The following is a 72,089-nucleotide window of genomic DNA, read 5'->3' on the forward strand; positions in this document are numbered from 1 at the left end:
CAAAACAAAGGAAGAGACCACTGTGGTATTCAGCAGAAGTGGCCAAAATCATTAAAAACAAAAAAAATGAGGATGAAAGGGAAATTTATAAGATTAGGCAGAGAGGGGCCAAGCAAGTTATAAGAACTTCTAAAGCGCAGGCAGATGAGAAATGAGCACAGTCAGTGAAAAAAGGTGATAAGACATTCTTCAGATACATAAATGAAAAAAGTAAACTAAAACAAGGAATTACCAAATTAAAAATAAAAGAAGGAAGGTATATGGAAGAAGATAAAGAACTAGCTGACTGTCTCAATGAAAAATTCTGTTCAGTTTTTACAATGGAAAATGAAGGAAAAGGACCTCAGTTAGGAAGGAAGACTAATGAATCTTTTGATGCATGTGTCTTTACAGAGGAAGAGGTTCTAAGTCAGCTGTCTAAAATTTATATGAATAAGTCACAGGGGCCTGATGGGATACACCCAAAGCTATTAAAAGAGCTTAGCGGTGAACTAGCAAAACCATTAACAGATTTATTTAACCAATCACTGGTAACAGGAGTCGTCCCAAAAGATTGAAAATTAGCAAATGTTGTGCCCATTCACAAGAAAGGTAGTAGGGAGGAATCGGGCAACTATAGGCCAGTAAGCCTGACATCAATAGTGGGGAAATTAATGGAAACCATACTTAAGGAGAGGATTGTTGAACATCTAAAATCCCATGGATTGAAAGATGAAAAACAGCATGGGTTTACTTTAGGGAGATCATGTCAAACTAATCTTATTGATTTTTTTGATTGGGTGACTAAAATAATAGATGGCGGAGGTGCAGTAGACATTGCTTATCTAGACTTTAGTAAGGCTTTTGATACTTTCCCACATAGAAGGCTTATCAATAAATTGCAGTCTTTGAGCTTGGACTCCTATATTGTTGAATGGATTAGGCAGTGGCTGAGGGACAGACAACAGAGGGTTGTAGTCAATTGAGTATATTCAGACCATGGTCTTGTTACCAGTGGGGTACCTCAGGGATCTGTTCTGGGACCCATATTGTTTAATATCTTTATCAGCGAAATTGCAGAAGGCCTCGATGGTAAGGTGTGTCTTTTTGCTGATGACACAAAGATTTGTAACAGGGTTGATGTTCCTGTGTAAGGTAATGCACCTGGGGTGTAAAAACCCAAGAGCAGAATATAAAATCAGTGATACAGTCCTAACCTCAGTATCTGAGGAAAGGGATTTAGGGGTCATTATTTCAGAAGACTTAAAGGTAGGCAGACCATGTTATAGAGCAGCAGGAAATGCTAGCAGAATGCTTTGGTGTATAGGGAGAGGCGGTAACAGTAGAAAGAGGGAGGTGCTCATGCCGCTCTACAGAGCACTAGTGAGACCTCATTTGGAGTATTGTGCGCAGTACTGGAGACCATATCTCCAGAAGGATATTGATACTTTGGAGAGAGTTCAGAGAAGAGCTACTAAACTAGTACATGGATTGCAGGATAAAACTTACCAGGAAAGATTAAAGGACCTTAACATGAATAGCTTGGAAGAAAGACGAGACAGAGGGGATATGATAGAAACTTTTAAATACATAAAGGGAATCAACAAGGTAAAAGAGGAGAAAATATATAAAAAAAAGAAAAACTGCTACAAGAGGACATAGTTTTAAATTACAGGGGCAAAGGTTTAAAAGTAATATCAGGAAGTATTTCTTTACTGAGAGCGTAGTGGATGCATGGAATAGCCTTCCTGCAGAAGTGGTAGCTTCAAATACAGTGAAGGAGTTTAAGCATGCATGGGATAGGCATAAGGCCATCCTTCATATAAGATAGGGCCAGGGGCTATTCATAGTATTCAGTATATTGGGCAGACTAGATGGGCCAAATGGTTCCTATCTGCCGACACAGTCTATGTTTCTATGTTTAAAGCGGTTCCTGAAGTCTTCCACCCATCTGCAAGACATTCTAAAAATGGCCAGGAAACTTTGCATACACTTCAGCCAGTCGTACACCGCAAAGCACACCCTCCTTGAGCTGCAGTGGCAGAACGGCATCCCCCAACATAGGCTGATATGCGACATTTCCACCCGTTGGAATTCCACCCTCCATATGTTGGACTGACTATACGAACAGAGACAGGCTGTAACGGATCTCCTAGCACCCCGACCGGGTACCTCCGTTGATAGATGCTCCTAGTGCTTCCAGAGGTTCCCAAGCACTCCACTTGACACCGTCAGCGCTGCAGACCCCACGAACCGCCGAAGCTTGGTTGAGGTCTCGCCGTCTCCTACCCACCCTGGACCTACGACAAGGCTCCAGGCTCCAGTGGGTGAACCTCTCCTAAATCCAGAGAGCAGAAACAGCTCTTACAAGAGCTAGTAGTTATAGCCAGGGAAGTATAGCAAATCTTCAGCGTATAGCAATCCCCAGTGTCGATCAGTTACCCAAACACCAGCCTCAACATGATGAAGGGTAAAACAGGAACTCTTTATTTGAACACACAAGCATTGATTTATACACATTTTTCAACAAGGTTACCACCCACAGGGTTTTGAAACAACAGCCAATAACCACGTACAATACACTCAGACACTCCCACACAAAACCCTCCCCTCTGCCCGCGATACAATTACCTCACTCTGGGTTGATGCAATCATCACAGGCAGGAGAGTACACAATGTCCTCTGTCCTGGAGACAACCGAGACGTAATTCAATTATCTCTCAGGACAAAGGACATCGCTAATACACACAGAGAGACAATGGAACAGACCTCACTACTCAACGTATACAATGTCCCACCCTTTTCAATACACATAGTCATGTAACCTCCCAAAATGGCACGAATTAGACTAGGGGTTCAAGTTAGTACAAGTCCTTTGTGAACAAAAGAAGCCTGGCTGATGAGAGGGCCCATAATCCTGGGGCAAGAGGCTGGTAGCCAGGCCCCTCCAAAACCCAGTGGGGAGGTTGGTTTTGCCACACAGGCCATAAACGATTTCTTGATGATCCAAGCGGACAGAAGTACTCCTCTGTGTAACTTTGATGTCAGCCTGTGGCAGCTCATGCGTGACACCTGCCGTTTGCTCAGGCCCTTGATAATAACGAGGAGGCCACGTTATTTATCAGTCGCCAGGACTACGGGATGAGCAACGTCATTCCACTGCTTGATGTCCTGGAACAGATTCTGGTAAATCTGTCTGGTCAGGGGACTGGAGACGTGGCGCCTAGATCTCACGGCCACATGAGCCCTGTGGGGGCTGAACTGGAGGAGGAGGAGGATATTGGAGCACAAGCAATGTGTAGCGAACTGGGTGGTTTTTACACACAGATGACAGGAGAGGAGGAGCAGCCAGAAGAGCTACAGGGTGATGAGGAAGACGAGGCAGAGGACCCAGACACACCGTGGCAGTATGCAGTGGAGATGGAGGCAGGGAGTCCCTCCAAGTCACTTGCACAAATGGCCCGATGCATGCTCACTTGCTTGCGTAGTGACAGCCGAATTGTCACCATTCGGCAGAGGGATGACTTCCGGCTCTCCACCTTGTTGGACCTTCACTACCGGTCCAAAATGGGGGGCCTTTTTTTGCACCCACTGAGAGGGAGGACAAACTAAACTACTATAGAGACATCCTATGTAGTGAGTTGACCGCTGCCTATCTGCGCCATTGTTCATCCTCTCGCAGGTGTGACCGGGGGGGCCCTCTGCACTCACATTCCTCTGCCATGGCTGCTGTGGCAGGGTGGGGGCTAGGAGAAGTTCCAGCTCCATCAGCAGCAACTTGAGTCTAGAGTCGCTGATGAGCAACTTTCTTCACCCACCTAGTGAAGAAACTAGTCACCAGCAGCAGCAGCTAGACCTGGAGCAGGACCTGAACCAGCAGGTGGTTGCATACTTGGACAGTACCCTGCTACCTCACATTGAAGATCCGCTGGACTACTGGTCAGCCAAACTGGATTTGTGGCTGCAACTAGCAGGGTTTGCCCTAGAAAAGCTGTCCTGCCCGGCCAGTAGTGTGGCATTAAAGCAGGTGTTTAGTGTGGCGGGGGCCATAGTTACCCCAAGAAGAACTCGCCTGTCCACCCAAAATGTGGAGAGACTGACCTTTGTCAAGATAAATGAGGCGTGGATCAGCCAGGATTTCCACCCACCAATGCCTGATGCATCAGACTAGATCATCCATGATGCCACACTAACACTTTGACAAAAAAGACCCGCCTGATGCCACACATCTGATGCCAAATGCTCCTTCTTTCACCCACCATCTTCAGCTGGTACTCGTATTGCCACCCACCTCCCCACTCTGTCACCAGATCACTCTGTGGTCTCCTGATGCTGCTGCCACCTCCTCACTATGTCACCTTGCCACTCTGTGGTCTCCTGATGCTGCTGTCACCTCCACACTATTTCACCTTGCTACTCTGTGGTCTCCTGATTCTGCTGTCACCCCCACACTATGTCACCCTGCCACTCTGTGGTCTCCTGATGCTGTTGCCACCTCCACACTATGTGACCTTGCCACTCTGTGGTCTCCTGATGCTGCTGTCACCTCCACACTATATCACCTTGCCACTCGGTGGTCTCCTGATGCTGCTGCTGCCGCCTCCACACTGTCATTGTGCCTCCTGATGCTGCTGCTGCCACCACCTCCACACTTTGTCATTGTGCCGCTCTGTGGCCTCCTGATGCTGCCGCCACCTCCACACTGTCATTGTGCCACTCTGTGGCCTCCTCCTGATGCTGCCGCCACCTCCAGACTCTGTCATTGGGCCATTCTGTGGTCTCCTCATGCTGCTTCCACCTTACCACTATGTCATAGGGCCACTCTGTGGACTTCTTTTGCTGTTCCCACCCTCCCCACTTCATGACTGGTCCACTATTTTGCCTTTCGGCCTGGCTAATATCATCATTTATTTGACCCTTCTTCTGATCTTTCAGAAGGGAGGAAAAATGAGTTGCACAACGAATCCTGTCTATGTAGCAGCTGTAAGGCCTGTATGGTCCCATCAGAATTGGCTTGTGATTTGGTAGCCAAAAGCAGGAGTTGGTACAAAACACAGAAGACATGCAAATATTCTATTCATGTGTTTTCTCTGTTTTCTCTGTACAGCAGTTTACAACCACATATGGGGTGTTTCTGTAAACTACAGAATCAGGGCCATAAATATTGAGTTTGGATTGGCTGTTAACCCTTGCTTCGTAACTGGAAAAAAATTATTAAAATGGAAAATCTGCCAAAAAAGTGAAATTTTGAAATTGTATCTCTATTTTCCATTAATTCTTGTGGAACACCTAAAGGGTAGTTTCTATTATGTAAGCCTCGCAAAGTGACTTCTAAACTTCAAAGATTTGCTTCTAAACTTCAAAGCCTTGTAACATCCCCAAAAAATAAAATATCATTCCCAAAATGATCCAAACATGAAGTAGACATATGGGGAATGTAAAGTTAGAACTATTTTTGGAGGTATTACTATGTATTATAAAAGTAGAGAAATTGAAACTTGGAAATTTGCAATTGTTTAAAAATTTTGGGTAAATTTGGTATTTTTTTTATAAATAAAAATGAATTTTTTTTACTTCATTTTACAATAGTACAATATGTGACGAAAAAACAATCTCAGAATGGCCTGGATAAGTCAAAGCGTTTTAAAGTTATCAGCACTTAAAGTGACACTGGTCAGATTTGCAAAAAATGGCCAAGTCCTTAAGGTGAAATAGGGCTGAGTCCTTAAGGGGTTAATGATGGTGCACGTGTCACGTTGCTCCTACCTGGATATGCTGGACCCTAGGCGTTGGCTCCGAAGCAATGAAAAGGGGGTTGTTGATGAAGGGGAGGAAGAAATAAATTGAGTCCAGACCTTGTGATGAAGTTGATAACAGCTTTACTTTAATTAAATGTTTCTCCAAACAGACTCAGGCTTTGTCTTGGTTCCCAGCAGGCTTTAGCATGAAACCGGCAGGCAAACTCGTCTCTGCTACATCACTTGCTCTCAAAACCCTTTTGTGCTGACAATCTTAAATAGAATCTCTGCTTCTGCAGGATGCTGCAACTTCTCTCTTGTAGTCTGACTCTAGGTTATTCCAGGGAACTTTTCCTCCTGGCATCAGAGGCTCCAAGCTGTGCCTCCACATCCAGCAGAGCTGAAGGTGCTCTAGCTGGCTTAGACAAGGCTTGGCGTGGGCACATCAAATGTCTATGTGCCCAGCCCTTGCTTCCTTCCCCTAGCAGGGGGTAAGCTAGACCTTCCCCTACCAGGGGGTAAGCCAGACTGACTCTCACTAACTAGTCTCCTTCCTTCCCTAGAGAGAGGGTTAGAATGGAAAGAAGGGTTCAATTCTCTATAAATGTAGCTCTGCCATGCTTGCTGACACCTACTGGTGAACCAGGCATATTACATGTAAACATAACAGTTGCAAAATAGGAAATGCACATTGTGAAGGACTTGGAATTAAATACACTGATGACATAATATTAGACCATTAGAGATAGTAGTGAGGTGCAGAAGTGGTAATGTTACACAATAACATAGTAAGGGCTCTTTCACACCTGCGTTCTTGTCTTCCGGCATAGAGTTCCGTCGTCGGGGCTCTATGCCGGAAGAATCCTGATCAGGATTATCCCAATGCATTCTGAATGGAGTGAAATCCGTTCAGGATGCATCAGGATGTCTTCAGTTCGGGAACGGAACGTTTTTTGGCCGGAGAAAATACCGCAGCATGCTGCGCTTTTTGCTCCGGCCAAAAATCCGGAACACTTGCCGCAAGGCCGGATCCGGAATTAATGCCCATTGAAAGGCATTGATCCGGATCCGGCCTTAAGCTAAACGTCGTTTCGGCGCATTGCCGGAGCCGACATTTAGCTTTTTCTGAATGGTTACCATGGCTGCCGGGACGCTAAAGTCCTGGCAGCCATGGTAAAGTGTAGTGGGGAGCAGGGGAGCAGTGTACTTACCGTCCGTGCGGCTCCCTGGGCGCTCCAGAGTGACGTCAGGGCGCCCCAAGCGCATGGATCATGTGATCGCATTGGACACGTCATCCATGCGCATGGGGCGCTCTGACGTCACTCTGGAGCGCCCCGGGAGCCGCACGGACTGTAAGTATACCGCTCCCCCGCTCCCCGCTCCTACTATGGCAACCAGTACTTTAATAGCGTCCTGGGTGCCAAAGTAACACTGAAAGCATTTTGAAGACGGTTCCGTCTTCAAATGCTTTCAGTACACTTGCGTTTTTCCGGATCCGGAGTGTAATTCCGGCAAGTGGAGTGCACGCCGGATCCGGACAACGCAAGTGTGAAAGAGGCCTAACATAGTAACATAGTACATAAAGCCGAAAAAAGACATTTGTCCATCCAGTTCGGCCTGTTATCCTGCAAGTTGGATTACTGACTAATGGATTACTGACCAAATGCTGACCGAGTGAAGGCGGATGCTCAACAGACAGGATCCATTTTTTTGGGGTTATTGTTCTGACAGATCAAAGGAAGGGCAAAATAGTCAGTGACGTCAACACAAACTTACTGCTGACACCCTCTCCACTCTGTCAGGGGGCTCTACTTCTATAAGCAGTTAATAGAACAGGTTCTGTAGACATCTTTGTGGAATCAGCTGACGGCGGTGTAAAAGGAGTGCGCTTCTTCTTGGCGCTAACATCGACCTGTAAGGCTGAGTTCATATTTGAGTTATTTGGTCAGTTTTGGCCCCGTGACTGCCCAAATAAGTGAAGTGTGCAGTGATTCTAAGAGCGACGATGTCATCTGCATGTCATATGGACTCACATTGTTATTTCACTACCAAAGCAGACTCCCTATGCGTGTTACTGCAAGGCACAGTGTTCTACACCACTATAAAGACTCTCTGCAGCCAGGAAAAAGCCATTTTTTAACGCGATTCGCTGCAAATAAATTGGGATTGAACTAAATTTTTTCGAAAAATTTGGCGAACCGGCCGAATCGAATTTTTAAAAAATTCGCTCATCTCTAATTTTGATCATAACACATCGGTGCCCACCTACCCAGCAGCACGGTGGTCTCAGGTCAGGCAGGTCCTACGCTATACCTACCTATGCCGTTGGGAATCTATATTCACGAGCGCAGACCCTGCACATATGGAAACATATGAATAAATTGTCAGTCGAGCATTACTAATTTCCTTGCCAACACAGACAGTTTATTCATACATTTACAGATTGCCTGAGCTTTCTTATTTTTTTGTCAGGGTAAGTATGTGTTAAAAAATACATGTCAAGAATACTGACTGGTCTTCTTTGAAGTGCAGATATTTAGTGCACATAACTACATTTTCAAAAAAATCACGGAAAAAAGATACAAAACATCCTGCACGATATGATAGTAAATATTCGGATGTGCATGGCTACATTTATAGGGTCAAAGAAAATAATGCACTATAGCAGTGATGCCCAACCTATGGCCCAAGGGCCAAATCCGGGCCGCGAGGCTGTGTCATGCAGCCCGTGTAGTGCCGCCGGCATCAGGCAGCGAACTATGAGTGAGCGCGCATCTCGGCCGGCCATTACATTCAGTGAGTCATTAACTGAATGGCTCAGGCAGGATGAGCACAGCCAGCAGTGACAGACAGAGGAGGGGAGGTCACGGGGGCAGGGCCGCAGCAGGGGGATCAGCCTATGAAGTAGCGTGCGTGCTCTGAGTCAGGAAGTGTGCGCGCACCTATCTCACTCACTACTGTGCTCGCCGCAGCTCACCCTACTCCAGGTAGGAAAAAACTTTCCTTTGCAGCCGCTCGCTCGATCCAGTGCTCCTCTCTAGTCCTCCTGAAAACCGCTGTGTGCCTTGTAGTGAATTGAAGTGACCACCAGTGTTGTGTGTCACAGACAGTGTGTGTGCAAATATACACTGTAGCCGAGCTGAGCCTGCCGCATGCTTCAGTTAAAAAATATATATAAATCCCCCACTGTGGTGTGTGTCAGGGCATATTACTGTGAAGGGGGCACAGAGGGCATTACTACTACAAAGGGACACAGAGAGCATTATTACTATTAAGGGGGCACAATGGGCATTATTACTATGGAGGGGGCATAATGGGCATTATTACTGTGAAGGGGACACAGAGGACATTAGTACTGTGAAGGGGGCACAGAGGGCATTACTACAAAAAATGCCAAGATGTGCTCCCTTCCCAGTGGTAATACCCAGATGTGCCCCCTTCACAGTGGTAATGCCCAGATGTGCCTTCTTTCACAGTGGTAATGCCCAGATGTGCTCCCTTCACAGTGGTAATGCCCAGATGTGCCCCCTTCACAGTGGTAATGCTCAGATGTGCCCCCTTCACAGTGGTAATGCCCAGATGTGCCCCCTTTCACAGTGGTAATGCCCAGATGTGCCCCCTTTCACAGTGGTAATGCCCAGATGTGCCCCCTTTCACACTGGTAATGCCCAGATGTGCCCCTTTTCACACTGGTAATGCCCAGATGTGCCCCCTTCACAGTGGTAATGCCCAGGTGTGCCCCCTTTACAGTGGTAATGCCCAGATGTGCCCCCTTCACAGAGGTAATGCTTAGATGTGCCCCCTTCACAGGGGTAATGCTCAGATGTGCCCCTTCACAGATAAAATGCCCAGATATTTGCCCCTTTACAGTAGTAATGCTCATATGTGCCCCCTCACAGTGTTTGCATTTCTTTCTGGCAAAGCTTCCTGGTTCTGGCCTGCAAAATTTATACGATGTCTAGTGCGGCCCTCAGACAAGAAATGGTTGGGCACCACTGCACTATAGCAATAGATGCAAACATAATATATGGGAAGCCCTTACTCTAATGATAAAATCTGAGACTCTTAGCCAATATATTTTGAGTCTCAGATTTTATCATTAGAGTGAAGGCTTAGTCCATAGTGCATTATTTTCTGTGACTTTATAAATGTAGCCATGCACATCCACATATTTACTATCATATCGTGCAGGATTTTTGTATCTTTTTTCCGTGATTTTTCTGAAAATGTAGTTATGTGCACTAAATATCTGCACTTCAAAGAAGACCAGTCAGTATTCTTGAAATTTTTTAGCACATACGAACGTGTGCTGCCCGTTTAAGTATTGCGGACCGCATTTGCAGATCCGCAATACACGGGCGCTGTTCCGTGGGCATTCCGCATCACGGATGCGGACCAATTCACTTCAATGGGTCCGCAAATCTGGTGATGCGGAATGGTGCGGAACGGAAGCACGGAACGGAATGGAGTGCTTCCGTGGGGTTTCGTCCTGTACTTCCGTTCCGCAAAAAGATAGAACATGTCCTATCTTTTTGCGGAACGGGCGGATCGCGGACCCGTTAAAGTGAATGGGTCCGCGATCCGCTGCGGCTGCCCCACGGTCGGTGTTCGTGCATTGCGGCCCGCAGCACGGCCACGGGGCGCACACGTTCGTGTGCAGGAGGTCTTACCCTGACAACAAAATAAGAATGCTCAGGCAATCTGTAAATGTATGAATAAACTGGCTGTGTTGGCAAGAAAATTAGTAATGCTCGATTTGACAATTTATTTATATGTTTCCAGGAAGAATAACAGAGGAACAGCACAATGTAGAAGACTAAGAAAATAAGTATTTACTAAAACCCACATGTCCAGAGAGTTGACAAATCCTTTTTAATTTCTGGTCATTTAAAGGGAATGTGTCATCAGAAAATGACCTGCTATTTAAATCACTTTTTTTTATGTTTAACATATTTTCAAATAATTTTTGATCTTATTTTAAATTTTCCATGTCCCTTTTTATATTTAAACTAACACCAAAAATCCTGCAGTTTTTGCACTGGCCACTATGTCTAATAATTGGCCCCATTTCTGGTCTGTACATATCACTTTATTCTAGTAATCTGCTTATCTGTCATTCTAATCCTGCCTGTAATGATATCACCTCTGTGTACAGATAAGACCGGATCCACCATTCACAATAGGTGATTGTCAGAGCTTATCTATTCTTTCCTTGTACAATGACCTCTGCACAGGTCACAGAGCATGCCTAGAAAACTCTCCCATAGAAGTCAATGAGGTCCCCTCCATCGTGTCTATGTTCCATGTGGCTGCCGTAAAGCATTCTGTGGAGATATATTTTTAATCTATTATGAAATAAAGCCGGAAGATTTTACACATTTTTATACATTTTTTTTAAATTTTTTATAACTGGAGGTAGACTTGAGAGGGCTATTAGAATACATGTGATATTCATACAGTTGTGGACCCCAAGATATTAGCTCAAGGGTTTTCTGGTAATAATTATTTTTTAGCAAGTGCCCGCAGCCACTCCAGTCCTCTGCACTTCTTCTGCTTTCTCTGTCTTCCAGTCAGCGGCGATGTGCTGCTTGTGGTCACACCACCGCTGATAGGGATACCATGTGCTGCTGGGACCAAAAGATGGAGACAGCAGAGGCGGCGTGGAAGACCGCAGCGTCTTGGGGCAGGTAAGTATGAACCTTCTGTTTTAGTGCCATGCTGTGGGCCCTTGTTAAAATATAATTGTTACCAGAAAACCTCTTTAAACAGGTTGTCTCAGTCATGAGGTCAAAACCTTAAGAAGAAGCTGGTGTAGTGATCAGCTTACTTCATTTGGGGGTTCCACCACAAAGCCCTTAAAAATGCTGGCCTGATGCGTTATTTGGATCTTGACACAATAAAGGAAACCAAATGAACCCCATTATAGTCAATGGGATCCGCTGGGCACGGTTGATTTTTTTTTATTTGCATCTTTCTGTTCCTATGATGGAACAGAAGAACAGAATGCCCTGCAGAGATAAGCATGAAGCCAAATGTGTCTGAACATCAAGGCATACATATACCGTGCAGTGGTTTCTGTAGGATAAATGTAACTACGTGGTGGCCATTCACATCCCATAATAGGGCATGTGGACAGGGGTTGTCGTCACGAGCCAACCACAATAACTTCAGGAGCAGCAAATAAGTACAAAAGCCCTTTGAGTGCTGAAACAATTTGTTCCAATTTATGAATCCCAGAGAACCGTAAATTAAAAAGACCTGTCAGGTGGTTTTAGCCGCCTAATCCGCCGCCATGCCTTGTTATATGAACGGATAATGGTTCTGTAATAAACCAGAAGCAGCCAAATGGCAACGCCACACAAAATACCACGGAAGAGTCATCTCAGCGGTAACAGTCAGGGATCCAGTCGCACCCCTCCTAACTTAATTGACAGCCTCAAATCCTAGATCTATCTATCTATGGCTCACAACAACAATCAGGATGATATAATGTGTGAGCTCAGGAATCACGCCCAAACTGAGCTATATACAGTATATAATGCTCAGCCTTCACATACAGCTGCCATTTTCTTGGGGTATCCGTTGCCTGTGTCCCCCCGCTGTGGCTTGCATTGGTGCAGTTGGAGCAGTTGTCCAGGCCCCGCTTACTGGGGAAGGGGGGTGTCCCTGTCACCTGGGGGTGTCCCTGTCACCTGCTCACCTGGGGGTGTCCCTTGTATCTGTGTCCTGACAGCACCGGAGGAAGAATGGAACTACTGGTGCTGTCAGCCACTTACCAAAGGAGCAGAAGTGTGGGCAATGTATTCAGGAGGGAACATAGGCACAGAGGAGAGGCTCTACACACAGGGGGCACTAAATATAGAAGGGGCAAAGATAAGAGGCACTAAATATAAAGGGGCACAGGCAAGAGGCACTATATATAAAGGGGGCATTAAATATAAAAGGGGACACAGAGAAGAGGCACTAAATATAAAAAGGCACAGGCAAGAGACACTATATATAAAGGGGGCACAGATAAGAGACACTATATATAAAGGGGGCACAGATAAGAGACACTATATATAAAGGGGGCACAGATAAGAGACACTATATATAAAGGGGGCACAGATAAGAGACACTATATATAAAGGGGGCATGGCCAAGATGCACTATTTGTAAAGGGAGACACAGACCAGAGGCATCAAATGTAAAGGGGGACACAGATAAGAGGCACTATATACAGAGGCAAAGAGGCACTATACGCAGGGTGCATCAAGAAGAGGCACTAAATATAGGGGGTACATAGCATAAGGCACCATGGGTTTCACAGAGTGTGTGGCGCTAACTATAGCGGGCACCAAGTTGATAGCATTATATACAGAGGGTACAGAGTGTGTGTCACTACCATTAGGGGCACTATGTGTGGCACTTTATTTTCAGGGGGCATACAGTAGTATGTGACATGATTATATTCAGGGCATAGTGGGCGGCTCCAAGAGGAGTTTGTGTTAGTATATGTGGTGCCGATGTGCTGGTAAAACATGACGCTCAAGACATTTTCTCTGCAAAATCAGCAGAAATAGGCAATGTCCGGGAGAGGTCCTCATGGTGGTCTCAATCAGATAGAGAAGAACTAAATGCTAATGTTTATACTGTCACTGACTGCGCATGATCAGTGCTGTAGTCACCTGTATGATTTACAACTGATACATCTAGTAGCCTTCTTTTTTGTGAAACAACTCCCAGTATACCTTTACTACTGTACAGGCCATACTGGGAGTTGTAGTTTCACACTGTACAAGCTTATATGACAAGGGCTAACCTTACTATTTGAATAGTATCTGTACTGAATTTTTTTTTTAACCTTGTGAAGTATATATGTACCATGCTTGGTTCTGGTGCTGTATTGATGTACTATGCTTAGTTCCAGTGTTGTATTCATGTAGTGATCCTGGTTCTGGTGCTGTATTGATGTACTATGCTTAGTTCCAGTGTTGTATTCATGTAGTGGTCCTGGTTCTGGTTCTTTATTGATGTACTATGCTTAGTTCCAGTGTTGTATTTATGTAGTGATCCTGGTTCTGGTTCTGTATTGATGTACTATGCTTAGTTCCAGTGTTGTATTCATGTAGTGGTCCTGGTTCTGGTTCTGTATTGATGTACTATGCTTAGTTCCAGTGTTGTATTTATGTAGTGATCCTGGTTCTGGTGCTGTATTGATGTACTATGCTTAGTTCCAGTGTTGTATTTATGTAGTGATCCTGGTTCTGGTTCTGTATTGATGTACTATGCTTAGTTCCAGTGTTGTATTCATGTAGTGATCCTGGTTCTGGTTCTGTATTGATGTACTATGCTTAGTTCCAGTGTTGTATTCATGTAGTGGTCCTGGTTCTGGTGCTGTATTGATGTACTATGCTTAGTTCCAGTGTTGTATTCATGTAGTGGTCCTGGTTCTGGTGCTGTATTGATGTACTATGCTTAGTTCCAGTGTTGTATTCATGTAGTGGTCCTGGTTCTGGTTCTTTATTGATGTACTATGCTTAGTTCCAGTGTTGTATTTATGTAGTGATCCTGGTTCTGGTTCTGTATTGATGTACTATGCTTAGTTCCAGTGTTGTATTCATGTAGTGATCCTGGTTCTGGTGCTGTATTGATGTACTATGCTTAGTTCCAGTGTTGTATTTATGTAGTGATCCTGGTTCTGGTGCTGTATTGATGTACTATGCTTAGGTCCAATGTTGTATTCATGTAGTGGTCCTGGTTCTGGTGCTGTATTGATGTACTATGCTTAGGTCCAGTGTTGTATTCATGTAGTGATCCTGGTTCTGGTTCTGTATTGATGTACTATGCTTAGTTCCAGTGTTGTATTCATGTAGTGATCCTGGTTCTGGTGCTGTATTGATGTACTATGCTTAGTTCCAGTGTTGTATTTATGTAGTGATCCTGGTTCTGGTGCTGTATTGATGTACTATGCTTAGGTCCAATGTTGTATTCATGTAGTGGTCCTGGTTCTGGTGCTGTATTGATGTACTATGCTTAGGTCCAGTGTTGTATTCATGTAGTGGTCCTGGTTCTGGTGCTGTATTGATGTACTATGCTTAGGTCCAGTGTTGTATTCATGTAGTGGTCCTGGTTCTGGTGCTGTATTGATGTACTATGCTTAGTTCCAGTGTTGTATTTATGTAGTGATCCTGGTTCTGGTGCTGTATTGATGTACTATGCTTAGTTCCAGTGTTGTATTTATGTAGTGGTCCTGGTTCTGGTGCTGTATTTGTGTTTTAAACTTTAATCTGATTCGGTACCTTGATCTGATACTATCTATTCACATTAGTGTTGGAGACTTCGTTCATAGCCTCTGTCAGAGATTCTGTCAAAAAGATCAGATAAAAGTCCTGCATGAAGGACTTTTTGTCTGGTAAAAAAAAATCTGCATACTGAGCAGACCCCATTGTAGTCAATGGAAACTGTTCAGCTCCATACCTTTTAGTTATGTGCTGAATCTGGCAGTTTCATTATTTTGAATGTTCTACTCCTATAATGGAGCAGAAAAAAGGAATGTGATACTGCTCTTGTGAATCCAGACTAACAGTAAAACATGTATTTAGGGGGTGTAAAACATGCCGCAAACTTTGCTGTGCACTGTACATCTTCCCCCTTCTCTGATTGCATAGTCAATTTGCTGCCCGTGCATGTAGCCACATATAGGTCTATAATTAAGTTATTGATGTAGGTAGTGTTTCTGAGTAGGTATATATGTAGAAGTTATTATATCTATAATACAAACTTGCCAACTCTCCTGGAACATCCAGGAGGCTCCTGGAAAAAGAGCAAATCTCTCGAACTCCCAGCGAAGATAGCAAATTCCCTGCATAGCGCATAGAGGGCATGTCATGAAAATGGTGGGGGGCATACATGGAAGGGGGGAGTGTCACAAGAAGGCAGTGTCCACACCTTTGCATGCTGCACCCTTTTACCTCCCTTGAACCAGCTTGTTCATGTTGGTAAGTATGCTACAGTATAGTGTACACTTCACTAAAAATACCTCATGGTTTACTCCAAAAAAGTGTACCAGTCTTATTAAATGTTGTCCAATACGGGTCCTTTCTCTGGCACCCTCCCCCCATACTTTAAAACATTGTGCCTTCTCACAGTAGCTATGCCATCATTGCACCGCTTCACAGTAGTTATGCCCACACTAGGCCCCCTCACAGAATTTATGCCCACATTGCAACCCTCACAGTAGTTATGCCCACACTGTGCCCTCCGACAGTAGTTATGCCCTCATTGCTCCCCTTCACAATAGTTACGCACACATTGCACCTCTCACAGTAGAGTAGTTATGCCCTCAATGTGCCTCCCTTTACAGTAGTTATACCCACATTGTGCCACTTCACAGTAGTTATGCTCTTATTGTGCCCCACTCACAGTAGTTATGCCCTCTCTGTGCCCTCTTCAGAGTAGACTGACTCTAGACTGTTCTAACTCCTCCTGCCCTTATGGCGAGGAAACAGCCCCATGTAATGTTGGAGGCAGACATGGGCTATTAACCCTATGTGCATAAAAATACAGGAAAGGCTTTTACCACATAAAAGTACATTTAACCCTTTTGCAGTGTACCACTGTATCACTTCAAATCCCTCATCATTCTGGGATTACGGGTCTAGTGGGCATTCTCACTAATTGATTGATAGACTTCCCTATATGCCTGTCGGAGCATGTATACAGAGATAGCTGTTGATCACTGGACTCCAACGTATACAAAGAACAGAGATTTTAATAAGTTACTATTTTCACAGATTTTTTTTCCCCCCATAAGACTATACATGAATCCTGCTCTATAATATGATACTGGCAGACCAGGAACCATGTTCAGTGTGACAGGTTCCCTTTAAAAAGTGTGTTTTGTTGTATTTTCGCTGCACCAAACATACAGAGGCATGGTTAGAAATCGTCAGTTTATATAATAAGGCATGGTGGTGGTTTACGGTCCGAAAACAACCTGACAGGTTCCCTTTAAATATCACTGAAAGGAATCCATGTTCTTTATTATGTCAAAATCAATTCTGCTTTTTGCTGAAGTTTTGTTTCTCTGTTAGGTACTAACTCTGATTGCTGTGAAACTAATATACTGTAAGGTTTCTATTCTCTGTAACCCTGAATCTTATCTCTTTGGCACTACTCCCGGACAATATTCCTAATATGGAAGTTCCGTTTTTGTTTCTATTTCTCTGAGCGTAGAATGAAACGTGTTAATATGATAGGTTAAATACATAACATACGATGATGCTAATAAAGAGGGTAAAGCCCCCTCTATATAACCTGTGTGCATTAAAAATAAACCTCAGAGTGTTCATTCAGTACATCACTGTTGTGTCTTTCGTTACTTACTGAGTGAAGCGCTCTCCTGACGTTCAGAAAGGACTCAAACCAAGCCGATACTAGAAGTTTTGGTGCCAGGGGTACCAAGTGGGACTCAGAGATTCCTATCAGTCAGAGATTCCTATCAATCACCATAAGCAGCATTTTACAAATATTGAGTATGTTTCTGATCCTATTGTAATGCCATGTGGTCAAGTGATATGTTTGAATGCAATTTGTTTTATGTTTGTTTGCTAATTTTATTTTCCCAAAATCTCTTTGTAACACAGACTGCTCTCCAGTCTGGGAATGAAACTAAATGCATAGCCTGTAAGGAAAAAGGTAATTTATTCAAAGTTATTTTCCCCATACATTTTCACAATAATTGTCTAATCCAATATATTATGATGATTTAGAAGAATACAGAGATACCAGTACATCAGAGCTGAGGTCACAAATGCTTGGTATATTTTTTTTACTTTGCAGTTGAGACAAATTGCAATCAGTTTATCAGTCAGTTTCATCAACTCACCTCAATAGTGGCAAAAATGATCTTGGGATCGACCGATATAGATTTTTTTAGAGCCGATACCGATTAACCTGTGAACTTTCAGGCTGATAGCCTATAACTTATACAGATATTCCCTATTCACCATAATACAACTTTATCAGGGTGAATAGGGCTTTACACTCTCCCTGCTGCCCTGTGCATAGTACACACAGGAGCAGGGAGCTCACCATGACAGCCAGGGCGTCAGTAGCGTCCTGGCTGCCATGGTAACCGATCGGAGCCCCGCGATTACACTCCTGGGGCTCCGATCAGAACTGCCACCGCCACCTATGAAATTACTTAGGTTGGGGGGACGGACCCTGTGGCCACTGCCACCAATGACTTTAATACTGGGGGAGGGGGGGCGCACTGCACCACCAATGATAATTAACCTTTAATACAGATACAGGAGGCGGGTACAGCTGGCACCCGACTCCTGTATTTGTATTAAAATTATGATTGGTGGCACAGTAGCCAGGCACCTGCTATGCTGGCTGCTTGACTCTGGGGAGGACACTCAGGAGGAGGAGGCTGCTGCCTCTGCTGCCATTTGCCGAGCACACAAGCTGAGATGGCGCAGCGGTAAACCCTCCCCTGTCCCTCCTCCTGCTTTAATATTAGCCAGACATTCATTGGTGGCAGTGGTGCGGGCAGCTTCAGAGCCCGCTTATTTTATTGGGCTCTGCGGTGGCCGCGTCAAAGGAGGGATTCCCTCCCTCCCTCCTTCTCCACTGACTCTGGCCACTGAACATGGCGGCCCACGCCAAGCGCCATGTTTTCTCATAAGCGAGCAGCACTGGACACATTATCGGCATATCGGCAAGGTTAGATGCAGATACCGTTAACTTTGAAAATCATGAATATCGGCCGATTATATCGGTAAATCCGATAATCGGTCGATCCCATATATATATACAGTACAGACCAAAAGTTTGGACACACCTTCTCATTCAAAGAGTTTTCTTTCTTTTCATGACTATGAAAATTGTAGATTCACACTGAAGGCATCAAAACTATGAATTAACACATGTGGAATTATATACATAACAAATAAGTGTGAAACAACTGAAAATATGTCATATTCTAGGTTCTTCAAAGTAGCCACCTTTTGCTTTGATTACTGCTTTGCACACTCTTGGCATTCTCTTGATGAGCTTCAAGAGGTAGTCCCCTGAAATGGTTTTCACTTCACAGGTGTGCCCTGTCAGGTTTAATAAGTGGGATTTCTTGCCTTATAAATGGGGTTGGGACCATCAGTTGCGTTGAGGAGAAGTCAGGTGGATACACAGCTGATAGTCCTACTGAATAGACTGTTAGAATTTGTATTATGGCAAGAAAATAGCAGCTAAGTAAAGAAAAACAAGTGGCCATCATTACTTTAAGAAATGAAGGTCAGTCAGTCAGCTGAAAAATTGGGAAAACTTTGAAAGTAAGGGCTATTTGACCATGAAGGAGAGTGATGGGGTGCTGCGCCAGATGACCTGGCCTCCACAGTCACCGGACCTGAACCCAATCGAGATGGTTTGGGGTGAGCTGGACCGCAGAGTGAAGGCAAAAGGGCCAACAAGTGCTAAGCATCTCTGGGAACTCCTTCAAGACTGTTGGAAGACCATTTCAGGGGACTACCTCTTGAAGCTCACCAAGAGAATGCCAAGAGTGTGCAAAGCAGTAATCAAAGCAAAAGGTGGCTACTTTGAAGAACCTAGAATATGACATATTTTCAGTTGTTTCACACTTATTTGTTATGTATATAATTCCACATGTGTTAATTCATAGTTTTGATGCCTTCATAGTCATGAAAATAAAGAAAACTCTTTGAATGAGAAGGTGTGTCCAAACTTTTGGTCTGTACTGTATATATATATATATATATACATATACACATACAGGTATTTAGATAAAATCATGTATGAACTTGTGCAGACTGCACATTGCTATCGCATTAAAGGGGTTCTCTGGCCTTTTAATATTAATGATTCCCACCGATCTGCTGTATGAAGTGAAGGAGCACGCAGTGTGCACGTGCTGTCTCCTGTCTCTCTTCCTGCCATGATTGATGTAAAAAAAAAAAATCAGACATCATATAGTACATGACAATTAGCAAAGCTACAACCAGCCCTGTACCACACATTGATTCAGAGATGTCCACATTCAATGCTCCAATTATTATGCTAGATCAGTGATGGCGAACCTTTCACAGACCGAGTGCCCCAACTGCAACCCAAAACCCACTTATTTATTGCAAAGTGCCAACACGGCAATGTAACCTTAATACTACAGTCCAATATAGTATATCTTCCATGTACTTTATCATTTAGCTATTTACATTTAATGCACTGCCTGTGCTGTTCATAGTGCGCCCTGCTCTGATGAATGCCAGGAAAAGATTAAGGCGTATTCTGCATCTTAGGCTTTTTCCAGGGTGCGGGTGCCCACAGAGAGGGCTCTGAGCCCTGAGTGCCGTCTCTGGCACCTGTGCCATAAGTTCAAAACCACTGTGCTAGATTATGTTCAGCTCTCTCCCTGTAACTGCCACAGCTTCTAACAGAACATATGGCTGGTGACAGTTAAAGATTTAAAGTGCGCACATTTGACCAGCTAGGACAAACAATAAGTACAAAAATAACAGCAAACATCAGGTGGCAGTATATTTATATTTTATTGAGTAGCTCACTAGCTATACAAAAATTTTAATTTCATGCAATTACAAAAGTAGCTTATGTGATATTCCCAATAGCGCTATATTTCGCTCCTCACTGTAAAGCTGCTGTAAAGCTACCACTGGTACCTGTGACTCTCCGTAGTCATAGTAGTGACTTCCCTTTCGCTCCGTGCGAGAGCGAACCACTATAGTGTTTCAAGAGCCGCGCAACACCGGCCGGGGCGCGACTCTATGGTCTAAATCACCCGACTTGTGCCTGCAGTACCCCACGCAAATGGAGGACTCCGTGTTATGTGAAGCTCACCCACAAGGTAACTTAGATTGCATTTAGTCTGGGGAGTGCTCTCTAACTAGGGGGTGGAGGTATTAGTTATTGCAGCCTATGTCCATAAAGTTAGAGCGCGGTATCACTGTTACGTTAGTCAATTACAAAAGTATTCAGATCCAGGTGCTGGTCTGAAAAATGTAGAATATGCTTTGTGACACAACCCCTTTAGTAAATCTGTAGGTCTGTTCTCTGAACCCTCATGAGCTCTTTAATTATATATGCATATGGCGGTGTACGGATATGTAACTAGCAAAGACACTTTTAATTCACTACCCAAAGTTCAGAATCTATAGAATTAGCATTTTTGTTTTTGCTAATAGTAGTGAATAGTTCAATTAAAAACATTTCTGATCTTTTTGTTAATGTTCATTAGAACATCTTTCCTCTGTAGAACCATCTTCACATGATAATCAAGTCCTTCACTTTCAAAATGTCCAAACTGTGGCTTTGAACTCAGCAACAATGAAAGGGTCCTTGAAAAAATGTATACTAGAAATGCCCACATCACCAGGGAATGTACCTAAGATGACCTCTGAAGATACCACAACTTCTAAGTCAACTGCACTTGATGTGAATCCAAAGGAAATGACAAGTAGACTGCAATTTGGAACCATGCCTTCTACTTACCTGATCATTGGGGATGACAATGGTGATCTAAAGCTATATGAAATGAAGATTACAGTTGAACACCAAAATTCAATCTTACAGCAAATTAAACAACTATTAAAACAATTGGCCTCACAACCAATTCCCAACAATTCTAATTCCTGGGAACCCTCACACATGGCAGAACTAGACCACCAAGCACAACCTATTTCTTCTGTGAAATGGCCTGTCATATATGCTTCCAAACTCAGAATGCATTTCCGTGGGAAGATTTTAGAAAATGCAATGATGGCCTTCCCCCAAATTGTTCAGAGATCAGTGCAAATATACCATGAGAGTTGCCAGATTCCTCCTAAACTGAAAGCAATTAGTGTCTCTACAGAACCTTTCATGGATATTAATTGGCCAGAGCTTACCCCAAGTATGAAGACAGACATCCCAAATGTGACACCATCATCTTTAAATTTAGACTCCTTAATGGTAAATGATCAAATTCAAAAATCTATGATCATTACACCCATGGGATATAGCTCTGATAACTTAACAAGAAAAGTGCCATCACCAATTGGATACAAGAGTTATTTCAAAAAGCTAGCTTCAAGTAGGAATTTTAAAAGATCAAAAAGAACCTCCAGAAAAGAAACAGATCTCATTATAGGCACCATCTTACATCTTGGAAGAAAAATTCTACAAGCCTTATCTCCTGAAGTCTGCATAGATAAGTCTCCTCAGAAAGTAATGAAAAGTTCAACACAAAATGACAAGATACAGAACTATTTTCTACAGCCTGGAACTATGGAAGGTGTAGTGATTGCAAGATCTAAATTACAAAGCACAAATACAATGGAAATAACAAAAGAAAATGAAAGCAATGGGATAACTTTTTCACAATCTCAGATGCCGCCTCATGTCACCAGTCACATTTATACCAACCCTTTGCAAGAACCTCATGTCTCATCTTTTAACTTGGTAGATGATCAAGAAGTGCCCACTGAAATGCTCAAAAAGGTCACATATTTAAGTTCAGATGGAAAGACCTCAACACAGTGTTTCCACTGCACTGACCCAAGGAAAATGTCTACATTCAGGTGTCCTCAAGTGTTTACATCTATCAAAAGATTCCTTCTGGTGGCCTTGAAGCTAAGTCATCCCCAGATAAGACTACCAAGAGGCAGAACTACAAGAAAGAAGAAAAGGCAAATATCATTATAGAAAAATCTGTAGTGACATTTTCATATGTCTCATTCCAAGAGAAGAGTTTATCTGCCTTCATTAGTAAAATAACAAATTGCACCTACTTTCAATAAACCAAAGTTGCTCTGATTTTTGTGTTTTTTTAATAGTTTTAATAATCTCATGTTGTTACAATGATTGAGACAAACAGCAGAAAACAATGCACTCTACTTGTCAATTATGTTCCTTGGGCCCACCAGAGGAAATGACTCGGAGGAACTCCATACATCCATAACATCTGTACATCTACTTTTAAAAGCATTGTCTAAGTTGCTGCAGAGAGGCAGTTAAAATAATGAAAGAACTTAAACTAATCTTCATGAGGCCACTCTCATCCAGCACTACCACTCCATCCCCACCTCCAGGCTGCAGACATGCAGCAGCACAGGATTGGGGTGGCCTACTGAAGGCGTAAGTTTTTTTTTTTTTTTGAAACAAAGTTTTCTTTATTTTATTCAAAATAAATTCTCTTACATAACATTTTCCCTGCATGTCACAAGGCTTTGTACAGAAAATACGTTTTACATTTTAGAATATCAGTCATAGTGTAAAGACATCAAGGTAGGATATTCAATGTGGTACATGTCTTATAGAGAAAAAGAAAATTATAAATATAAAGCATAACAAATATAAAGCATAACAAAACCCCTCCCTCCCTAGCTCTCCCACCCCAAGCTCCAGGATGTCTAATCCTCATTCCCCTCCTCTTATTGTACCAACAATACAATATATTTCAAATATATGGTGTTGCATTATGCAATCTCTAATTGCTTATAGACAGTCTCCCTATGGTCCCACTCATTACCGCCTTTGAATACCACTCCGTATATCTAAAGGATGTCATCAGCACTTCGATATCGTCCCGTGGGAGGTGTTTTTCAATAAAGGTTTGCCATTTACGAAAGAAACCCTTTGTCTTTTTTTCTTTTTGATGCTCCGTGTTTAGCTTGTCTATGTACATAAAATGGGACATCTGAGAAATTAATTCACTGAGTTGAGGGATATTTGGTTTAAGCCAATTGTTTAAGTGGCCACGGAGAGAGATGTCAAAAGAGCAACTTCCACTATCAGTTTAGGTTTAGAGACTTCATCATACATGTGAAAAAGGAATGTCTCAGGACTGTACGATAGAGTTTCCCCCCATGTTCCCCTGATCCAATCAGACACCTCCATCCAGAAAGTCTGGACATGTGCACACTCCCAGACACAATGTAGCAAGTCTGCTCGATCTGCATCACATTTCGGACATTTAGTTAAGTAGTCTAGTTTAGGGGTTTTTCTTAAGATATTAAATGCATAAATCGCTGAGTGCATAAGGCGGAAGTGTGATTCTCTCCACTTTTCACAGGGCACTGCTTTACAAATTCTCATCCACCCCGTCAACACCTCTTCCACTGGCAAGGATTTTTTAAGTTTCCTCTCCCATTTCTTAAAAAGGCAGGCAACTACTTTTTTGTCTGCTGACTCTCTCATATTGCTATATATGTGGGAAATAGAGTGTTTACCGTCCCCATGTGTTAATGAGAATGCTAGAGACTGATCTGTACATTCACCAGAGACATCCAATAGCCTCTGTTTACAGAGATGCATTAACTGTTGGTAAGCCAAAAACTGGGATTTTTCAAGGCCGAACCTGTCACATATCTCTGGAAATGTTAGATATCTTTTCTCAGACAAATGAAGCACATCCAAGAGTCTATGTATTCCTTTGGACCTCCAAGTCCTAAACATTTTGTTTTGTGCCCCTAAGGGGAACTCTGGGTGTTTCCATAATCCCAGGTATCTAGACGCCAGGAAAGATTTCTTGGTTAGCTTCCGTACCTCTTTCCATGTTGCCATGGTGTCTTTTAATATCAGTGAATGTCTTAGATAGGGTGAAAGTATCCGTCTCCTAGTATGTAACAGGGTCAACAATGGCCAATCACCAGCTAGTTGCTGTTCCAGAGAGGTATTTGAGTAGTGATGAGATCCATGCGCCCAATCTAAGCAGTGTCTGAATAAACATGCTAGATTATACAATCTTATATTCGGGATGTTCAGACCCCCTTGATGTCTAGGCAACATTAGTTTAGATAGGGACACTCTAGGTTTTCTCCCTGACCATAAAAAGGATGTGAACATGGATTGTATACCTTTAATATCAGAGTGCTTCAAAAGTAGCGGCAATGTTTGCATGGGGTACAAGAGTCTAGGGAAACATATCATCTTAATTAGGTGAGCTCTGCCCGTTAGAGACAATGGCAAATTTTTCCACCTTTCTAAATCATTTTTTATTGCTTTGAATAATGGTATGTAATTCAAAGCATAAAGTGATTCAGGGGTTCTTCCTATTTTAATACCCAAGTATTTAATGTATTCAGTAGCTAATACTATTTGACTACAGGACTCTGGTAGCTTAAACTTTGGCGAGGGAGATCTCAATGTGAGCAATATACACTTGTCCAAGTTTATTTTAAAACCTGACACCGGTCCAAAAGATGATAATAATTGTAGCACTTTTTCAAGGTCCACCAACGGGTCGGCAAGGAAAATGAGCAGATCATCCGCAAATAGCGATGTACGCACTTCACTCTTCCCCACTTTTATGCCCTGAAAAATATTCCCTTCCTCTAGTAGTCTGATCAGGGGCTCCAGGGCTATATTGAACAATAGAGGCGAAAGAGGACATCCCTGGCGTGTTCCTCTGGCTAAGTTAAAAGTTGCTGACAGGAATCCAGGAGTCGAGATTCTTGCCCTAGGGTCACTATATAATGCAGAAATGAAGGTTCTGAACGGACCAAGAATCTGCATTTTGTCCATCACTTTGCCCAACCAATCCCATCTCACATTATCGAATGCCTTTTCCGCATCAAATGCAACTAGCGAAGGCATAATTGACCTGTCAGATTTCCCTCTCACTGCATCTAGTACTGTGAGGACTTTGCGAATATTAGAGACCGCTGCTCTGTTTTTGATAAATCCCGATTGCGATGGGGATACCAAGTCAGGCATTATCAATGAAAGTCTGTCAGCTATTATTTTGGCGGCTAATTTTAGATCGACATTGATAAGTGAGATGGGACGAAAAGACGATGGAAGCAGAACATCCCTTCCGGGCTTGGGAATCAATTTGATGTATGCTACGTTATCAGAAGAAGACAATGGTGTTCCCTTAAGGATTCCATTGAAAACTTTTGTGAGAGGTTCTACTATTTCTCCTGCCATAATCTTGTAAAACTCTATTGAGTACCCATCAGGACCTGGTGCCTTATGTAATTTCGAGTTTTTTATTGCTCTCATAACTTCTGAATCAGTGATGGGTGAGTTCAGAGCCTCTAACTGGGCCTGCGATGGCGAAGGGAGATTAGCGCACTTCAGAAAGAACTCGGACATTGGGTCAATCGGTCCAGGATCCTCATACAGCTCCGCATAAAAGTCGCGTAATACAGAAACTATTTTCTCTGGTTTTTTATGTGTCTCGCCCCTAGAGTCAGTAATTGACGTTATGTGATGCTGTCGCTTAACATTTTTCACTAATGACGCCAGAAGTCTACCTGACTTATTCCCCTCTCTAAAAAACTTGGCCGTGGAGATTGACATGTCAATTTTTGCTTTTCTTTCATACCATAACTCGTAATTTTCCCTGGCTACTTTCCATTTTGCTTTATTTTGGTCGGAGGGGTTGGACATACTGTATGCTCAGTATATGCTGAACGAAGCAATTGACTATATTTTATCAATTCATGTGCTACTTTCTTTTTGATTCCCTGCGTGTATGCCATAATGCGACCTCTTAGCACCGCTTTAGCCGTGTCCCAATAGATGGATGGTGAATCCTGATAGGCACTATTATCTCCCCTATATTCCCAGAACCAACCCCTAAGTAGATCTTCAAAATTCTCATCGTGATATAAAAATGATGGGAATCTCCAAAGAATGTCTGAACCTCTAGGCTGTTGTTCTGCTATATTTATGGAAATGGGGGCATGGTCAGATATGATTAAATCATGGATTTTGGTTCCTGTAATTCTACTAGATAGGTTACCTGAGGTAAGAAGGTAATCGATTCGTGACCACGAGTCATGGGGATTAGAGTAGAAAGTAAATTCCCTACTATCAGGATTCAAGAGCCGCCAGGAGTCTATCAACGCCGTGTCCTCCAAAAAGTTTACCAAAACCCCTTCCATTATAGGCATCTTTTCCCTAGTTATCCTTGATGATTTCCTATCTTCTTTCAGGGAGTACACAGCGTTGAGGTCTCCACCTACTACCTTTTTGGCAGACGCATCCTTAATAATAACCCCAGCTAGATCAGAAAGGAAAGGCCTGTTGTCTCCATTAGGCGCATATACATTATAAATTGTGAGTTCATCCGTTCCCAGCGAAATTCTTACCATGCACCATCTCCCCTCACCATCACACGACCCATCCAATACAACTGAGGGCAAATTTTTGTGCATTAGTATTAAGACCCCCGCTTTGCGATTGACCGCTGCCGAGCCTATCACAGTGCCCACCCATGTCTTCTTCATTCTGGCATAGTCCTCCTCTACTAAATGTGACTCCTGCAAGAGGGCTATATCAGCTCGAAGGTTTTTCAGGTGTCTAAGTATCTTATTACGCTTTTGAGGGGAGCGCAACCCCTTTACGTTCCAGGAGACTATTCTCATGGAGGTCTCCGTTGAGCGTTAATTTGTATGTGAGAGCGGGAAGAGATAGACATCCTTTTACCAAGAGCAAGCAACTTTACCCCATCACCCCCCAAAGAACAATAACAAAAAACAACATAACAGGTATTAAACTTTAGAGCACTAGGCCCTAGATATGACCCAAAAGGCCATTTTCTGTTTTCTTGAGCCTTCACTTTTTTCCCCATGTGTAAGCGAGCGACCAAAGCATTAAGATAGCGTGATCACTCCACTCCCCAACCACCTTATATCTATATACGTACTTCCATCATCCTACCCAACACACATTTATGTTGGCTAACTAATCAAACCAGACCAGGCCATTCTTGATAACAGTTAGATTATGTGATGTGCCGTCACCAGACTAGATTATTGCATAACCTTATTACCTTAATGTTAAAGTGTCATATCGCCACGGTAGACTTGCCCCTCGGATTCAAGAGAGCCGGGCCCTAGAGATTTGGTTTAACTTGATCATCTCTACAGGAGCAAACTCGCTCCCGGTCTCCCCCATTTCAAGAGGTCACTCCCACATCATATCCGCTATGACACTTTGCAGCCCAAGTTTCTTCACTACTCCATACAGTAAAATACATTTACATGTCTTCGTAAAAAATGAATAAATCTTATTCATGATATAATGACCAGGTAAGTTGGTACGGTGTATCCACCCTCTACAATCATAGAAACCGGGCCCCAGGGATCAAACGGATTCTGGTCATCCCCGTGAGAGCGAAATCGCCCCCTGGCTTCTTTTATATAGAAGGCTGAACCCCCAAACAATCATACCGGTATTGGCGCTTTTCAGTCCACGCGTTTATCCTGGACCTGTATGGTAAAGTGTAATAAAGAACTTAGGCGCCATCTCATCTTGTCTCGCGCTGCTGGCTTGAACCTGCTCGGCCTGCATATGAACATTCATGGGACCCCTGCATCGGCGGGTCATTTGTTGGTTCACTTGGCCTCCCATCTCGATCACGTTGTCGCGGCGATCTCTGTAGTCCCCGAGGAGATGTCCCTTTTCTTTCCATGGAGTTAGACGCCTCATCAGGGGAGTGATAGAGCACGGAGGAGCTATCCGGGCGATATATCCGCAGTGAGGCCGGGTAGATCAATGCAAATCTGATGTTTTTGTTGTGTAGCTGGGTACATATCGGAGAAAAAGCTTTCCGCCTCCTGGAAACCTCCGCTGAATAGTCCCCGAATAACAAAATTTTTGCCCCTCTCAATATAATAGGGCCTTTACGTGCTTTGTACGCTCTGAGAATGAGTTCCTTGTCGGAATAGTCCAAATACCGCATGATGACCTGCCTGGGTCTGGCGGGCTGACGGTCATCGCTGCGGTTACTCGGGCCCACTCTGTGTGCGCGTTCCACCTTGCAGTGGCGCGAAATTCCCAGGATGCCGGGCAATTCACTCTCGCATATGGCCATTAGATCTCCCACCGGAATCGACTCTTGTAGCCCCACCAGCCTCAGGTTATTGCGTCTGGAGCGATTTTCCAAGTCCTCCACTTTCTCGCCTAATCTTTTATTTTCTGTGATAACTTTATGTAGTTTATGTAGGATCGACTCTGCAGTGTCCTCCATCACTTGTATTCTGGATTCGGCCACGTCCAATCTGGCATCATGTTGTTGCACAGTGTCTTGTAACTGCTGCATCATATGAGTGACTGAAGTGGTCAAAGTTTCCCGCAGGTCTGGGGCTAGGTGGGCAGCCACTTCCACTGCGAGTGTTTTATAATCAATATATCTTATCAGAGAGTCCGGCATAACATTCTGTACCTCTTTCCCCTCTGTTAGATGCCCCGTCAGGGTTTGGGTCCCGGCCACTTCCGCAGCGTCTGGGGTCGGCGCTATGCTGTTAGATGTCTCGTCTTGCTGCAGCGACGACGAAAGTACTCTGCCTTTCAGTTTTTTGCCCATGTTCACAAGGTAACGATCCATGCAAGGTTACCGCACCTTATGATCTCTTTCCCCCCAGCAGAAAGAAGGTTGCACGGGCAGTTTGTCACGATATGTGGTGGATAACTGAGGAGCTTCACTTCCAAGCGGCTTCACATGGCGGCGCCGGAACCGGAAGTCAAAGGCGTAAGGTTTTTAGACCCTAAAAAAATGCAGCTTGGACAACCCCTTTAATTGTATCATAAAATGTGTTATTATTGTACACAGAGGACATATCATCATTAACATGTAATAGGTTATTTATTAATTATCCTAAAATAAAGTGAGCCTAGTTATTGTCTGCAAAATAGGGTTGTCTTCATCTGGACATCTAGGGCCATGTATTAACATGTCACAGCCTATCTTCACCATAGGATCCTCTGGTAGGCCATATGAATTGCCATCAGAGGCATTGGGTTTGACATAACAGGAGCCCATCTATGAAGTCCGTATAACCAAAATAGAAAATAAAAAAGAACAGTGGCCTCCATGATACATCTCCTTTAATCTGCAAAGCTATACACAGAATACATGCATTCACATTCTTAGAAGTTCTTTTTAGATGAATATTGTGTCTCGGACCCCCACACACACACTAACTTTGTTGACCGCTATAAGTGTTATTATTACATTTTAGGAAGTTAAGTACACTGCTCAAAAAAATAAAGGGAACACAAAAATAACACATCCTAGATCTGAGTTAATTAAATATTCTTCTGAAATACTTTGTTCTTTACATAGTTGAATGTGCTGACAACAAAATCACACAAAAAAAAAAAATGGAAATCAAATTTTTCAACCCATGGAGGTTTGGATTTGGAGTCACACTCAAAATTAAAGTGGAAAAACACACTACAGGCTGATCCAACTTTGATGTAATGTCCTTAAAACAAGTCAAAATGAGGCTCAGTAGTGCGTGTGGCCTCCACGTGCCTGTATGACCTCCCTACAACGCCTGTGCATGCTCCTGATGAGGTGGCGGACGGTCTCCTGAGGGATCTCCTCCCAGACCTGGCCTAAAGCATCTGCCAACTCCTGGACAGTCTGTGGTGCAACGTGACGTTGGTGGATAGAGCGAGACATGATGTCCTAGATGTGCTCAATTGGATTCAGGTCTGGGGAACGGGCGGGCCAGTCCATAGCATCAATGCCTTCGTCTTGCAGGAACTGCTGACACACTCCAGCCACATGAGGTCTAGCATTGTCTTGCATTAGGAGGAACCCAGGGCCAACCGCACCAGCATATGGTCTCACAAGGGGTCTGAGGATCTCATCTCAGTACCTAATAGCAGTCAGGCTACCTCTGGCGAGCACATGGAGGGCTGTGCGGCCCTCCAAAGAAATGCCACCCCACACCATTACTGACCCAATGCCAAACCGGTCATGCTGGAGGATGTTGCAGGCAGCAGAACGTTCTCCACGGCGTCTCCAGACTCTGTCAAGTCTGTCACATGTGCTCAGTGTGAACTTGCTTTCATCTGTGAAGAGCACAGGGCGCCAGTGGCGAATTTGCCAATCTTGGTGTTCTCTGGCAAATGCCAAACGTCCTGCACGGTGTTGGGCTGTAAGCAAAACCCCCACCTGTGGACGTCGGGCCCTCATATCACCCTCATGGAGTCTGTTTCTGACCGTTTGAGCAGACACATGCACATTTGTGGCCTGCTGGAGGTCATTTTGCAGGGCTCTGGCAGTGCTCCTCCTGTTCCTCCTTGCACAAAGGTGGAGGTAGCGGTCCTTCTGCTGGGTTGTTGCCCTCCTACGGCCTCCTCCACGTCTCCTGATGTACTGGCCTGTCTCCTGGTAGTGCCTCCATGCTCTGGACACTACGCTGACAGACACAGCAAACCTTCTAAGCTGCACTACCTGAGCCACTTGTGTGGGTTGTAGACTCCGTCTCATGCTATCACTAGAGTGAAAGCACCGCCAGCATTCAAAAGTGACCAAAACATCAGCCAGGAAGCATAGGAACTGAGAAGTGATCTGTGGTCACCACCTGCAGAACCACTCCTTTATTGGGGATGTCTTGCTAATTGCCTATAATTTCCACCTGTTGTCTATCCCATTTGCACAACAGCATGTGAAATTGATTGTCACTCAGTGTTGCTTCCTAAGTGGACAGTTTGATTTCACAGAAGTGTGATTGACTTGGAGTTACATTGTGTTGTTTAAGTGTTCCCTTTATTTTTTTGAGCAGTGTATATACATAGTGGTTCAGCTTGTATCTCCTGCTGAATGGTACTTTAGAAAGGCTGCCTTTAGGTATCTCATCATGGCCCTTTTTTTAAGTATGGAAGGAACTTAGCAACGTCTGCAGAATTTATCTGAATGTTATTGTGACCATAGCACTTGAAATCCCTCTGGCACGGGTGAGTTAATCAGACATCTGGCTTCAGGTACACTGTATTTTTAAATCATCAATAGAAAGACTTCAAAAGGAACAACTTCAAAGAATATAAATTACAACCAAAAAATCAGATGTGTTTGTGAGCCATCAGGCCATCATAGCACCGATTCCCGCACGCTACAGTGCGGTCACACAAATGTAACAATTGGCAGCATCTTTGTTAATCGCTCCTGAGGAAGGGTGGTAGAGCATATGCACGCAGAAACGCGTTGAGCGAGTGTTCTACATCTTAACCCTTTAGTATATTAGGTAGGGCAGGGGACAGCTGTGCTGATACAGTGTAGCACATTGTTCTATGGTACCAGGTCACGGCTCTCGTGTATCCAGGTTGAATAGACAGGAACACTGGTAGGCTGTATCATTAAGGTGACCTTTTGACACTATATAGACCTGCCCCTAGTGGCTGTCGGACTATACCTAGGGGTGACAAATACTCACTGAGATACCAAAATGTGACAATTATTCAATTTATGATTGTGTACCACAGGTTCTTTATCAGGCTGCAAGGCATGTAGATGGCATATACCTCAGTCCCTCTATACATACATGGTATCCTGTTGGCCTGACGTAAACCGGAGTGGCTGTTTAGGCCCCTGTAATTATCTTTTAGACAAGTATTCTCAAAAAAAAATATATATATTTTGTTTTTTAACGTTCTATCAGGCTGAGATTTAAAGAGCCATCAGGCTCCAGCAAATGCACTTGACTTTATGTTATCGAAAAAACAATCCAGAGGGTGAAGACCAAGTTAATGCATATATATTACTGTAAACCCAGTTTATACAATAAAGCATCGGTTGTTTCACCGCTTCTTTGTAATATAGGAGGAGAACAACTGCAGCGAGTCCCTGAGGATGCAGTGTAGATGATGGGAGTGGTAGTGGCCCAGATGAGACGATGTGTCACAATATAATATCTCAGGCTATTGCTCCCTGGGCATCGGTGCAGTGAAAAGATGGTATAAGGAATCAGGCCAGAAGTAAAAGAGAGTCTCACTTTACTTAAATTAAAGTAGGAGTTGTAGCACATCCAGCAGTAGTTGTATACAATGCAATTTCTCTCTCCAGATGATGACTGGTGGCTGGCAAAGTAGTCTCTTTTAAACTTCTGGCTAACAGCTGTAAGCTGGCACTTGTGGCTGTTAGTGTATAATGCAGGCTTTTTTTAGTTTTGTTTGGCCTGGATGTGATCTAGGTAATGGGTGTCTGAGTAGTTGCCCCTCACCTGAAGCAGGGTCTGAATAGCTTTGGTTAATGGTCACTCTGCTGTCTACAAATGATGTACCTTTGAAGATATCTGTATCTTTTGTATTCTTGCAGTCTCTTTGGAGCAGTAGTCTCACAGAAAAGTTGGATCCAAAGACGGTCCCTACGACCCTTAGAATCTAGGAGAACATGTGCTTCATGAGTCCTCACTAGTCTAGCTAAAACTTCCCCTCCTGGCAGGAAGCAGGATCAGCCAACTCCTACCAAGAGGGGAGGAATGGGATGGTTGGTTCCAATCTGCTAGTGTACAAGGCATACATAAACATGAAATACTAAACAATTGCAGATATCCTCAGGTCTGTGGTACTGTACAACTACTATAATTATGAGCATCGGGTGCGCTGCAGCACCCACCAAACTGCAGTGTATAAAAAATAACAAGTTAGGTCTTAATGTATCCTGAGATGCTTGCTTCCCCTGTTGTGCCCTGTTGATTGAATGTTACAACCCTCACAGGCCTAGACACAGAGTTCCCGTTCTGGTGGTAAGGGTGACCCTGTCCCGTACCTTATCTTGTGCTCCATGGACCAGTGCTGTCCTAAACCAAAGTCCCAACATGCCATGTTTCTGCCAAACACCTATCAGGGGACATGAAAGCAGCAAGGGACTGCTTTACAAATACTGGGGGAAGGGGATAAACCCCACTCCAGTGTAAGCAAGGGTAAGAAGCCCTCTTGCGCTAATCATTTCCCTTGATGAGCAATCATCTTTGACTGAAAAAGCTCTCCTGCACTGACAAGCAATATGCAGAGAGAGTCGTAATGTCCTCCGTTGGCAGCATTTTCTTGAACGTACTAGATTTACCATCCTGCAGGATTTCAAAGGTCCTGCCAACTGTCAGGGCTCAGCAGGAGGACGGTAAAAGGTAACTATAAGGCCCCTTTCACACGGGCGAGTATTCCGCGCGGGTGCAATGCGTGAGTTGAACGCATTGCACCTGCACTAAATCCTGACCCATTCATTTCTATGGGGCTGTGCACATGTGAGAGAAGGATTTATGATTTTATGAATATATAATGAGAATATTATGTAGTACACATTTCTGTCCACTAGATGGCTGCAAACCATATGTATGAGAAGGTCAATGAGGGAGGGGGAAAGAGGGGATTACATTACAGTCTTCAAATACACCTATAGACTCAGTGAAACCACTCCTATCAGGTTAAGTAGCCAATAGTCTCTTCTTAAGGAACACCCCTTTTGTGATGTCATGTCTGCTATTTAAGGGAATGTACTGTGAATAAAAGGGGCTCTCGCCTGCTCTTCTACCATGCTCAAGGAAGATGAGAAGATGCTTTCATGAAACCACCTAGCGTGTCTGGTCTCATTATAAAGCTGTATGGCATGCACATACTTATACTTCAAATTGATTTGGCACCACACAAAGAAGAAGGAGAGTCGCATGAATTGCGACAACAAAATGGCGCCCAACGTGGGGCAGACAGCTTGCATAACTTCCGATTCAAACGCCAGGAGAGGACTTGCGTAAAACCATCAGACGAGGCATAAACTGCAGTAAGGTAAGAAGCTTTTATTCTTACAACCTCCTCTGAGTCTTTTGCCCAAGTGTTTTCTCAAGAGTTGAATTGGTGTTATCGCGATATAAGGGTTCAAATTATAGCTGATCTGTCCGTTAAAAAGAACCTGTTGAAATATTCCTTCTTTGTGTGGTGGAACATGCTGAAACTAAACTGAAGTTGTTACACAGCTGAGCCGGATATCCTGTGACATAGATTTAATTCCCAGTCAAGGTTCTGACGAGAACCTTGGGAAAAGGATTAATACCAATTGTCTCATAGGCAATTGGAAGTTATTAAGATTTTGTATCCCGGTGAATTGACGAGGGGTCTTCACTTTGAGAGATTGTGGGGTCAATACTATTATTTCATTTGAGCTGTGTGCAACTGCGCTTAAGTTTGTGGGTTCGGTGGCGATTACTTATAGTAATTGGATTCCGTTTGAGCTTTGTGCAACTACGCTTAAGTTTGCGGGTTTGATAAGTAGCAATTGTTAGAGCTTTGTGCAACTACAATAATGGGAAATTCGAATGTAGCAGGACAGAGTGAAAAAAGGTTAACAGCGGCTCAGTTGATGAGAGAAAGAGAAGGAAAAGTTTCAGTAACTAAGTTAAAATCGTTCATGCAGGCAATTGGTATGCATGAAACTGGAAGATTAAATGAAAGCTTATGGAAAAATATATTACAAGAAAAGAAAGGGTGGCTGAGAGATAATAATAGGCTGGTGCAAGCAGAGTTATGGTGGAAGTTGTCTGCAGATGTGACTGATGGAAAATTGAAAGAAATTGAGAAGAATGGTCAATATTGGTATAGTAAGATGGAGGATTTGGGTGTGGTAAGTAACAAAGAACAGAACAGTTTGCCATGCGGCATCCCTTCCCCCGCCACCTCTGTTGTAAGTAATCCTGGGTCTTGTGGTCCAACAAACAATGCTATTGCTTCTTGTGTTAGTTCCTCCTCTACACCAGGTGCTGGAATGTGCTTATCAGCACCACCCACTGTGCCTTCTGCTCCCTCTAGGTTTTCCCAACCCCCTAAAACTCTTACCATAGAGCAGCAACCGCCTCCTTATGGGGGATGGATGTGTGTGTGCAATCACAGGAATGCTGAGACAAATAGCATATGTGTTGTCTGTGGATTTCAAAGACAGGACACAATTCCCAACACTGGATTATATCCAGTGATGTCTGCCAATAACCCTTCCCAATTGTATGTCCCATCAGTTAAAAATGTACCTGCAGTAATTGCCCCTATGATGCCTACTAGAAATATTCCAGACCAGTCTACTCAATCTAAGAATGCACCCATTTTAAGTCCGACTTCAGACTTGAGTGGATATCTATCACAGGAAAGTATAGGGTATCCAGCATCATTTTTGGATATGCGAAATCTGATGCACCCAGTATCCCCTGTTATATCATCTACGCCAAATCCACCTCGACCTAATCTATCCTATCGTACGCCCAGGTACCTAAACCCTGGAGCTGCTCCTCTCAGAGGTCCAAATGACATCCCTGATCCAAATGACATCCCTGATGAGCCTGTGTATCGCCCTTGGTCCCCTAGTGAGATGCTGGCCATGATGAATAGAATTCCCAATTCAGAGGACTTACTTATGCTGCTTTATAGAAAATTAGTTAAAATATGGAGAGTTTTCTCATATTATTTATGAGATTTGGAAAATTGAGTCCAATGTAGAGCTGGGGATTTAATGCATAGTGAAGATCAGTGAGTCTGTGATGAAGTGTTTAGATCATCAGTCAGTCACATTGTCCTCAGGACAGAGAGTGTGAAAAAAAAAAAAAAAAAAAAAAAAAAAAAAAGTTTTCACTAGACTCCAGAAAAGTTGGGTGGATTTGGATTTTTGAGATTACCTTATCTATGCATGAGAAAATCCTAAGTGCTGCCTTTGTGTATGATCTTGAGAATCATCTAGAAAGGTCTAGTGTTGGCTAGGCTTGAGAGAAATTCATTTTGTCCCTATTTTGTCATATTGTTAAAGTTAAATCGAACAAAGACCTAAGGCGGGCGTGGCTGCATATCAGTCCTCCCCACAAGGGGGGGAGGAAGACTTTGTATGTACTTGCCCACTTCCTCGCCCGTGGGAGGAAGACAAATGTTCAGCCCTTCAAATGAAACACCCATAGGAAATTAACAACCCTGAATCAAATACTGGATCCCTGTTATTCTATACAGTCCTTAGGATCTAATTACATTGCTTCATAGCAAACATGTTCCATGATCTCTCATGGCTAAGGATAGTATCACATGTGTAGGAGCATATAGTAATGCAATTCCTAGTCCTCTCACCAATTAATCACCGACTTAAGGGTGTGCAAAAATTATATCCGATCACTCTGCTGCATCTGGAAGGGGGGAGGCTGGGAGTAGTAAATAAAAATATAAAATATTAAAAATTCAAATTTAATATCTCCAATTAATAACCACATTTTTGAGTTTCTGGTAGATCATTTCAGGTTCCTGGAAGATGGATCATTTCGGACAGGATATGCTGTTCCTACTTAATCTGATGTTGTCAAGAAAGAACCACTCCGTCCAGCAATGGTAGTGCAGGAGACAGAGCTGAAGACACTCGCTGAGGTTGGTAAGATGGCTGAGGGTAAGACTGCTAACATCCAGGTATGCCTTCGGTATCACTCATTATTATGGTCTAATCTAGTGAAGCAGAGATTTTGTTGGATCCATGGCTAAGCCCATCAATAATGAATGCTGAGTGTATGAAAGATGTTTGATGCCCTGATGCTGCCTGAGGAGGTAGAGGCTACATTATTACCTGAAGTCTACCCTAAGTGGAAATCTGTGTGATAAAGGATGGCTTATGGCCAGTGGACTTCCAAAAAGTTTGCCTTTTTCAGATACAGGTTACAGAGGCTGAAAGGAAACATCAAAGGATAAAGGTAGAAGTGATAATAGGACTCTGGAGAGTTGGTAATAAACTCTTCCTTTAGAGGGCGCTCTACCTAAAGAGGATGGATTTAGAACATGGGCAAATCGAGAGAGAGAAGGTGTGATTGGGTTCTGTGGTGGATGACTCCTGGGTTCAACAATGCTGCCACTAGGTTAGTTGCTGTAATAATGATGAGAGAACTATGGGAGTTCCAGGAAGGCATATGCCAAGGTCATCTTACCCATTTCAGAGACTGCGGATTGACTACATTCAGAACAAAGGTGGAACAGTGTGAATATGTCTGTGTCTATATTGATCTCTTTCCAGGATATTCGGAGATTTGGCCTGTAGCGAAGGCTACAGCTAAAAGATACTGACTGAGGTGAGAGTACCTATCCCTGGGGTTTTTCTTCATCCGATATACATCTAACCGGAAGATAGGCCTAAGTCCTTATGAAGTACTCTTTGGGAATGCTCCTGGATTAGGTGTCTATTTCCCCAATAGTTCCAGATGCAGCATAGTAGTTTTCCAAATTATGTTGTCTGTTGCACAAGTTTATTGTCTAATGTGTATTTCCAAGTTTTAGTTGTTTCCTAGAATCCAGACTGTATAGAAGCGATTCATTCTTCACAATTAGGAGATTGGATAGTGGTGAAACAAGAGACGGGTGGAAAGTCCTAGAGCTACGGTTTGAAGATCTACATCAAGTCCTGATGACCGCCGCCACTGCTGTCGAATTGCAAGGAGAAACTGATCGTATTGCAATCAAGTGTCAGGACTATAAGAGCCATAATGTTGTTTCATGCCTTATTGTTTGTTCCATATTGTGCAAAGGGGAAATCACAGTCAAATCAAATTCCAACGGTTTTATATTATCAAGATGAGTCAGGAACAACTAAGTTGACTTTTTCAGTATAGTGGACTGTAAGACAGATGACAGATAGGACACTTGGTTTTGGTCTGATAAGTACATCTGTGTGACGGGGACTGACCCAGTCTATGGTAATTGTATTTAAATATGACCATACCAACTGTGGATATTGGAGATTAACAGAATGGAGTACTAGTCTAAAGTGTTAGGAATATAATCCAGTGGAAACTACCTCTAGAGTCAGTAAAGGTGAAGGTTTGTCGCAAAGAATGACTATCCTGAAGGGAACCCCACCAAACAGTTGTAAACATGATGAATGTAATCCTCTGTTCCTGTCCATTAGAAATCCCATACAACAGGATTTGGGGATATATGTGTTAGGAGCATGTGTAAGTGACAAAGATCCCCTAGGCAAATTTAGAATGTTGGTAAGGGAGATACCTCAAAGTTTAGTTGCTTCTGTGGCTCCTACATCCTTACCTATAATTGACATTAAATATTTGGCCAAATTTAAAATATAATGACAAACTGACCTTAGAGACAGGATTTATACAGGAAAGCCCTTTGGTGTTTTCCCTCCAGGATATTGTTCTTACATAATTCAGCTGAAGATGACAAGTAGTGACTCTAACGTTTACCCTGACAGTTGGTTTATCAACCAAAATTATCAAAACGCAGATATCTGGTGATTGTGTGGAGATTTAAAACTCCGACCCAGGATGCAGGTGGAATGAAGTGGTCAATGTACCCTGATCAAGTCCTGATCGGGTACTGATGCCATTTGTTCTATTCTCACCTCCTGAGTAGGATCAAATCAGAAAACATTGTCTGGTCACGACTAAGGAGGTCACTGCCTACATCTTTTGACTCACGTTTATACATGGATACATGGATGCCATAGGAATCTGTAGAAGAGTTTCTGATTAATTTAAAGCAAAAAGTCAGATAGTTGCAGGATTCGAGTCATTAATTCCCATGATTAGTAAAAATAAAAATAATAATAATAATTTTTTTGATTGGATTAACATATCTATTGTCATCAACAGAGATTTGTGAATTATATCTGTGATGCTGTGCAGAGAATGGTGGAACAACTGAGCTCTTTTCCAGTGATGACTCTACAGAACCGACTGGTCCTTGACAGCAGAAAAAGGAGGGGTCTACAAGAACGGCTGCATCTACATCCTGGACAACACTGCCCCTGATGGAAGGATCACCAAGGATCTGAAGAAACTGATGAACTTTATCAAATGAACTGACGGGAAAAATTCTGAAATTAATATCATGGCCAGAATAATGTTTTGGGAACTGGTTCAGCGACTACAATGTTATTAGAATTTGGTTTTAACAGGCTGTCATATAGTTCTACATTTTAGGAAAATTGGTTTGGAAAATGTATAATACATCCATGCCCACACTGTGTATATGTGCTGTGCCCCTGTCAAAGACAAAGATTATTCCATCCTTAAGTAAATAAAACCTTGTTGGTGGTTGCGGTGTAAATAGGACAAGGTGAAGGCAAACCCGAAAGGGAGTTGAGGGGACCTGGTGAAGCAATAAGGAAAGTCCAGCTCTTCGCTGTTTAGGGCGTTGGGAGAGTACCTCACTTTTGCCTGTTCACCTCTGGTCTATTTCCCGCAAAAGGAGGGATTTGTGAGAGAAGGATTTATGATTTTATGAATATATAATGAGAATATTATGTAGTACACATTTCTGTCCACTAGATGGCTGCAAACCATATGTATGAGAAGGTCAATGAGGGAGGGGGAAAGAGGGGATTACATTACAGTCTTCAAATACACCTATAGACTCAGTGAAACCACTCCTATCAGGTTAAGTAGCCAATAGTCTCTTCTTAAGGAACACCCCTTTTGTGATGTCATGTCTGCTATTTAAGGGAATGTACTGTGAATAAAAGGGGCTCTCGCCTGCTCTTCTACCATGCTCAAGGAAGATGAGAAGATGCTTTCATGGAACCACCTAGCGTGTCTGGTCTCATTATAAAGCTGTATGGCATGCACATACTTATACTTCAAATTGATTTGGCACCACACAAAGAAGAAGGAGAGTCGCATGAATTGCGACAACACACACGAGCGGTGATTTTCACGCATCACTTGTGCGTTGCGTGAAAATCGCAGCATGCTCCTCTTTGTGCGTTTTTAACGTAACGCAGGCCCCATAGAAATGAATGGGGTTCCGTGAAAATCGCAAGCATCCGCAAGCAAGTGCGGATGCGGTGCGATTTTCAGGCACAGTTGCTAGGTGACGAGCGGGATGGGGACCCGATCATTATTATTTCCCCTTATAACATGGTTATAAGGGAAAATAATAGCATTCTGAATACAGAATGCATAGTACAATAGGGCTGGAGGGGTTAAAATAAATAAATAAATAATTTAACTAACTTAATCCACTTGTTCGCGCAGCCCGGCTTCTCTTCTGTCTTCATCTGTGAGGAATAGGACCTTTGATGACGTCACTGCGCTCATTACATGATCCATCACCATGGTGATGGATCATGTGATGGACCATGTGATGAACGCAGTGACGTCATCAAAGGTCCTATTGCTCACAGATGAAGAGATGCCGGCTGCGCGAACAAGTGGATTAAGGTGAGTTAAATTTTTTTTATTTATTTTTTAACCCCTCCAGCCCTATTTTACTATGCACTCTGTATTCAGAATGCTATTATTTTCCCTTATAACCATGTTATTAGGGGAAATAATACAATCTACACTACAACTAACCCAAACCTGAACTTCAGTGAAGAAATTCGGGTCTGGGTACCACAGTCAGTTTTTTATCACGCGCGTGCAAAACACATTGCACCCGCGCGATAAAAACTGAACATCGGAATGCAATCGCAGTCAAAACTGACTGCAATTGCGTACCTACTCGCGCGGGTTTGCCGCAATGCATCGGGACGCATCCGGACAAGCTCGTCTGCAAGGGGCCTAAGGGTTATTTCATGCGATGGATTTTTCCACTGAGAAAAATAGTAGGCAGATTGTGAGGGTATTCAGCATGATTTTCAGCAGAAAGTTTACAAGGAGTATACCGTAAACGCTGTCAACTTGCATAGTGCCAACAATTTGAACAGTAATCGGAGCCCCTGAAGACTTGGGCGCAAAAGCACTAGAAGAAAACTGAGTGTAAAAAAGTGTAATTTGTACTTGTTATACCAAACATATAGTTTTCAATAGAAATAATTTTAGATGTCCACCTATAGTCTAAGAATTCCTTCCGTGATAATTGTAGTAATATAGTTAATAGTAATTAGTCATATATTCTACTTTAACTTTGTTTCTAGTATTGTCTTCTACTACCAGCTACCATGTGCAGCAAGTAACAGGTTAATAGAGCTTTTCTTTCCTTTATGTTGGTAGAAGCATAGGCTTACGCCTAGCAGCTAAGTTAGTTGGCAGCGGCTCTGCTTTATGCACCAGACATTACTCAGTTATTCCACATGGTCAACATCAAGACAATTCCAATGTAGACAACCTATACAGCTGCGGCTTAGTTTGCAGTAACATATACCTCCTCTCATTGAGTTTTCAGTTCAGTAACAATCTGCTTCTTTACAGTCACTTTCCATCATTCAGAAAAACATGGTAATATCTTGTGGTGTGACCAGTATTCCCAGTGACTGGATTTGCGCGGTTGATTTGCAGACCAGTTCTGCATACATTATTTTAGAAATTCATTTGGTTGGGTGAAAACTGACCTGTTGGCAAAGTCTGTTGCTCTTGATCATCATAGTGACAACTGGGCTGCTCTTATCCGTTTCTTTTTCCCATTGAGAGTTTACATGTCATCTGTTAGGTCAGTGGCGTACTTACCATGGAAGAAGAAATGCAAAAACAAGGAACCGAAGCACAGGTGCTGTCACCACATGTTCCTGCCTCTAAGCATCCTGGTGGCAGCTCCTGTACTTCGATTCCTTTTTTTTGCATATTTTCCAGTTTTAGCTCCGGCTCACTGCCTACGACACCTTATTGCTATATCCCAACGATCCCACACATGAGGCTCTGCCTTTGGTACCTACCATGCAGGTAAACCATGTCACTGCTATCTGGCCCAGCTCAGTATTCCTTCTTCTGCTTCCATAATTCTAATTCAACTTCCAGCAGCCACCACTAGGGGGAGCTCAGTACATAGAGAATACTACAACCTCCACCGCAACTGTATGAATTCATATGCACTGAGCTCCCCTAGTGGTGGCTGCCGGAAGACAGTTTTAAAATATACAAGGCAATGGGAAGCTGTGATTTATAGCTGTAGAAAGGAAATGTATCAATGTATTTATGTGTAATTAGTATTACACTCACAAATATGGTGTTCAGAATGAGTCTCATATTTATAAAGCGCTTGTTAAACTTTTTCTGACATAGAAGTCAGAATAAGAGGGCAAAAATTAGACTATTTTTTATTAAAAGATTCCTCGACACAAATAAAATAAAAATAAAAATAGGAAGTTCATAAAAAATCTCAATGGGGCCCACCTATACTAAGTTCTGGTATCATATGTGTGTAGGTGACTATCATTTTGACTTCCTGCAAGAATGCCATCTTCAAGCTGTCCAATCTCTTTCTCTCTTTATGGCCTGTCGAAGATGTTTATCAGAACTTGGAGGATTGCAAAGATTTTCTCTTTCCTCTTGTTATCCTGCAAAAATGACAATGTCTATAAGCAGTGGCGTACCTACCAGGGAAGCATGGGAAGCAGCTGCTTTGGGGCCCGGGCTGACAAGGGGCCCGGAGCAGTAGTAAACAGTCAGACTGGCCACACCCCCTTCTACACTCACTTCACTGCTGCTTTAGAATGTCCTCGGAGCAGAGCAGGGAGCTAAGCCCCGCCCATCAGCACGGACCATTAATAGAGGAGCCTGGCTGCTTAATAGTGCAGCCAGGGCTCAGTACATTGTGCTACAGGGAGATCCTGTCTCCCCTCCCTCTCCTAACTATTACAGGGATCTCAAGTCTCCCTATTAGGCCTCCTGCACACAACAGTAATTTTTTGCGGTCCGCAAAAACGGGTTCCGTTGGTCCGTGATCCGTGACCGTTTTTTCGTCCGTGGGTCTTCCTTGATTTTTGGAGGATCCACGGACATGAAAAAAAAGTCGTTTTGGTGTCCGCCTGGCCGTGCGGAGCCAAACGGATCCGTTCTGAATTACAATGCAAGTCAATGGGGACGGATCCGTTTGACGTTGACACAATATGGTGCAATTTCAAACGGATCCGTCCCCCATTGACTTTCAATGTAAAGTCAGGAGTTATTATACCATAGGATCAGAGTTTTCTCCAATCCGATGGTATATTTTAACTTGAAGTGTCCCCATCACCATAGGAACGCCTCTATGTTAGAATATACCGTCGGATTTCAGTTACATCGTGAAACTCAAATCCGACAGTATATTCTAACACAGAGGCGTTCCCATGGTGATGGGGACGCTTCAAGTTAGAATATACTAAAAGAACTGTGTACATGACTGCCCCCCCCCCCGTAGTTAACACATTGGTGGCCAGTGCGGCCGGCCCCCCCCCCCCTCCCCTGTAGTTAACTCATTGGTGGCCAGTGGGCCCCCCTCCCTCCCCTGTAGTTAACTCGTTGGTGGCCAGTGGGCCCCCCTCCCTCCCCTGTAGTTAACTCGTTGGTGGCCAGTGGGCCCCCCTCCCTCCCCTGTAGTTAACTCGTTGGTGGCCAGTGGGCCCTCTCCCCTCCCTCGCCCTCCTAATTAAAATCTCCCCCCCTATCATTGGTGGCAGCGGTGAGTACCGATCGGAGTCCCAGTTTAATCGATGGGGCTCCGATCGGTAACCATGGCAACCAGGATGCTACTGCTGTCCCGGTTGCCATGGTTACTTAGCAATTTGTAGAACCATTATACTTACCTGCGAGCTGCGATCTCTGCGTCCGGCCGGGAGCTCCTCCTACTGGTAAGTGACAGGTCATTAAGCAATGCGCCGCACAGACCTGTCAAGTCTGGGTCCGCGAAAAAAAACGGAAAACGGCACAACGGCCACGGGTGCACACAACGGTCGTGTGCAGGAGGCCTTAGATAGCGGCTCCCTGACACCCGCATGTGAAACAATATATCCCGGAAAGGTTTATCTCAGTCAGATAGCAGAGCAGAGAGATAAGAGAAGTGACAACAGAGTTTAGATTACAGGTTGAATTAACCCTTTAGGGTCAAATTGGCTTCTCAAGGAGATATATATGTTAAAGGCATCCCTTCTTCTGTCTCATTCAGTAGCTATAGAACTATTGAGAGAGATGTATTTTTTTTTAAATACATTTACACATTTAACCCTCCATTTTAATTATATTATTTACCCCAGTGTTAAATTCACACCCCCTGGATGCTTTAATCATATAAATAAATATGATAATTTGGGGCAGGGTAATGAGCCCAGTCCTCAACACCATAGAGCAAAGTGTGCAGATACTGCATATGTTTAGAAAATGTAATAAAAAGTTTGTGAAAGAAAAAAAAAAAGCCTCCCTGAAATGAGTTTTTGCAGGTTGGGATGTCTGGTATTAGTACAGCCCAGCTTCTGCTACAGAGACTGCTCTGTAGTCGGCAGTAACAGGAGGGAGAGGGGAGACTGAATAGTGACAGGAAGTGCTTCAGAAAGAAGATGCTGTGTCTGTCACTATTAGGAGCTCATACATTCCAGGCTTATCCCTGCCAACCCTAGCTGTCCTGCATCTCATGTAGCTCTCCCACCCCCCAGCTGCATTCATCTGCCGTCCTTTCAGAGGCCCCCCCCTAGTCCTGTCCTGTGGGCCCCCTACTTTTCTGATGCCCTGCCCTCTAGGCCTCTATCCATCTCATTCCACACTCCTCTGGGCGCCCATGTGCAGCTTGGGGACACCAGTATGAGGCCAGAATGGGGACTGGAAGATCACGGAGCGGCGGGGAGCAGGTGAGTATGGTTTCATCAATAACTGTACAATGCACCGCTAGTTCAAATCACATTTTTGTCCCACATTTAAGGCTGGGTTCACATCATGTTTTTCCCATCTGTTTAACGTATACAAAAAACGTATTCGGATGCCTCATACTGATGCCATGACAGTGACATCCGTTCACCATAGAGTTTCATTTTAAAAAAGTATCCATTTTTTTACCGGATTGTGCAGGATACAAGAACGTGGAGTAATGAATTTTTGTATCGTGTTACGTCATAGTCCAGTAAAAACACATGTATGCTAAAGAATCAAATGCCACTGTATGACGCCTGCCTGCCCGTTTAAAAATTTGCTGTGGGGCCCAGTCATTTCTAGCTACTCCACTGTCTATAAGATTAGCTATGAGGGGGCCCGATGCTGAACTCCTTCTATAAATCCACAGCAATTTTCAGCATCTACCACTAGGGGGAGCTCAGTACATAGAGATCATCTGTTCATCTTATGGCCAATGATTCCTCTCCAGTGCCAGAGGGGGGTTGGAGAGACATAAAATAAGAGGAAATTGCATTGCAACTACAATTCCCTAATATATTGTTAGAAATGTAGGTGTCTCCTTTATCCTATGAATTTGAAAAGAATAAAACCCCCGAGAACTTACTGTCAGAGGAGGTGTCCATGTCATTTGGGCTGATATTAATAGGTATATCACTGGGGCCAGGTTTGGAGATCGAGTACATCTCTTTTTCAGCCATGAGAACATGAACAATATCATTTATAATATTTATGTTCTCCTTATGTTCTTCAGTAATGTAGGTCATTGCAATCAACCTTCATGAAGTAAAAGCTTCTATAATGTTATTGTAGGTTATTTCCAGTTTACAGGTTATAATTATAATGCCTGGATAATAGAATAAACTACCCGGGACTCAGAGAGCTCCAGAACTGCCTCCATGTCTAGGGTGCATTCTCTGACATATTCCATTAAAGGGCAGCTGTCGGCAGATTTGTACCTAAAAAACTGTCTGACCTGTAGTATATGCAAATGAGCCTCTAGGAGCAATGGGGGCGTTGTTGTTACACCTAGAGGCTCTGCTCTCCCTGCAACTGCTGCACCCTCTGCACTTTGATTGACAGGGCCAGGCAGTAAAAACATCATCACGCTTGGCCTTGTTAATCAAAAACTAGAGGACGTAGCAGTTGCACAGAGAGCTGAGCCTCTAGGTGTAATGGTAACGCCCTCGTTGCTCCTATAGCTCATTTGCATATAGTAAAACATAATTTTTCTCAGCAATGCGGGCACATGGGAACACGGGACTAACACAGATGTCTTCAGCTGCCAGGTGCACATGTAACAGGTCAGCCAGTGTCATAGGTACAAATCTGCTGACAGATGCCTGAACTATTTTCTCCTACTAGGTTGTCGTTCTGCTATAGTTCATATATTTAGAGAGAAATCAGTAGAAGTAAGAGACTTCACAATGCGTATTGCTTCCACGTGAAATAAAAGCCACCAATAATGCTTTGTATGTCTATAGATCTGTGGCATACCTACCATGGAGGTAGACCAAGCCACTGCAATGAGGCCTGGGAGAGGGTAGAACGGCACCTAACTGCTTCTCTTATTCCTGACATAGTCAGCTCAGTGCAAATATATTATTTATTATTATTATTTATTATTAAAGCACCATTCATTCCATGGCGCTGTACATATGATAAGGGGTGTACATACAGAATACAGACATCCATTACTATTAATAGCAACTGTATAAGTTTCTATGCACTGAGCTCCCCCTATTGGTGGCTGTAGGCAGACAGTTTTTTATATACTGTGTGAAGGGAAGCAGATCTATCAATGTATTTATGCCAGTTGCCTGATATTCAATACACTGAGAATAAGTGTTGTGTTTATGAAGCACCTGTTCCACCTTTTCCAACATTGAAGTCAGATATTGGGTAAGGCAGGGGGCAATTTTTATTATTAAAAATGTTTCCATTTTTATAAGAAATTGTAAATTTGTCAGAAATCTGGAGAGTCGCACTATGCATCTAAGGGTACTTTCACACTTGCGTTGTTTGATTCCAGAAGGCAGTTCCGTTGCCTGAACTGCCTGCCTGATCAGGAAAACTGTATGCAAACGCATGTCATTCATGTCATTTGCAGACTGATCAGGATCCTGATCAGTCTGACAAATGCATTGCAATACTGGATCTGTTTTTCCGGTGTCATCCATAAAAACGGATCCGGTATTTATTATTTTTCACATTTTTAAAGGTCTGCGCATGCCTGGAAACCGGATCCGTTTTACCGGAACACTTGATACCGGATTCGGCATTAATACATTTCAATGGAAATTAATTATCCGGCATTCAGACAAGTGTTCCGGAAATTTGGCAGAAGAAAATACCGCAGCATGCTGCAGTATTTTCTCTGTCCAAATACCGTAAAAGTGAAGACATCCTGATGCATACTGAATGGAATGCTCTCCATTCATAATGCATTGGGACAAAACTGAAGCGTTTTTTTCCGGTATTGAGCCCTTAGGACGGAACTCAGTACCGGAAAACTTTAACGCTAGTGTGAAAGTACCCTAATATGTCTTTGTAACAAACACTGCAGAAACTAGATGATGAAAGAGAGTGGACATCACTGGAAGAAGGAGGTATGTAGTTCTGTATTCTCCTGTACGACCAGGCAGCACGCTGACCGAAGGGCTTGCTCTGTACTGTGGCCAGTACCTCATCTTCTCAGCCCCTTCCTCCATATTATAATTAGAGACAACTAGAGGAGAACAGAACACGGCAGGTGGTGCTGGCCATCTAGGGAGGCATTTTGTGCTGCTACACTGTGGTATTTGGTACTGCAGCAGAACGTCATACCAAAGTGCAGCACAAAATACTAGCCCAGCAGGTCCAAATACCACAGTTCAGTAAAATATACTGTCCCACCAGAATTTTTGCTGGGACAGTATTTTGTGCTGCAATTTCAATGTTGAGGAATATATAAGACTAAAGCTGCTTGGTGTCAGGGGGTAATAGTACCACATTATCATGGATCAAACACAACCTTTATTTTACCTTATGGGGAAAAAAGACATGGTTGGATTGTCTGCAACTACAGTATCACAAGTCTCCTGTGACCTTTTCCCTCGCTTGAGTCCTAGCCTAAATGCAAGAATAAACATTGTTCTCTGTATGTATATTTCATTTGTATTTTCCCTTCAGCAGGTACAGATTTTTATCGCACCTACAGACATATGACTACTGTGCCTATAACTAAATCTAACCCTGATTAGAAATGGTTCTTCTATACCCTTCACTACCCTAGACCTCCAGAGGTTTTACAGTTAAAGGGGTTTTCCGAGATAATTTTACTGATGACCTATCCTCTGCACTGACAAAATGTACTTAATGCATGGTCTGACACCTGGGACCCCTGCCGATCAGTAGTTTGAGTTGCACCTGCGCTTGCATTAGCGCTACGGCCTTCTCTCTGCTCACCAAGCACAACGTGGTCCATTTGATAGCGGCTATGCTTGGCATCGCAGCTCAGCCCCATTTACTTCAATGGAACTGAGCTGTGCCTAGGTCATGTGACCGATGAATGTGGTGTCACATGGCCTAGGCAAAGCTGGAGAAGGACTAGCGCTTCTCAAACAGCTGGTCGGCGAGGGTCACTAATCAGATACTGATGACCTATCCAGAGGATAGGTCATCAGTAGAAAAGTCTCAGAAAACCCCCTTTAACCATTTCACTATCCTAGGCATCAGAAATTTTACCATTTACTCTTTCACGTTTAGACTGCTAACTGCTGTCCCCGCTTTCATTAAACTTGAGCCTATTTTGTTTTCCATCAATAATGTAATTGATCTGAAAATAGCTCTACTTTCTCACATTTAGTACAATAAGGTTGCAACTTGATAGTTTTAGTAAAATGTATTCCAGGATAAATGAATATTTACAGCGTATTAAGCCAATTCTGTGAAGGTACTGTATGTGCAAAAAATGTATCAGATGCATCAAATGTACAAAAATGTCATAGCTACAGATGGTAACCTCTGGGGATGCACCGCCAATGAGGCGAGGTGAGGCGATTGCTTCAGGCAGCACCAGGTAGGGGCAAGAGGGAGGCAGCGGAAGGGCCATGGGCAATGAGCACTTCCATGCTGGAAACGCTCATCTCTACATATTCATCTCTACTCAGGACAGCAATACAATTGAATGCCGCGTCGGTACGGAATGTCTCACTGACCCACTGCTTCCTCTGATAGGCTTTAGTCCTAGTTCCTGTAGCCTATGTTCAGAAGGCCGGTGTTCAGAAGGTGGGGAGGAGGAAGGAAAAGTAGGAAACTAAGATGTTTGTGTGTCAAACTCTGCAAAGACAAGAGATGGCTGAAAGAAATCATCATGGTGGTCTGGTCTGAATAGAGAAGATAAAGAAAGAGAACGACTACATCAGAGGACACATCGCTGGATGTAAGAGGTATGTGCGCTGTATTCTCCTGTATGTTTTGTAGCTCTGTATGTAATGTTTTCCAAGTATGTCTTTAACAGTAGGGCTGGAGGGAAGGGGTTAGTTAAGGAAATTGGCATGAAGGTGTCCCCGTTACAGTTTTCACTTCAGGCAGCAGAGAGGCTAGGTGCACCCGTGGTTAACTGTTGGTGCAATACATGCTCTTTATGCCAAGTCCAGTTAAAACCTCTCCCACAAACAAATCGACAGGATCTTCAGAATTAGCTAAGAATAGTGCACAAGGGCTTATAAATTTATTGAAGATGAAGTTGAAAGCCTGTAACCTAGCAACAGCAAGAATTCACACAATTTATCAAAACTCATTTAATGCATGTACTTTGCTGTAATATAAAAGTTATCCACAAGAGGGCGCCATAATCAAGCCTGGCATTGCACTGGCAGAAGGTACTTGATGTAAATATCACAGGTTTATGGTCTGCAGTAAATAACTTCTAGGAGCTTGGAACACATGGGGGACTTGTGAGAAAATACAATTATTAGCAGCCATACTTGTCATGACTATACAGAATAATCCCTCCTCACAGGACTATGTATGTTAGGCCTCATGCACACAGGTGGAAATTAGTTTTCCCACCGAAATAAGTCACAAAAGATTTTACCGCATATAACGGAGCACGGAGATGGAAAGGGTCTTCGGATTCCCCCCGCACTATACGGACGTCTCAGAAATGAACCGCTGCTCCCGACAGCAGCTCCTGGGAAGGTCATGGAGCGTCCCGGTCATCCGGCATCTATTCGCTCTGCTGAAGGATTATTTTGAAAGTGTGTAGAAGCCACACGGGGCCCCCACGCTGCAGATTTATCATGGAGACATCATGGAGATTTAACCGCATATAACCTCAGCGCTGACCGCTGAATACATTTTTTTATCGACTGAAATACTTCAATAAAGATTTTACCACATATAACCGCTGCACTGACTGACTGCTACTTCAGTGAACCCCTGCTACTTCCCAGATATGCTGCTGCGAAGCAGGTGCTCTACCCCGGGCAAGTTTGGCTCCAGACCTCCCACTGCTGCCACCCTGCTGACACCCAGCCATGCTTTCAACACATATAACCGTCGACGTGAACTGAGAATATATTTTTCTTTTTGTACTGAAATAGGCCACTGAACGCTTTTGCCACAAATAAGTGCATCAGTGAAATGCGTATATATTTTTCTTTTTTTACTGTAATACGCCCCTATACGCCTTCAACAGAAATAACTGCAGAAGTGAACTGAGCATATATTTTGCTTGTTGGACTGAAATAGGCCACTTTACGCTTTCACCAGAATTAACTGCAGAAATGCACTGAGAATATATTTTTCTTATTTTACTGAAATATTCTTTCACCAGAAATAACTGCAACAGTGCAGTGCGTATATATTTTTCTTATTTTACTGAAATACGCCCCTATACTCTTTCACCAGAATTAACTGCAGAAATGCACTGAGAATATATATATATTTTTTACTGTAATACGTCTCTATACGCTTTCACCAGAAATAACTGCAACAGTGCAGTGCGTATATATTTTTCTTATTTTACTGAAATATGCCTCTAAAAGCTTTCACCAGAAATAACTGCAACAGTGCAGTGTGTATATATTTTTCTTTTTTTTACTGTAATATGCCCCTATGCGCTTTTAACAGAAATAACTGCAACAGTGCAGTGCGTATATATATTTTTCTTTTTTTAATTAAATACGCCCCTATACACTTTCACCAGAAATAACTGCAACAGTGCAGTGCGTATATATTTTAATTTGTTACTGAAATACGCCCCTATACGCTTTTAACAGAAATAACTGCAGAAGTGAAATGTGTATATATTTTTCTTGTAGTACTGAATTAGATACTAAGACATAAGCCTCTAAAAGTTTTTCAACATAAGACTTGCAGCCCAATAACAAAAAGCTTGAATGGCAGAGCTGTCTATTGACTATTTGGATCCCCAAATAATCTTTCCCTGCACTTGTAAATCACTTTCCTATCAATGTCCCTAGGGCCTTCAGACATCTCTCCCTGCACTAAGATGCTGTGAAATGATTCCTCCCTATCCTTTCCCTGCACTTATAAATCGTTTTTTTCTGTCTTTTTTTCCCACAATTGTTTTTCCAATAGCTGTCCCTAGCGCCTTCACACGTCTGTTCCTGCACTCTGAATGCTGGAAAATGGCAGAATCTAAAATGGCTGCCATATTTATAGGGCTGTGACATCACATGTCTGGCTGGCTTCTGATTGGCTGAATGAAGGCATGTCAATCAGGGTGATCCCGCCTTCCTCAGAGTTACCACGAAGCGCGAGGAAATTTGCATTGTTCGCAAATCAAATTTTTCTTGAAATTCTAAATGAATTCCACTTCGTCAGCTTCGCTCATCTCGAGAGAGCATCTTAGATTGCATCAGGTGTATGTACAGTAAATTGCTTATATGAGGCCTTTGGTCTTCTTGGATGATATGAGGCCTCATTTTTTCTTGTGTCACTCCGGAAAAGTTTTTCTCTCCTCTGAACTGATAGTTCATTGAATCCAACTGCCGGTCACCTGCTGCATCACGAGGGACTCTTCATATGTAGTGTAGGGATTTGCTCTGGTAGGCAGGGTAAGCGGACGCAATACAGAGGCAAAACCACGGTTGAAAAGCAAAAGTCAATACAGAAAAGAAACACAATACTTGGCAGGGCCCTGGTGTTAATTCACACAGCAAAAGTCCACAGAACTCAAAAACACGTCACCTGGCAGCTCTCATGCAGGTCTCAGCCTTGCAGTATGGCAGAACTCCTCAGCTCCCAAAACACAGAGCTCCACTATCACCTGGAGGTTCATTCCACACCCAGCTGAGCTGCTGGCTGGACTTTTAAACCCCAGCCCAAAACCTGGCCTGGACGTGGGGAACAGCCACCCACCCTGCTCTTTGGCTGCTCCCAATAAGAACCGGCCCGGATTGGCTTTGCAGCCACACTAAGTAAAACAGTGTCAGTGATCACTAGCTGCCACTGACACACAAAATTACTGGTTCTTATCGGTGACACTTACCTTCCGTCAATGATGGACCCTTGCGCCTTCCCACATACCTCCCCCCTTTGTTCAACCCTGAGGGGGCGAACACACGCCAGACAGTGTACTCGGGACAGGGCATCCGCGTTTCCCTGTAACCGGCCTGCCCTGTGTTCTACTGTGAACCTAAAGTTTTGCAGAGACAAGAACCACCTGGTGACCCGAGCATTCCTCTCTTTGGCCTGGCTCATCCACTTGAGAGGGGAGTGATCGGTCACCAGACGGAACTTCCTCCCCAACAGATAATAGCGGAGAGACTCGAGTGCCCACTTGATGGCCTGGCACTCTCTCTCCACTATACTGTACCGGGTCTCCGCTGGAGTGAGCTTACGGCTGAGGAAGACAATGGGATGCTCCCCCCCGTTGACTTCCTGAGACAGTACCGCACCGAGACCTACTTCGGAGGCATCAGTCTGTACCACAAATTCCCTCTTGAAGTCGGGCGTCACCAAAACCGGGGGCCACACAGGGCCGACTTCAAAGCGGAGAAAGCTTCTTCCGCCTGGTCATTCCAGCGGACTATCATGGACTTCCATCCCTTTAAGAGTCCTGTCAACGGAGCCGCTAAAGTGGCAAAATGGGGGACAAACCTCATGTAATAGCCCACCATTCCCAGGAACGACTTTACTTGTCTAGAGGTGGCAGGTCGGGCCAATTCCGTATCGCCTCTATTTTGTTCACTTGGGGTTTAATGACTCTGCGCCCAATGACATACCCAAGGTATTTAGTCTCCTCTAACCCTATCGCACATTTCTTTGGGTTAGCTGTTAGTCCCGCCTTTGAAGGGAGTCTACTACGGCCTGTACTTTGAGCAGGTGACTTTCCCAGTCGGTACTGTGAATGATAATATCATCCAGGTAAGCCGAGGCATACCGCCGATGTGGACAAAGTACTATATCCATTAGACGTTGGAAAGTAGCGGGGGTGCCATGCAGGCCAAAGGGTAACACCTTATACTGGTACAGCCCCTCTGGTGTAATGAAGGCAGTTTTCTCTTTGGCAGCCTCCGTCAAGGGTACCTGCCAATACCCTTTGGTGAGGTCCAAAACAGAAAAATACCTGGCTTGGCATAATTTCTCAAATAGTTCATCTACCCGAGGCATTGGATATGCATCGAACTTTGATAATTAGTTTAATTTCTGAAAATCGGTACAAAATCGTAACGTCCCGTCTGGCTTGGGAATTAGGACTATAGGACTGGCCCACTCACTTTTAGACTCCTCAATGACGTCCAGCCGCAACATGAGCTGCACTTCCTCCGAGATGGCTTTTCGCCAAGCCTTGGGTACTTGGTATGGCTTTAACCGTATTTTTGCCTGAGGCTCAGTGACAATGTCATGTTGGATTACGGAAGTGCGTCCAGGGAGGTCTGAGAACACACCCGTGTTCCAACTAACGAACTCCCTGGTTTCCGGAGCCTGTTTAGAGGAGAGGCTGTCAGCAATTTTTATTGTGGCAACCGTTTCCCTTGCATCAGACATAGGAGCCAGAATCTCTTGTCCAAGAAAACCCGGCCGCGGGCTGTCTTCCGTACAGGTTTCCCCTATCCTTCCAAGTTTTTAGTAAATTAACATGGTACACCTGCTCCGGCTTTCGCCTCCCCGGCTGGTGTACCTTGTAATTTACCTCTCAAATTTTTTCACGTACCTCGTAGGGCCCCTGCCACCTGGCTAGGAACTTACTGTCCACAGTCGTCACCAGAACCAAAACCCGATCACCCGGGTTAAAATTCCGGACCCGAGCCTGCCGATTAGAGATCCGACTCTAGGCTCGCTGAGCGGCCTCCATATGTTCCCTGACAAGAGGCAAAATGGTCTCTATCCGCTGTTGCATCTTGGTAACATATTCAAGGACACTTTTATGCGGAGTGGGTTGTTGTTCCCATGCCTCTTTGGCTACGTCCAACAAGCCACGAGGATGTCTGCCATATAGCAATTCGAAATACGAGAACCCAGTAGAGGCCTAGGGCACCTCTCGCACTGCGAACATGAGATAGGGCAGAAGAAGGTCCCAATCCTTTCCATCTTTGGTCACCACCCTTTTTAACATAGTTTTTAAAGTTTTGTTAAACCTTTCAACCAGTCAGTCCGTTTGTGGATGGTACACAGACATCCGTAATTGTTTAATACGCAGCAACTTGCAGCGTTCCCTCATGACCTTGGACATAAAAGGGGTCCCCTGGTCAGTCAGGACCTCTTTAGGTTACCCCACTCGGGAGAACATTTCCATTAGCTCTTTAGCTATAAATTTCGCAGATGTATGTCGCAGTGGCACTGCCTCCGAGTACCGAGTAGCGTAATCAAGGACAACCAAAATGTGTTGGTGTCCCCTAGCGGACTTCGGTACAGGACCTACCAGGTCCATAGCGATTCGCTCAAACGGTACCTCGATGATCGGGAGGGGTACCAAAGGACTGCGAAAAAGGTGCTGGGGGCAAGTTGCCTGGCAGGTCGGGCAAGACTTACAGAACTCGTCCACCTCTTTAAACACACTGGGCCAGTAAAACTGTTGTAGTATCCGATCCTGTGTTTTCTGCATTTCCAGATGACCCCCCGAGAACATGCTGGTGGGCTAACTCTAACACGAGTTTGCGATAAGCCTGGGGCACCACCAACTGTTCAACGGATTCACCTCGCAGCTGATTTACCCGATACAACATATCCTGATGAACCACAAAACGGGGGAACACCGACTCTGCCCCTGGTTGTTGTGGTTCACCATCTATTATTAGTACATTTTCCCAGGCTCGGGATAAGGTTGGATCCCGGGGTTGCGCGGTACCAAAATTATCCCCGGAGACATTGAGGTCTGCCAGCTCAGGCCCCGGTGGCAAGTCCTCCATGTCTCCCACCATTACACTCAGCGGGGTTGTCTCCTTCTCTTCCACCGAAGTGGCGGTCACCCCTACCGCTGGCCCTTCGGACTCAGGTTCCCAGGGTTCTGGTCTCCCCCCTGAGCCAGGCCACTCTGCTAGGGTTATATCTGTCTCATGCGTATCAGTCACTCTCGGAACAGGCCACAGTGCCGTGAAACCCGGGAAGTCTCTCCGTACTATAAGTTTATAATGTAGGTTGGTTGCGACAGCCACCTCGTGGATCCACCTGCGGAAACCGTAGACAGAGACAACATAGCAGAAGGATAGTCTTTTAAGTCCCCATGTATACACATGACTCCGACCTTACGGCCGGTGTACTCAGCGGAGCGTACCAGGGAAGCCCTTACCAGGGTCACCAGACTTTCTGAGTCCAACAGAGCCTCGGCTGGAGTGTCTCCCACCTCAACCTGGCACAGGTGGTTCAGAGACACCGGATCACCCACTGCTCACAGTTTCCTGGCATATAATCATTGACGGGAGCCATAGTTCGTGTCCATGGGTTCCCCCAGACGTGGATAGTCCACTCAGATTATTGGAGCGGGGTCCACAGGGGTTACATCACGGGCGGGTTTGGTGGGCACCGGTTGCTGGGTCTGGGGTGGAGGGTAACAGGATTTGACTGCCCCCCTCCCAACAGAACCCCCCTGTAAGTTCTGGGTAGCCTCATAGTGCTCCACCAAGTCGACCATCTCCAGCGCATTACCTGGAGAGACCTGGCCAATCCATTGCTGGAGAGGGGGTGGCAGTGCCCTCCAGAACCTGTCTGCTAACAACCGGTCCAACATAGCAGTGGGGCTCAGCACGCCAGGCTGTAGCCACTTTTGCAACAGGTTGAGCAGGTCATAATATTGGGGTCTCACGGGCTCAGCCGGGTTGAACCCCCACTGATGCACCCGCTGGGCCCGGACCAGCACATTTACCCCCAGTCTTGCCAAAATCTCCTCCTTTACCTTTGGGTAGTTGGCCGCTTGATCGTCCGGCAAGTCGAAAAACACCCCCTGGGACTCTGATGTCAGAAAAGGAACGTCGACCTCAGCCCACTGGTCTTGGGGCAGCTTTTCCCTGGTGGCCACTTTTTCATACATCGGCAGGTAGGTCTCGACGTCGTCTGTGGGGGTAATTTTAGGGATCGCTGCACGGACTGCTTTCCGGGCATCGTGTACGCTTGGGGTTGCTCCTGCTGTCTGCAAAGCCATTAGGTGTTGTAGCAGCAACTGGTTGGTCTCCTGCTGCTGCTTATTAGCCTCGCGTTGCTGCAGGTTAGCCTCCATTTCGTCACGTGACACCGGTTTGAATCTAGCCGGTTTGATAAATGACATACAATTGTGTGCAAACCAAAAATATTTCGGCGTTCACGCCAGCCTCACTGCGCTTGCTCACATCCTCCACCAATTGTAGGGATTTGCTCTGGTAGGCAGGGGCGTCGCTAGGCTAAAACATTTGGGGCCTGGGCCCCGGATGTTTTGTCCCATGCCCCGAATGTCCTGCCTGCTAGATACAACTGTATTGCCATACACAGAACGGCAATACAATTGAATCTAATACACTAGGAAGAGCTGAAGGACCTGTGGTGACATCACAGGTCATGTGATCAGCAAAACAGGCTGTGATAGGATGACCTGGATGATGTCACCATCATGTTACCAGTGCAGGATTGGACCGGAGTGAAGAGGTGAAGGAGCCTAATGGTGATGTCTGTACATGAGAAAGGGTTAGTGAAGGGGGAGGCAGAGTAATGCTGGGAGTTGTAGTTATTTAACTGGGATGTATGTTAGGGCTGAAGTGTAAGACCGTGAACCGGGGAGGGACCCCCAGGATACAGCGAAGTCATGGAATAAGGAAAGCGACATGGACACCAGCTCCTGATGCAAAAACAGTAACTTTACTGAACAGGGGGATAAACAGTAGTATTAACAGTAATGACAACCGTGGTTACAGAGCGTATATATCACTTGTGGTCAAGGCTGCGGCCGAGCTCGTGCCTGAACGTGCCGAACCTGACAGAGGAAAACCACCATGCCTACCTGATATGGCTGGAGAGGTGCCCTTAGCCATGCCGCGGGTAAGCCTAAAAGGGGGCATACCATGATGAGTATGAAAGAGAAAAGGGGAGGGTGGGTGGGGCACCAGAAAACGCACGCAAATGGGGAGAGGGCGTGCTTCCTTTTAAGGGCGCCTACGCCCCTCCCACAAATGCAGGCTGACATGTCAGCCTTAAACTACTTGTGGTCAAGGCTGCGGCCGAGCTCGTGCCTGAACGTGCCGAACCTGACAGAGGAAAACCACTATGCCTACCTGATATGGCTGGAGAGGTGCCCTTAGCCATGCCGCGGGTAAGCCTAAAAGGGGGCAAAAAGACAAACAGGTAGGGAGGAAAAAACCTTTATTGGCAGTGAACCGAGTTACAAAACCAACTTGTGGAAAGCCTGGGATATCTCGACCTGGGGGTTAGGTATGTATCGTGTGAAGCATGAGGAGCGCCAGCGACCCATTTTCCGGATGATGTGACCGGGGACGTTGTGCTTTGACGCTGCGGATGCAGCTCCAATGCGAAATGAGTGCCCTGAAATGGCCTTGGGGTCGAAACCCCAGCCCATTGCCAGAGTGCGGACGTGTGAGATGAACTGCGAAGCTGTGAGGGCGGTGGCCTGAAACGGGAGCAATGGTTGATCAGGGGCGGAGTCCCCCAGAGCCGACAGCAGACTCTTGAGTACCTGGACCGGGCACCATGCGTTGGCAGAAGGGAAAAAATCCACCTCCACTGGTGGACCTACCTGCGAGGTTTTGGAAGTGAGGAGGTGCAGGGAGAAATGGTCGTGGTGCCAGACTAGCTGACCCCTAGTGAGACCCTTGGACCTAGCTGAAGTGCGGGTGAATTCGCCGGGTCTTAAGAACCCATAGAAACTAAGGTACATGGCGGCCTTGATGACTGTGCTGGGAAGGAGCCCAAAAGGAAGACTATCTAGGGAGGTTGAGAGTTTCCTAAAAAGTTCGCCAGATACGGGCTGCCTGCTCGGGATAGCTGCGTGACTACTTTTCTGAACCCCCCTAAGGGTTGCCCTGACCGCTTGGGATAGAAAAACCGACCTGCTTTCGGGGTCTTCCAACATGGAAAAATGTTGGACTCCGGCCAAATACAATTTGATGGTATTGAAGGACAGCTTGAGATCGAAATGACAGAAGGCTATGAAAGCTGTGATGTACGTGGTTTTGTTGGTGTCTTGACTTGGGTGTAGGCCCCTGAACCTGTTGAAAGTGTTCCAGGCGGTCCTGTAGTTCCTGGCAGTGTTGTGAGACAAAGACTTCTGCATCAATGTTTTTGCTGAATTAATAAAAAGGTTTAATCCAACACTAGAAATTGGTACGTTGGAGGAGGTAGCCCCACACGGTCTGCCACTGGCATGACCTGAAAGAAAGTTTCATAATTAAAACGAGATAGGGCATCTGCGGCCACATTGTGAACCCCCTGGATGTGCCTGAATGCCACGTGAAAATTGTACATCAGCGAGAGCCAGACCAGCCTGCGGACAAATGACATGATCTGAGGTGACTGAGACCTGCCCTTGGTGATGATGTCCACCACTGTTTGGTTATCAGTGATGAACGCCACAGAAGAATTGGCCCACTGGCTGCCCCACACCTGGGCTGCCGCCACGACTGGGTAGAATTCCAGCAACGGGGATGACTGCAAAGCGCCTCTGGCTGTTGATACCTCGGGTGGCCAAGGGCCCGCGAACCATTGGTTCCCACAGATCGCCGCGAACCCCCCGGAGGCGGCGGCGTCTGAGAAAATCAAGGTGGACTCCGGGCCTAGCCGAGGAACAAACAAAGAGACTCCGTTCCAAGAGGCCAGGAAGTTCTCCCACATGGCCAGGTCGGCCATGGCCTGGGCGTCTAAGGTGACGAGTCTGTCCTGCTCTGGGGCTGAGGGGAGTAATTGGAGAAGCCTGGACATGAAGGTCCTGCCCTGGGGCATGACTTTGGTGGCAAAGTTGAGCATGCCTAAAAGGGACTGCAACTCGACCTTGGTGCACGTCCTGCAGCCTGCCGCTGTTGAGATGGCTTCCTTAATCTTTGCCAACTTCTCGGCTGGAAGCCTGGCCTCCATCTTTCCTGTGTCTAGAATTATGCCTAGGAAGGTGATTACCGTGGCGGGCCCTTCGGTTTTTGAAGCTGCCACCGGAATGTTGAGTCGACCGAACAGTTGCAGCAGAGCCTGGAGTTTACAAGGCTGGTGGTCTGGGCTTTCGATGATGAGAAAATCATCCAAGTAGTGGATGGTCATAGGGCAATCGCAGTGGTTGACCAGGATCCAATGCAATGCCTGAGCGAACTGGTCGAACAGCCATGGACTGCTCTTGGACCCGAACGTCAGGCAATTGGCAAAGAAGTACTGATCTTGCCACTTGATGCCGTAGAACCTCCAGAGCCGTGGATGAATGGGCAGCAACTTGAAGGCGTCGGCGATATCTGCCTTTGCCAACCAAGCCCCCCGACCTACTTGGAGGATCAGTTGTATGGCCTCGTCTATGGTGGCGTAGCTCATGGAGAACTCCTCGGAAGGCACTAAGGAGTTAAGACTGGGTACGCTGGAGCCATGAGGCGCCGACAAGTCATAGATTAGACGTTTTTTTATTTGTGAACTGCTTGGTCACAATACCAATAGGGTTGATCCTCCAGAGGTCGAATGGAATGAAGGGGAAGGGGCCGATGAGAAACCCCTTCTCCAACTCTGACCTGATCAGAGTCCCCACCGGCTCAGGGTCCCTGCTTGCTGACAGCAGGTTGGGCCCTTCCCAGGAAGTTTGTGGGAGAGCTACCAGCCCCGTGTGGAACCCGGTGGTGAACCCGGACACCAAGAACTGCACCCAATGCGGGCTGTGATGCTTGCGCAACAGGAACTCTAACAAGACCACGTTGACCCCGCTTAGTCAGGATGGCCTTGCTCTTTGTGGACACGTCTGCGGATGAGCCCTGAAACAGCCTGCGCAGACGTGGAGAGCCCTGCACTTATTATAATAACAAGCCTCCTGGTTGAAATTATTGCAGACCTGGCTGTTGCCCAGGAAAACTATTGGCCGGCCTAGCTTATCCGTGGTTGTGCCAGGTCGTTGGAGGGACCCGGAGCTACTACGGAGGGATCTGCCCTGAGATGTGGAGGGACCTGAGTTGGGGCACCAATCCGATGAGTGAGTAATGGACTGGCACGACGCACATGCCGGGGCCCTGAGGCACGCGAAATGTCGGCAAAAAAGCTCCATGTCCATGACCGCCCAGTTCGTGAGGTGCTGGAATTGGACCAGTGAGGCGGCGGCTTTTGCTGAAAAAGAGCGATAATAATCGTAGAAAGCCTGCCCACCGTACTTGTGGCTCAAGTCCGTGACCCTGTAGAGGTATGTATCCAACTCTTCCCGCCTCTCAGGGTGGACGGAGCAGATGACGTCCCTGAATAAGCTAAACGCCAGGACAAACTCCGTGGTGGTTAGCTTCCTGTTGAGGCGGGGGTCCCTCGCTTTGAGGACGATGGACATGTCGCCGCAAACAATGGTCTTGCTCTCTACTGTGTCATGGGTTGCTATCAAGATGGACGCCAGATTGACGTCCTTGCCCTCTAAAATGTCTTTCTTGATGTTGCTGGGGATGAAGTGGGCTGGAGCTACCTCGGGTGCGCAAAGGGCCCTACCTGGGGGAACCAACCCTGCCGTTGGGGCAACCAGCAATGGAGAGGCGGCACGCTCGGATGTCAGTCCCTGGTGAGACTCAACGGCCAGGAGTCTGGACTGCACGTCTGAGACTGAGGAGGCAATAGTGTTCATCATGGCATGCAGTTGTGTCAGAGACACTTGCAAAGTGGACATGGAGACTTGCTCCAAGTCCGGGGCTGCTGGCTCCGCCGTGAGTAGCCTGAATAGTTCGGCTTTCCGGGCGGAAGCGGGGTGTTGGATCCCTCTTCTGTTGAGCTCCGCGATTAATTTAGCGATCGTCCAACTCCTCAGTGATGAGGAGCTGGGCCGCTCGGATGCGGGTGTCTCCGGGATGGACAGGGCTTCCTCGATGTTAGACACCTGCGACATATCGTGGCTGTGAGGTGATAAACAAAAAGTTAACAGCTGAGCTGGAGGCCCCACATGACAGAAGGACGACACCCGAGCCGTGAATGGTGATGAAGAGAGAACTGGGGCGGGCGAGTGCCTAGAACTATGAAGGGGATACTACTGTGGAAGACCTTACCAGCCTAACAAGTGAAAAACAAGACGTAAGCGCTACGAGGACGTGGCTATCGACAGGGGTTTATACACATGGAAAAAACACCAAACCTGGGGTCGTACCGTAGAAAATAATATTGATCGAACCTGGAAAACAATGATAGCGACAAAGAATAGTGATTAACCGCATGAACCTGACCTGTAACCGGTAATGGAAAACGTAAAACCGACAGCGTAACGGGGAATAAAACATGAGAGAAACGTAAGCCTGACAACGTGACAGGCAACAGACGGGGTACAGTAGATACGTAAGCCTGGGGCGTAACAGGCGACAATTTAAGAAAAACGTACGCCTGAGGCGTGATAGGCAGCATGACATATTTTTTAAAGCGTAAGCCGGAGATGGAACCGGCAAGAGAAAAGGAAAAACGTAAGCCCGAAGACGTGACGGGCAACAGACATGAAATAGCGTAAACGTAAGCCAGAAACGTGACTGATGACAGAAAGAGAAAATACGTAAGCCTGAAACGTAATAGGCAGCAGACATGTTATATTAGAAACGTGAGCCAGAAACGTAACTGGCAACAGAAAAGAACACAAAATGTAAGCCTGAACCGGAACAGACAACCAACATGATAATTATTTTTATTTATTTATTTATTTATTTATTTTTTATGTGCCCCTGAAACCGGCTCTGACGGCAACTGAAACGTAAGCCTGAAGCGTGACCGGCAACCGATATGGCATGAGAAAACGTAAGCCCGTAGCGTCATGGGCAAAATGATAACAAGTAATACGTAAGCCTAATACGGAACAGGCCCCAAACATGGTGGAGCATGATATGACATGGAAAATAAGTATTTACCGAACAACGTCCGTGGATGTGGAAGAGCAGAATGGCGGTGTTTGCAGCGGGTGGAACTGTTGAGAACCTTTGGCAGACGATGGATGGCTAGCACGGCAGAGTACCCAGAGTCTGCAACAATAACCAGTAGCATGAGGGGGGGGGGGGGGGGGATGGCCCCTGCATGCGCCATTTACTCGACCCTAGACCCAGGGAACTGGATGTCCCTGTGAACTAACGGAACTGCGTTTGTGGAGCTGACGTGGAAGGTAGCGAACCGCTGCCGTGGGGTGTGGAGGGTTTACTTGGTCTGCGGTTCAAAAAGACAGGGGAGGACACAAGGGAGCCGTGCGGCGTGCTATGACCCAGACAATCAGCTAGGATTGTATGGGACTGGTGAGAGCCTGTGATGGGGCTTATTCACCTGAGCCAGTGCGTGTGGAACCCTGTTTTTTTTTTTTTAAACTTTATTGAGGTGAACAACAGCCGGCCACCGGCCAGCAGCTGCGTCGGGAAGAAGCGGCACCCCTGGGTCTGGACGGACCCGCCCGTGTGGAGAGGGCCTGGACCAGCAAGAAAAAAGGGGGGTGAGCTGCTGCGGCGGCCGGAGCCGGGAAAGAGAGCCCGACAACAGAGGCAGGCCGGGACGCAGGCTCCGTCGCCAAGGCAACGGAGGCGCTGCCCGGTGTCCCACGTGATCTGCCCAGGCCGGCGCCTGAGCGAGGACGTGCCGGCCGTACCACCCGGTGTGCAAGGTGGGTAGCGGGCGGACCGGGCCGGGGGGGGGGGGGGGAGAAACAAGCCGGAGAGGGGTACGGGGGGATAGTGAACTTACCCAGACAGCTGCTCGGAGAGCGTTGGAGGGGAACCTTCAGCCAACTTACCTGCACAGCAGCACAGCAGGACGGGGCGTGACGTCAAAGGCGGGAAGAGCACCAGAAAACGCACGCAAATGGGGAGAGGGGGTGCTTCCTTTTAAGGGCGCCTACGCCCCTCCCACAAATGCAGGCTGACATGTCAGCCTTAAACTACATATATATCAAATACAATAAACACCTCACATTCCTTTCTCTTGCCCCCAAATGACACTGTTCATGTGCCCTGAGTACTCCCAGCCTGGATGCTGGAGTGGCCTTGTAGTGTAGCAACAGTGGAGTGTCCAGAATACCCTATACCCCAGGCTCAGAGTCACGGTACCAGCCCAAATGAAAAACCGTACCCAAAGCGGCATACACAGCAGAGCCCGCAAGTCGATACTGTGCCGCAGGGTAACGGACCTGACCGCTGGCGCACACGGCAGAGCCTACAAGTCAATAACCGTGTCGCTAAGTCACTGACCTGGGTATGTCCTATGTTTACTGGTTGCTCCAGACAGACAGCAAGTCCCTGCCACAATATGTGACCCTGCAGAACTTGTACTCTGACCCTCTGTTCCGATCAGCTTCCTGATGCCGATACTCATTCCTGCGAACAGAATCCGGATCCACACGGTTCTCTCATGCAGCTCAAAAAATGGCGGACTAATTCTTCTCCAAGCTGAGCAACTCCACCTCTCCTGGTAACTCCAACCGTTCCAGGGCTCTTCCAGCCTTCCAGGACCCGGTCCTCTCTCTCTCTCTCTCTCTCTCTGGGAGGCCTTCTGGATCGCTGGCCCTGGCCTGGTCCTTATCCGATGGCGACTTACACCAACTCGCAAGTCCTTCCATCCACCATGAGGCCTCACAGGGTCTGTAACCACATTTCACGGTCCAACTGACCTTCCGGGAACCGATCCTTTCTCCCTTGGCAACATCTGCATTGCTGACAGGCATCAGTCCCTTCTGACAGTGACTTTGACCGCTCCAAGTCCCACAGACCTGAGGATGGCACTGGGGGGGGTGGGGGGGGGGGGGATGGCGCACAGCAAGCAGCAGGATAGAATGTGAGGAAGCTAAGATGTCTGTGTGTCACACTCTGCAGAGACGAGGCGGCTGAGAGAAGTCCAGACCGAGTGGAGAAGATGATGAGAGAGAGGATTCATCACGTGGAGGCCCTGGATGTGACAGGTAAGTGCTGCTGTATAGCAAGTACAGCAAAGTGCGGGGGGGGACATATTTCCCTAGCAACGCCCCTGGTAGGCAGGGTAAGCGGACGCAATACAGAGGCAAAACCACGGTTGATAAACAAAAGTCAGTGTTTATTCACACAAAAAGGCAGAAAAGAAACACAATACTAGGCAGGGCCCTGGTGTTAATTCACACTGCAGGAATCCTCATGTTAATTCACACAGCAAAAGTACACAGAACTCAAAAACACAGTACGTGGCAGTCCACAGCAGGGTTTAGGGCGCCTGGCAGCTCTCATGCGGCTCTCAGCGGCTCTCTGCAGTATGGCAGAACTCCTCAGCTCCCAAACCACAGAGCTCCACTATCACCTGGAGGTTCATTCCCCACTCAGCTGAGCTGCTGGCCGGGTTTTTAAACCCCAGCCCAAAACCTGGCCTGGATGTGAGGAACAGCCACCCACCCTGCTCTTTGGCTGCTCCCAATAAGAACCGGCCCGGATCGGCTTTTCAGTCACACTAAGAAAAAACTGTGTCAGCGAGCACTAGCTGCCGCTGATACACAAAATTACCGGTTCTTATCTCACTGAGGCCAGGAACCTCGGTGACACGTACCTTCCGTCAATGACGGACCCCCTGCTCCTTCCTACAGTAGTTTCAGGATGCAAAGGGTTAAAGGTAAGTATAACTTTAATTATTAGGTAAAATGGATATAGTGGTCAACTAATTATCATACAAAAGGGGCATTTTCAGGATGTAGGCCACAAGAGTAATAATTTGCATATTGTGCCACGCACCTAACCAGCTAAACCCTATACCAGCAACAGCCCCTGTTTGGCTAATATACAGGGTGGGCCATTTATATGGATACACCTTAATAAAATGGGAATGGTTGGTGATATTAACTTCCTGTTTGTGGCACATTAGTATATGTGAGGGGGGAAACTTTTCAAGATGGGTGGTGACCATGGCGGCCATTTTGAAGTCGGCCATTTTGAATCCAACTTTTGTTTTTTAAATAGGAAGAGGGTCATGTGACACATCAAACTTATTGGGAATTTCACAAGAAAAACAATGGTGTGCTTGGTTTTAACGTAACTTTATTCTTTTATGAGTTATTTACAAGTTTCTGACCACTTGTAAAATGTGTTCAATGTGCTGCCCATTGTGTTGGATTGTCAATGCAACCCTCTTCTCCCACTCTTCACACACTGATAGCAACACTGCAGGAGAAATGCTAGCACAGGCTTCCAGTATCCGTAGTTTCAGGTGCTGTACATCTCGAATCTTCACAGCATAGACAATTGCCTTCAGATGACCCCAAAGATAAAAGTCTAAGGGGGTCAGATCGGGAGACCTTGGGGGCCATTCAACTGGCCCACGACGACCAATCCACTTTCCAGGAAACTTTTCATCTAGGAATGCTCGGACCTGACACCCATAATGTGGTGGTGCACCATCTTGCTGGAAAAACTCAGGGAACGTGCCAGCTTCAGTGCATAAAGAGGGAAACACATCATCATGTAGCAATTTCACATATCCAGTGGCCTTGAGGTTTCCATTGATGAAGAATGGCCCCACTATCTTTGTAGCCCATATACCACACCATACCATAAATTTTTTGGTTCCAACAGTCTTGGAGGGATCTATCCAATGTGGGTTAGTGTCAGACCAATGGCGGTGGTTTTATTTGTTAACTTCACCATTCACATAAAAGTTTGCCTCATCACTGAACAAAATCTTCTGCGTAAACTGAGGGTCCTGTTCCAATTTTTGTTTTGCCCATTCTGCAAATTCAGTGCGCCGATCTGGGTCATCCTCGTTGAGATGCTGTAGTAGCTGGAGTTTGTAAGGGTGCCATTTGTAAGTAGCTAATATCCGCCGAAGGGATGTTCGACTAATGCCACTCTCCAGTGACATGCGGCGAGGGCTACGCTGTGGGCTCTTGCTGAATGAAGCTAGGACAGCCACTGATGTTTCTTCATTAGAGACAGATTTCATGTGTCCACATTTTGGCAAATCCAACACTGAACCAGTTTCACGAAACTTAGCAAGCAGTTTGCTAACTGTAGCATGGGGGATGGGTGGTCTCGTAGGGTGTCTTGCATTGAAATCTGCTGCAATGACCCGGTTACTGCGTTCACTCGACATCAACACAATTTTTATCCGCTCCTCACGTGTTAACCTCGGCGACATGTCAATGGCTGTAAACAAAGAAAAACTTGTAAATAACTCATGAAAGAATAAAGTTACGTTAAAACCAAGCACACCATTGTTTTTCTTGTGAGATTCCCAATAAGTTTGATGTGTCACATGAGCCTCTTTCTATTGAAAAAACAAAAGTTGGATTCAAAATGGCCGACTTCAAAATGGCCGCCATGGTCACCACCCATCTTGAAAAGTTTCCCCCCTCACATATACTAATGTGCCACAAACAGGAAGTTAATATCACCAACCATTCCCATTTTATTAAGGTGTATCCATATAAATGGCCCACCCTGTATTATAAGGCAGCTCAGGCTCCTGTCTCTTATGGCAATAATCCTGCGGTCATGTTTGAGCCATCCACCATGTTCAGCCCCTATGGTATTAACTGCAATACATGGTTAAAGCGAAATACCATCCTGTTCATAGTATATATTTGTATAGTTTCCGATTTTACACTTAGAATATGGAAATTATTCTTTTTTTCAAAGGGATTTGTTTGCTATTGTGCGTTTGCTAATGAGCCTAGCTCACTAAGGTGTTACATTTGTTGCTGGGGGAGGAGTTTGGGAAGGAGTGTGTGTATATATAGAGACAGACTCATTAGCTGGCCTAATTCATTAGCTGAAAGTACTAGCTTCAAGTACTACATTAAGTACTAGTAAAGAGATATTGCAGGAGATAGTCAGGAGGTAGGCTGGAAGGTGGAAACAATACAAAAAAAAAAAGGTAAGATTTGTTTGATTTAAAGTTACAAATTTATTTTTTTATTTTTTTATTTTTTTCTCCTCTTTAAAATGGCAGACTTGGTTCAGTGCAGGAATTGTTGTGCATTTATTTCATGTTCCACTCTTTGGAGATTCGGATGCTGTCAGATCTGTAGACAGTTCTCCTTACTGCAGCAGGAAATTGCATTTTTGAAAGCTGAAATATTTAAATTATCTGTTAAACAAACTCCAGCTAGGACTGCTGCAATGCCACTGCCACAGAGGACCCCCAGAAATGGCAGATGGGTTAATGTAGGTTCTGGAAGTCTTAGAGTGGTGGATAGAAGACATGTCCCACAGTCGGTGGTTCTCCATAATTCATTTGCAGCACTCTCAGAATGTAAGGACAACATGGATATGGACTCAAGCACAGAGGGTGAGAAACCATCGACTCCTATGTCTAATGTATGCAACAAAAAAGATAAAGTGAAGTCTCAAAGGAAGCAGCTGTTGCTGGGTGATTCAATCATAAGAAGTGTGGAGCTTAAAGAAAATGGTTTTGTGAGATGTCTCCCTGGGGCTACTGCTAGAAGAGATAGAAGACGTATTATTAATATTGTTAAGCAAGCAAAGCAGGAAGGGGACGTGGATGTTCTTGTCCATCTAGGGACAAATGACCTGGCTTGCAATGAAGTGTCAGAGGTGAAAAAATCTTTTATCACACTTGGTAATGACGTACAGGATTTTGCATCCACCATTTCATTTTCTGAAGTTCTGCCTGTGCATAATGTTCAGAATGATAGGCAGAGGCGCATAAAGGAGTTCAACATATGGCTTGGTAAATGGTGTCAAGAGCAAGGATTTGGCTTTGTTTCTCATGATAGCTCTACTTGGAATAGAAAGGAACTGTACAAAAAAGATGGTTTGCATCTCTCTCTCAAAGGAACAAATGTACTTAGTGAACAACTCCAAGAATTTGCGAAAGAGTATTTAAACTAGGAAGGGGGGGCAAAAGAGTGAAAATAAAAGAGTCCAATTGCCCCCCGAAACAATGCCAGAACAGGCCAGAAGCACTGAGGTTAAGAAATGATAAGCTCAGAGTCCTGTCTACAAATGCTCGCAGTTTAGGTAAAAAAATCAATGAACTTGGGTCAATAATGGCATCTGAGAATGTAGATTTAGTGGCTGTTACAGAGACATGGTTTAATGAAAGAAATGACTGGGACATAACCATACCAGGGTACTCTTTATACAGAAGAGACAGAGAAGGCAAGAAAGGAGGAGGAGTGGCCCTGTATGTGAAAGATAGCATTAAATCTAACCTAATACAAGTTGGTGAGGCCAACATAGAGTCAGTTTGGGTTACGCTGCAGTTTGCTAACCATGCAGTAACTCGTGTAGGTGTGATATATAGACCACCTGGTCAAGTTAAAGAACTAGATGATCTACTAGTTGAAGAAATAGCTAAAATGACAATGAAAGGAGAAGTTATCATTATGGGAGATTTCAATCTTCCAGATATAAACTGGAAAACCAAAATAGCAAGTTCTACCAGGAGTACAGATATTCTAAATTCCCTACTGGGGTTATCTCTACAACAAGTGGTTGAGGAGCCAACCCGGAGGGAGGCCATTTTGGATTTGGTATTCACAAACGGGGATTCGGTATATGATGTCATTGTAGGCGAAACCTTGGGATCTAGTGATCACCAGTCAGTGTGGTTTAATATAAGAACTGTGAAAGAGTCCCACCACACAAAAACAAAAGTTTTAGATTTTAGAAAAACAGACTTTTCAAAAATGAAATTAGTCATAAATGAGTCCTTATCAGACTGGAACGGATTACATGGAGTCCAGGAGAAATGGGACTACTTAAAAGATGCATTATTGAAGGCAACAGAAAATTGCATTAGACTTGTCAGTAAAAGCAAAAAAAGGAGGAGACCAATGTGGTACTCAGCAGAAGTGGCCCAAATCATTAAAAATAAAAAGCTAGCATTTTGTAATTATAAAAAAACCCAGAGCAATGAAGATAAGGAAATCTACAAGATTAGGCAGAGAGAGGCCAAGCAAGTTATAAGAACTTCTAAAGCGCAGGCAGAAGAAAAACTAGCTCAGTCTATGAAAAAAGGGGATAAGACATTCTTCAGATATATAAATGAAAAAAGGAAATTAAAACAAGGAATAACTAAATTAAAAACAAAGGACGGAAGGTATGTAGAAGAGAATAAAGGGCTAGCCGACTGCCTTAATGAATACTTCTGTTCAGTTTTTACAAAAGAAAAAGGAGAAGGACCTCCACTAGAAAGAATGACTATTAAATCGTTTGATGCATGTATCTTTACAGAGGAAGATGTTCTAAGTTTGCTGTCTAAGGTGAAGACAGATAAGTCACAGGGGCCTGATGAGATACACCCAAAATTATTAAAAGAGCTTAGTGGTGAGCTGGCAAAACCGTTAACAGATTTATTTAACCAATCATTAGTAACAGGAGTCGTCCCGGAAGATTGGAAATTGGCAAATGTCGTGCCCATTCACAAGAAAGGTAGTAGGGAGGAATCGAGCAACTATAGACCAGTGAGTCTGACATCAATAGTAGGCAAATTAATGGAAACCCTATTAAAGGATAGGATTGTGGAACATCTAAAATCCCATGGATTGCAAGATGAAAAACAACATGGGTTTACTTCAGGGAGATCATGTCAAACAAATCTTATAGATTTTTTTGACTGGGTGAATAAAATAATAGACGGTGGAGGTGCAGTAGACATCGCATATCTAGATTTTAGTAAGGCTTTTGACACTGTCCCACATAGAAGACTTATCAATAAACTGCAGTCATTGAGCATGGACTCCCATATTGTTGAGTGGATTAGGCAGTGGCTGAGTGACAGACAACAGAGGGTTGTAGTCAATGGAGAACATTCAAAACAAGGTAATGTTACCAGTGGGGTTCCACAGGGATCTGTACTGGGACCGATTTTGTTTAATATCTTCATAAGTGATATTGCAAAAGGCCTCGCTGGTAAGGTTTGTCTTTTTGCTGATGACACAAAGATATGTAACAGGGTTGATGTTCCTGGAGGGAAACGCCAAATGGAAAAGGATTTAGGAAAACTAGAAGAATGGTCAGAACTCTGGAAACTGAAATTTAATGTGGATAAGTGCAAGATAATGCACCTGGGGCGTAAAAACCCAAGGGCAGAATATAGAATATTTGACACAGTCCTGACCTCAGTATCTGAGGAAAGGGATTTAGGAGTAATTATTTCAGAAGACTTAAAGGTGGGAAGACAATGTAATAGAGCAGCACGAAATGCCAGCAGAATGCTTGGATGTATAGGGAGAGGTATAAGCAGTAGAAAGAGTGAAGTGCTTATGCCGCTGTACAGAACACTGGTGAGACCTCACTTGGAGTATTGTGCGCAGTACTGGAGGCCATATCTCCAGAAGGATATAGATACTCTAGAGAGAGTTCAGAGAAGAGCTACTAAACTAGTACATGGATTGCAGGATAAAACTTACCAGGAAAGGTTAAAGGACCTTAATATGTATAGCTTGGAAGAAAGAAGAGACAGAGGGGATATGATAGAAACTTTTAAATACATAAAGGGAATCAACTCGGTAAAGGAAGAGAGCATATTTAAAAGAAGAAAAACTACCACAAGAGGACACAGTTTTAAATTAGAGGGGCAAAGGTTTAACAGTAATATAAGGAAGTATTACTTTACTGAGAGAGTAGTGGATGCATGGAATAGCCTTCCTGCAGAAGTGGTAGCTGCAAATACAGTGAAGGGGTTTAAGCATGCATGGGATAGGCATAAGGCCATCCTTCATATAAGATAGGGCCGGGGGCTATCCATAGTATTCAGTATATTGGGCAGACTAGATGGGCCGAATGGTTCTTATCTGCCGACACATTCTATGTTTCTATGTTTCTATGTCTATGGTGTTAAAAAAATAATTTCTGTTCTTTCAATATTTTTCCATTTGACAGAACAGAGACATTTACAATTTTAATGTGTACATTTATTCTCATTTTTGAAAGTTCTTAATTGTTTATATTGTTTTCAGAGCATATGGTACGGGGCCCATTTTTGGTTTTGCATTTAAATTTTTTCCTCCCCAGGTTCCAATAGCCATAACTTTTTTACATTTTCTATTCATATAGCCATATGAGGGCTTATTTTTGGGGCGAGAAATTGTACTATTTAAGAGCACCAATTTACCATGTCTGTTAGGCCTCATGCACACGACCGTTTTTTTTTTTCCCGTTTACGGGCCGTTTTTTTCCCCGTATACGGTCCATATACGGAACCATTCATTTCAATGGGTCCACAAAAAAACCTGAATGTACTCCGTATGCATTCTGCTTCCGTATTTCAGTTTTTCCATTCCGTTGAAAGATAGAACATGTCCTATTTTTGCCCACAAATCACGTTCCATGGCTCCATTCAAGTCAATGGGTCCGCAAAATGGAACACATACGGAAATGCATCTGTATGTCTTCCGTATCAGTTCCGCTTTTGCGGAATCATCTATTGAAAATGTTATGCCCAATTTTTTTACTGTAATTACTGTATACTGTATATGCCATACAGAAAAATGGAATGGAAAAACGGAACAGAAACGGAAACGGAACAACGGATCCGTGATAAACGGACCGCAAAACACTGAAAAAGCTATACGGTCGTGTGCAATAGGCCTTATTGA

The 72,089-nt window shown here is 44.7% G+C and overlaps 1 protein-coding gene across 4 annotated transcripts; it reads left to right on the forward strand.

Annotated features, from left to right (window-relative positions):
• Positions 1–8,610: 8,610 nt before the first annotated feature.
• On the forward strand, positions 8,611–22,512 carry LOC120986040. Of its 4 annotated transcripts, none has more exons than XM_040414326.1 (4): positions 8,611–8,704; positions 10,500–10,599; positions 17,345–17,396; positions 20,968–22,512. In XM_040414326.1, exon 4 carries the CDS (start codon positions 21,057–21,059, stop codon positions 22,410–22,412), a length of 1,356 nt encoding a protein of 451 aa, XP_040270260.1. In that variant the 5' UTR covers positions 8,611–8,704; positions 10,500–10,599; positions 17,345–17,396; positions 20,968–21,056; the 3' UTR covers positions 22,413–22,512. The 4 variants fall into 4 exon arrangements, with proteins under 4 accessions (XP_040270260.1, XP_040270261.1, XP_040270263.1 ...); XM_040414327.1 differs by having other exon boundaries at positions 20,986–22,512; XM_040414329.1 differs by lacking the exon at positions 8,611–8,704 and having other exon boundaries at positions 10,509–10,545; positions 20,986–22,512.
• Positions 22,513–72,089: the final 49,577 nt, after the last annotated feature.

This window comes from Bufo bufo, chromosome 1 (genome assembly GCF_905171765.1).
Source record: "Bufo bufo chromosome 1, aBufBuf1.1, whole genome shotgun sequence".
NCBI classification, from domain to species: Eukaryota; Metazoa; Chordata; class Amphibia; order Anura; family Bufonidae; genus Bufo; species Bufo bufo.

Coding starts and splice junctions, on each gene's coding strand:
- LOC120986040 (XM_040414326.1), top strand. CDS start 21,057: ATGAAAGGGTCCTTGAAAAAATGTATACTAGAAATGCCCACATCACCA.